Source organism: Suricata suricatta, chromosome 8, assembly GCF_006229205.1.
Source record: "Suricata suricatta isolate VVHF042 chromosome 8, meerkat_22Aug2017_6uvM2_HiC, whole genome shotgun sequence".
Taxonomy (NCBI): Eukaryota; Metazoa; Chordata; class Mammalia; order Carnivora; family Herpestidae; genus Suricata; species Suricata suricatta.
In genome coordinates, this window is record NC_043707.1 from 122421906 (window position 1) to 122485822 (window position 63917).

At 50.2% G+C, this 63917-nt stretch overlaps 1 protein-coding gene and 1 long non-coding RNA gene across 11 annotated transcripts; one reads left to right on the plus strand and one right to left on the minus strand.

Moving 5' to 3' along the window:
* Window positions 1–26275: 26275 nt before the first annotated feature.
* RPS6KA1 (ribosomal protein S6 kinase A1) lies at window positions 26276–60654 on the minus strand. Of its 10 annotated transcripts, none has more exons than XM_029946612.1 (22): window positions 60508–60654; window positions 57757–57801; window positions 49248–49364; window positions 48901–48982; window positions 47165–47245; window positions 46901–46980; window positions 45511–45617; window positions 44786–44823; window positions 44278–44420; window positions 43801–43871; window positions 43397–43485; window positions 42348–42412; window positions 41983–42085; window positions 40502–40632; window positions 39347–39472; window positions 39033–39122; window positions 38478–38636; window positions 29335–29496; window positions 29011–29087; window positions 28629–28746; window positions 27594–27768; window positions 26276–27243 (listed from the first exon to the last, which is right to left on the minus strand). In XM_029946612.1, the coding sequence occupies exons 1-22, from the start codon at window positions 60595–60597 to the stop codon at window positions 27086–27088; spliced, it is 2307 nt and encodes a 768-aa protein (XP_029802472.1). In that variant the 5' UTR covers window positions 60598–60654; the 3' UTR covers window positions 26276–27085. The 10 variants fall into 10 exon arrangements, with proteins under 10 accessions (XP_029802472.1, XP_029802476.1, XP_029802478.1 ...); XM_029946616.1 differs by having other exon boundaries at window positions 27594–27731; window positions 60508–60651; XM_029946618.1 differs by lacking the exon at window positions 60508–60654 and adding an exon at window positions 58518–58541.
* LOC115298176 lies at window positions 27373–30581 on the plus strand. The gene is made up of 2 exons (XR_003911629.1): window positions 27373–27426; window positions 30388–30581. It is a non-coding gene; the product is annotated as an uncharacterized LOC115298176 (long non-coding RNA).
* Window positions 60655–63917: the final 3263 nt, after the last annotated feature.

The following is a 63917-nucleotide window of genomic DNA, read 5'->3' on the forward strand; positions in this document are numbered from 1 at the left end:
TTGCTCTCCTATCTTCTGTTTTCTACCCAGCAGCCAGAATAAAGCTTTTAAAACATAAATCGTATCATAAAATATGCCGTTTCTCCAGTAGCCTTCCATCTCAGAGTAAAAGCCTACAATGACTTACAGACTTCCTTGACATCTCTCCCTTGGCTCACTCTCTTCACCCACACTGGTCTCCTTCAACACGGGAACTCCTGCCTCAGGGCCCTTGCATTTGCCGTACCCTCCGCCTAGAATTCTCCTCCCTCTCATATTTATCTGACTTTCTCCCTTCCTCCTTTTATGTCTCAGCTCAGGCAGTCCTTTCTGACCATCCTTTCTAAATTAAAAACTCTGTTCAAACCATAATCCCCATCTCCCTTAACTCTCCTCTCTGGGGGCACCTGGGTGGCTCAGTCAGTTAAGTCTCCAACTTCGGCTCAGGTCATGACCTCACGTTCATGGGTTCAAGCCCCGCACCGGGCTCTGTGCTGACAGCTCAGAGCCTGAAGCCTGCTTCCGATTCTGTGTCTCCTTCTCTGCCCCTCCCCGCTCATGCTCTGAATCTATCTCAAAAATAAATAAAACCATTTAAAAAATTAAAAAAAAACCCTCTCCTCTCTGATTCTTCATAATCCCTTTTACCATTTGGTATATCATCTGTTTACTTATTTGTTTATTGTTTGAGACCCCCCCCCCAACTCCCTTTAGAATCTAAGTCCCATGAGGAGAAGAACTTTACTTTCTGTTTTTGGAACATGGCTTTCAGCTCCTAGAACACTGCCTGGCACATAGCAGGTGCTCAATGAACAGAGGCAGGTGACTAAAGAACAAAGCCTATTTGTTCAAAGACTGAAGGAACCGAAAGTCAAAGTCAGTTTTCTGAGGATGGGAAGTCACTTTGTAAATTAAGAAGTGGTGTGGAAGCTTATTTCTTCCAGTTGGTTCTATGGATTCTAAGCCTAAAGAACCACTTCTGAAATCCTTAACTAAGTGAGTGGACCCAAATGATCTTGGTTTATGCAGTGCTGCCTTTTGGTAGACCACCAACCACATAACTGGCACTGCCAAGGAATCTTGTCTTGCCCTCCTTGCCTTCACTGACAAAGCCAGCCAAGGACCCCCTTGTCTTTTCTAAGGGACCCTTGCATGCCTTTGGAGTGTTAGAGTTTTTATTCTGGGCAATGGGAGTGATGGTTCATGCCCTATCTCTGGTCGGGATTCTATACAGGGAAAGTCATTCAATTAAATCAAGCAGTATTGAATTCTTAATTGACACAAATGAGACAGACAGACAGCTGGAGGCGTGGGGGAGGGACTGGCAGCAGGTGCTCTGCATAATGGAGAAAGAAGAGGGACGGAATATAAATTTAAACTGATGTTGGAGAAGCTCATTTGTGAATGTAGATTTTGTGTCACAAGGAAGGTAAGTTTTGCCACAGCTTACTTTACATACAACAGAACGGATCCGGAGGTATCTTTGCCAAGGATTAGACAACAGGTTTCAAATGCTCGTGCCATTTTGGCTGCCCTGATGGCCAACTCTGCCTCTTTTCAGGTACCGTCATTTGTGAGAACCACTCTGGGTAAAGCCTGCTTTTTTTCACCCCCAAGATAAACTTATCAGATAATGTGTGAATAAAAGAAACCGCTTTTTAAATTCCATTTCTCAAATACAGGGATCCTTAGTGCAAGAGTTAGGAAAGTAAAGGAAAACATGTTTCCAGATCTTCAAATACTAGATACTTGGGCATTCCTGCAGAGATGGCACATCCCTTGACAACTCTGGAATTTCCTCTGAGAATGTTGGGGGCATTTTTCCTCTCAGCACCCTCTCGATCAGAGCTTTGACTCCCCAGCTTAGACAATTCTTCTCTGTATCCATGGGAATTGCTCCCATAATTAGCAGCGTCTCCTGCCTGGAACACAGACAAGTACTGGCAGACAGGCACTGAACACCAGCAGCTGATCCTGGGAAGGAGAGCTGATTAAATCTTTCCTGGTGAGAGGCACCTCTCTTTGATTTGTCTGTGACACCTACATCCTCCACTCAGGTTTGTCTGAGTGAAGCAGTTTCACCCATGTCTTCATAATCAGAGACCCTAATATTTAAAGACTTTGAATCTGGGGCGCCTGGGTGGCTCAGTTGGTTAAGCGTCCAACTTTGGCTCAGGTCATGATCTTGCGATTTGTGGGTTCGAGCCCCGCATCAGGCTCTGTGCCGACAGCTAGCTCAGAGCCTGGAGCCTGTCTTCAGATTCTGTGTCTCCCTCTCTCGCTGACCCTCCCATGCTTGCGTTGTCTCTCAAAAATAAATAAGAAACATAAAAATTAAAAAAAAATAAAGACATTGAATCTTAAAAGGTAACTATACTGGTTTCTTAAGTCAACTGACCTAGGAAAACACATAGGTGATCTTTTCCTCCCTCCTGGCCCCTTCCCCACGAAACACCACCCTGTCTGTATTGGCTGTGATGAAAACATCTGCAGCACGGGTATCATCAAATGCCAGGGGCCTTGAGAAATAAAAGGAGCTCAGAGCACCACTAAGTACACATAAGTATTAACTACCAATGGAAGAGTGAAAGAGTGGGCAAACGATTTCTTTTAGAAGTTTTACTAAGACAGGTTGGAACCATCAAACCGCAAAGTAAATACTCTTGGTGATATTCCCTTCCAGGAAAGCTTTCTACGGAGGAGGTGGATTCTTATCTGGATGTAGCTAGGATTATGTGCTTCCATTCAAACACGCTCAGGAGAGACAATATCCATTTTCTCCTGACATCAAGGTAGCCATTTAAGTTTATCCAGATTTATTTTGGTTAGTGCAATTAAAAAAAAAGCCAGGTTGGAGAGTTCTGTCTAACAAAACTAAAGCCATTGTATGTTTAAAATTTCCCACCAAAAGTCTGCTTTTAAAGCAGTTTGCTGATCTGTGGGCCCAGCCATCTCGCAATACTTGCGTTCAGGCAGGTGGGCTGAGAACAAAGCAAATTTGCTTCACACACAACAGCCTCAACCTACACTCTTAGGACAAAAGTTTTCCTTGGCAATGTTTTGTACATGGCTCTGGTTAAGGCCCATTCACTTACCTCCAACCTCTTTCTCCTAGGAGACAAAGGCACCTTTGGGCTGCAGTGACTCGAGAGAGTTAGAATCAGATTTGTTATCGGCGTTGCAGCCTTCAATTTCAGTAAGAGGCTAAATGTGTCTATTCCAACCACAGGAAGGCAGTCTTTATAACCCCTGGAGCACTTGGCCAATTATGCACCTGCAAATATACCATCCAGGACATTTCAGGCTCCTAAGCACTTTGAAAACCGATACTTAAACCGTCTCCAGGGATCCTATCACCCACCTCGAATAATAGCTGCTTTGGAATCTGTTGTTGGCACCAGAAAAAGAAAGGATCCTCTGAAGTCATTCTAAAGCCATTTTTATTGTGCATTTTCAAACAAAGAACCTCACCAAAAGAACTTGTTACAAAATCAGGGTAGAAAGTCAAACTCATCTCATCTAAGAGTCAATTACCCTGGCAGTTTTGTGAAGGGATGGGAAATGAGTGCTAGGGGAGAGAATTGTGGGGAGAGGGTGGGACTGGCTTTTAAAATCCCCTGGGCGAGAAGGGCGGGCGTTCCCACTGACTCTAAACTCTAACAATTACAACAGAAGGGCCTCTGTGACTTTCTGGCTATAAACTTTTTTTTAATGATTATTAACTGGGGAAATTTAGAATACGTGGAATTTCAACCTCCATTTGCTTCTTTCTGAGAAATGTGTTTCTCCACAGAGCGCACAGTATAACCTAACGCTCAGAATTTATATCGGCTACCTTGATATTCCTTGCCGGAAAGCCACCTTCGTGAGCATCTTACTTCCAATAAGGAGGCAGATGCCCTGCATGCTGTTTATCTCAGGAAAGACATACATGTGGGAAAAGAAGCAATTTTCTTCTCACTGCAATTAAATTAAGTCATGACCACCTGTTGTGGGATTCGCCTGCCATCTGCTGTTCAAAAGAGAAATAACAGCAGACAAACGAGACGGGAGGTAAGATGTCCCTCAGCTGATGAAGGCTTTGGGCACAGCTGAAATCTCCCCCCCCCTTTTTTTAAGCGTATCACTCTCTTTTTATTATTATGAGGTAGCAAAAATGGGATTCATAACAGGAATACTTATGGAGAGTCCAAGAAATGCTGGTATAATCTTTGTTGTAAACAATTGGCAGTATTTTATCAAGAGTTGTAGAATGTTCTTCACCTTGACTTTGTCATTCCACTCCTGGAAACCCCATTCTAAGGGATGAATTCAAAATTCAGAAGAAGCCGTATGTGCAAAGCTGTTCATCACAATGATCATTTTATGTTGGAAACAAATGCTTAAAATATGCAACCCAAATATCAACCAATTAGTATTTGGTCAAAACCATCCACTTGGAATGTTCTGAAGCTATTAAAAATTATCTTAAAAATTATGACTATGCGATGAAGTGTTTATATTATAATACAACATGAAGAAAAAACTGAAAAAGCAGACTGAAAACTAAGCATTAGAGGCACCTGCGTGGCTCAGCTGGTTAAGTGACTGACTCTTGATTTCTGCTCAGGTCATGACCTCACGGTTGGTGAGTTCAAACCCTGCTTCGGGCTCTGCACTGACCGTGTGGAGCCTGCTTGGGATTCTCTCTCTCCCTCCCTCTGTCTGCCCCTCTCCCATTCATATTCTCTCTCTCTCTCTCTCTCTCTCTCTCCCCCCAAAATAAATAAACAAGCTTAAAATAAGAATACTAAGCATGGAAAATTGGGGGGGGGTAAAAAAGCCACACCAAAATATTACTGATAATTCTTTGTGAGGCCATAAGGGGTAAACCATTTTTTCCTACTTTTTAGTCGTTTTCAAATTGTCTTTTACAAGTACATATTAACTTGTGTAATGGAGGGAAAACTTGTTTCCCCTAAAAGACGTCAAGGTTCTTATTCATTCCGCATTTTATTAAAAAACATTTAAGCCCCCCCATCCTGTATGACCATCACAACTCAGTTCTAGGCCTCAAACCTCTCATCTGTCAATTGCTTCTTTCCCCTCCCAGGGTCTTTCAAGGATCAATCCAATAATGGATGAGAAAGTACTTTGAGGAACATGTTATTCCATATGATTTGTTATTAATAATTAATTTCATCTACAGGTTCTCCCCAGTCTTATCCATTACCCTGGTTTCTTGTCTGAAATCAATAGGGAAAATATAAAAACTTTTATTTCCCCTCACCTTGGCAAAATACTACTTTGTAATCTTGGTAAAAGGCACCACTCTCCATTCAGTTATCCAAGCTCTTTGGGTACCTCCTTTGGGCGCTTGATTTGGCTCTTCTAAATGTCTCCTGTCTGATCTCCGTGTCTGGTGTGTCTCTTCCTCCACAACACTGCCTACACTAGTGCCAGCCAGAATGATTTTTCTAAAATGCAAGGTTGGTCAAACCATCCCCCAGCTCAGAGTCCTGCAGTGGCTCTAACTGCTTTATGGAAATAAGTTTAAAGCCCTAGTCTAGGCATCCAAGGTCTCTGTGTTGAACCTTCCTGTCTCTTGAGTTGTCAGGCTATTTCACATGTCTTTGGTTTTGCTTGGGCTGTTCCCTCTGTCAGGAATGCCCTTTCTGGCTCTCTGCCTGATAAAGCTGTCCCCATCTTTGGGAACTCAGTTTAAGCATTAGCTCCTCTTGAAACCTTCCCTGGAACCCTGCCCCTCGAGAGAACTGGCCATACCCTCCTTCCTACAATGGCTCCCCTCCCCCACCATGCGTTAATAATGTCACTTATCATAGAATTGGGTAAATTTTGATTTCCTTATCTGACTTCTTCACTAGATTAAAAGCTCCTTAGGAATCACAAATCTTGTATTAAGGTATATATCCCAGCACTTAGTACCATGCCTGGTTTATAGAAGAAGTTTTGTAAATACTTGTTGGATTAAAAAAAAAAAAACAACGCTCAACTAATATTTTACCTTCAGAAGACTTTCATTATATTGTTCCATCTGATCCTGGTAAGTGGCAAAGCAAGGACTCAAGCCCAGCTTTTCTAAAAGAAGGGAAACCCCCCAACCCCTGCAGTAGATATTATTCTTGCTCATCCCAGATCCTCTCAGATCTCTTATCAGTCCACCCCATCCCTCCCTTGGTTGCTGTTTGCTTTTGCTTCTAGTAACCAGTACCTGAGGCTCTTCTGAGGAGGCTACTGGAATGGCTTTGTCCTTAGTCCTCAGGCTACTGGAATGGCTTTGATCCTTCCCTCTTCCCTAGTCTTCAGCAAATGACTAATTGGATGTGAGTTTGAAAGCCCAGTTTACGTGTCTCCAGTAGAATTTGCACTCTGGAGTTCCCTGAGGGATTAAGCTGCCACTCTTTGAGACTGCCTGAAATCTCATGTTTGCTTGGCTGCCGCTTCTTCCCTGTCCTGCTTTCCCTATGCCCTTACTGACTTCTTGGAGCATTTCTTTAATAAATCTCTTACCCAGGATTCCTTGTCTCACGGTCTCCTTCTAAGGTTCCCCAGGGGCATCCACCTAAGCATGTTCTTAGTTCCTACTATATGCTAGAAACTCTTGGATGCTTGTATAAACGCTAGGTCGTATGTATCTCACAAACTCTCTATGAATAGAGTATATGTATTTAACTTTTCTTTTTTCTTAAATTTTTAAATGTTTTTTTAAATTTATTTTTGAGAGCCAGAGAGAGATAGCGCGAGCGAGGGAGGGTCAGAGAGAGAGGGAGACACAGAATCTGAAGCAGGCTCCAGGGTCTGAGCTCACAGAGCCCGATGCGGGGCTCGAATCCAAGAACTGTGAGATCATGACCTGAGCCAAAGCCAGACGCTTAACTGACTGAGCTACCCAGGCGCCCCTGTATTTAACTTTTCTCCACCCAAATGAACAGACTCAGAGAGGCTGGGTCATTTATCCAAAGTCACAGAGCAATCGGAAGAGTCAGAGTTGAACCCAGTCACTTTGACTCCAAAGGTGTGTCTGGGGCACCTGGGTGGCTCAATGGGTTAAGCATCTGACTCTTGATTTTGGCTCAGGTCATGATCTCACAGTGAGATCGAGCCCCATGTTGGGCTCTGTGTTGGGCATAGAGCCTGCTTAAGATTCTCCTTCCCCCTCCTCATGCCCCTCACCATCTCATGTGCTCACTCTCTCTCTCAAAAATAAATAAATAAATAAATAAATAAATAAATAAATAAATAAAATAAAATAACTACCCTGTAGGATAGGTTAATGAAAACCACTTAGAATGGTGCCCAACACAAAGTGTGCACTCAATGAATATTGGCTACAACTGCTACTTATTCAACAGGTTACTCTCCAAAAGGCTTGGTTAGTCCTTCTGTTCATATGTACATTAAAATGCTCGACCACAGAGACCCAGGGGGGGCAAAACACTAACCATGAATCACTCACATAAGCCCTGGATGTGACATACTAAGAAGGAGCTATTGCTCAGATATCAATATTGTTATTTCCACGTGGGTAGATAAAAAATACTGACTTGTTCTCCCAGTTCACAAGAGTACATTCCTATTCCCCCTGGTGGTCATTCTTAGAATTACCACCGCCGCTTAAGTCCTAGAACATACTGGACCAAAAACCTGTGGGAGGTCCTAGAGACCCCTGAGAGACTACATTTACTTCAGAGGTTACCAAACTGGAGTCCCAAACCCCTACATGTCAGACGGTGCTACTTTCAAAAGAAATCTAGCTAAAAAATCATTCAATTACCTGTGATGGAGGAAAAAATTTAACTCTTAATCTTCATAGCAATCCTGTTAATAGGTATCCGATTATCATTCCCTTTTTACAGAGAAAGAAGAGGATTCTAGAGTAACTTGTCCACGTAACAAATAGCAGAGATGGGTTAGAACCTGGGCAGTCTGACTCCAGGGCCTGTATACGTATCTCCCCTGCTGTGTGGTAGCATTTATTCTACCCAACTTCCCCAGCACATTCTATGTGCCAGAGCTCAAACTAAGGTCACACCCTATGTCCTCAAAACTGAGCTGCATTCTGCAAATGAGAAGGCTCAGACTCAAAGGGGTACAAGGAAGCTGTTGGCAGGGGTGAGAGTTAAGAATACATTTATTATCTGTGAAGATGGTTTCACAGGTGTATACAAAGGTCAGAACTCATCAAACTGTTCTCTGTGCGGTTTATTGCTTATCAGTTTTATCTCAATAAATCTGCTTTTGTGTTTTATTTTTAATTTTTTTAATGTTTAGTTTTGAGAGAGAGAGAGAGAGAGAGAGAGAGAAAGAGAGAGAGAGAGAGACAGTGTGAGCGGGGGAGGGGCAGAAAGAGAGGAGACATAGAATTCGAAGCAGGCTCCAGGCTCTGAGCTGTCAGCACAGAGCCTGACGTGGGGCTTGAACCCACGAACCATGAGATCATGACCTGAGTCGAAGTCAGATGTTTAACCAACTGAGCCACCCAGGTGCCCATAAATCTGCTTTTAAAAACATCATGGAGATATTAGGTTATAACAGACTGCCAAACATTAGAAAGCTAGGTAATGCTAAGTGTTTGCCAAAACGGGAGGAATATAGGAGCTTTAGTAGGAATATTAAATCAGCACCACCATTCTGGAGAGCAGGTGCCACTACATAGTCAAACTCATTTTGACTATAGTCTAGGTCCCAGTAATTCTATTCCTGGGTCAATATTAAAAAAGAGAAGAATGTGGGGCGCCTGTGTGGCTCAGTCGGTTAAGCATCTGACTTCGGCTCAGGTCATGATCTCACAGTGCGTGGGTTCGAGTCCCGTTTTGGGCTCTGTGCTGACAGCTCAGAGCCTGGAGCCTGCTTCCGATTCTGTGTCTCCCTCTCTCTTCTCTGCCCTTCCCCACATGTGCTCTGTTTGTCTCTCTCAAAAACAAATAATAAATAAGACATTAAAAAAATTAAAATGAGGAGTGCCTGGTTGGCTCTGTCCACACAGCACTCAACTCTTGATCTCAAGGTTATAAGTTCGAGTCCCACGCAGGGTATATAGATTAGTTACCTTTAAAAAATAAAATGAGGGGCACCTGGGTGGCTCAGTCGGTTGGGCGTCCGGCTTCGGCTTAGGTCATGATCTCACAGCTCGTGGGTTCGAGCCCTGCATCGGGCTCTGTGCTGACAGCTAGCTCAGAGCCTGGAGCCTGCTTCGGATTCTGTGTCTCCCTCTCTCTCTGACCCTCCCCTGCTCATGCTGTCTCTCTCTGTCTCTCAAAAATAAATAAAAACATTAAAAAAATAATAAAATAGGGCGCCTGGGTGGCTCAGTCAGTTAAACATCTGACTTCAGCTCAGGTCATGATCTCACGGTTCATGGATTTGAGCCCCGCTAACAGCTCAGAGCCTGGAGCCTGCTTCTGATTCTGTGCCTCCCTCTTTCTCTGCCCCACCCCTGCCTGCACTCTGTCTCTCTCTGTCTTTCAAAACTAAACAAACATTAAAAAAAATTTAAAAAGAAAACAGAAAATCTTTTAAAAAATTAAAATGAGATATCTATATACATCCCTCAGATAGCTATAATTTAAACAGACGGATAATACCAAGTGTTAGTGAGGAAATTGAACAATTAAAACCTTCAAATGCCACATGGGATGGTAAAATGATACCTACAACTATTTTGGAAAACAATTCCATAGTTTCTTGTAAAATGAAGCATACACTTAACTTATGACCCAGCAATTTCACTCCTAGATGTTTATTTGAGAGAAATGAAAGTATATGTCTATAAAAAAGTCTTATATATGAATGTTTATAACATAAACATAGCCCCAAATTGGAAATAACCCAAATGTCCATCAGCAGGTAAATGGATAAATGAATTGTGGTATAATAATACAATGAAATACAGGGCGCCTGGGTAGCTCAGTCAGTTAAGCGTCCAACTTCGGCTCAGGTCATGATCTCACTCTGTCTCTCTCTCAAAAATTAAATAAATATTTAAAAATAATAGTAATACAAGGAAATACTAATCAAAACAAACGGAACTGATTTCTGCAGTAATATGGATGAATCTCAAAAACAATATGTTAATAGGGAACCTAACAAAAATGAGCACACACCGTATTATTCCCTTACATGAAACTTTAGAACAGGCAAACCTATATAACAGAAAGCATATCAGTGATTTTCTGGACGTGGAGAGATTAACAGCAAAGGAGAATGAGAGAATTTAGGGAACGAATGTAATTGTTCCATATCTTGGTTGGGGTTTTATTTTATTTTACTTTATTTTAATTTTATATATTTTAAAGAGCCCCAGTGGGGGAAAGGGGCAAAGGGAAAGAGAGAGAATCTTAAGCAGGCCCCACGCTCAGCACTAGCCCAACAATACCCCCAACTGTATACTTTAAATGGGTGTGTTTTATTATATGAAAATTACAACAGTGCATTTGATTTCAAAAATAAAAAGAAGGATAGAAAGGAAACAAAAGGAATTGAGAGGATATAAGGGAAGAGAAAAGAGGAGAGGGAGAAGCAGCATCACTCAGGGTCAGAAGGGAAAGGGATTTACTTACGGTCATACAGCTAATGAACTGTGGATTTGAGATCCTAGACCTAGCTGACTTCAGATCTCGTCCACTCTTTCCACTGCTCCCGTCTGCAAATGCGGTTTGATTGTAGTTCACAGGGTTTGAAAAGGAAAAAAAAAAATAACCCAAAGGGGGCGTTAGTGGTTTTCAAGCAAACAGAACCATTGGTTGGGTTTTAATCCCTCAGGTCCAGAGAGGAAAAGTGATTTGCCCATTGTCACAAGGCTGTAAACAACAGAGTGGGACAATGGCTCTGCTTCTGTGTTCTGATGCTTTCTCCATGGGACACCTTCTCTTCCACTTCACTCCTTCATTTTTCTCTGTCTCAAAGAGTTAAGAAAAGTAGCTCAGAGTTAAGAAATAGGAAAGAAAGAATAAGAAAAAAGAGGGAAAAGCAATAGTCAAATGAGTGTGATGAGTGTTGCAAGCAACAAAAATAAGAGGAGATAAGAGCAAGCAATTAGACTTGAATGGTTAAAAAAGGCTTTCTGGAGGAGGTAGGACTTGATGGAAACCTGGAAAGACAGTCATAGGAGATTTGTGAGCAAGAGAGTTTAGTTACCAAGGAGCAGGTGGACCTCACGGGAATATGGCTTGAGAGGCAACCCACCATCCCACTCAGAGTTTTTTCCTTTGGAAACCTGCCAACCTCAAAATGTTATTATCAGAGCCTTAATTTTAGGTTGAGATCATATGTCTCCAGGAGTCTTAGGTCAGGGTAACTGTCCAGCATACTGAATGTCGAGTTCACAGTCTTTGGCTCTTCTATTATTTGATAATTTGTGTCTGCTTAGGGGTGGTGCAGGGTATGAAGAGGTCTGGAGTGAGCAGTACTACCCTGGCCAGGCCCTGTGCGTGGACTTCTCCGGGCCACAAAGACTGGACTCGTGATGCTTGGAGCCTGGGGATTGCCAACCATGTGAATGGACCCTTCATTGATCCTTTACAGTAGTACTTAGTGCTAAAACAAACAAACCCACAAAACAAGTTCATTTCTTGCTAACATAAAATCCAAAACAAGTGTCCCTGATTGACATGTGACCTTCTTTCTAGCAGTTATTCAATAACCCAGGCTCCGTCCATCTCATGGCTCTGCCCATCTTCGCCGCGCGGCTCCCAAAGCGCCCATGCTCTCCAACCACAGGAAGAAGAAAGGGCATGGGGAGGATGATTTGGTGGACGGAGTGTGCCTGTTCACACCCCATTGGCTAGAACTCTGTCACATGGCCACACCTAACAGCAAGGGAACGTGGGAAATGTAGTATGGCTGCCTGCTCGCTCAGGAAGAGGAGGAGATAGACTCAGACGGGACACCGGCAGAAGGGACGTTGCCTACAGCCCCTAGCAAATAAAATAATTACCACTGATTGAACAACTGCTTTATGCCAGACATGGTGCTGGGCACCTTATTTAATTAACTCGGTCCTCTGAAACACTCCTGCAAAGTAGGTATAATACAGGTCATGATCTTGTGGCCCATGAGTTTGAGCCCCACGTCACGCTTATTGCTCTCAGCCTGGCAGTGCCCGAGCCCGCTTCAAATCCTCTGTCCCCTCCCTCTCTCTGCCCCTTCCCTGAACGTACTCTCACTCTAAAAAAAAAAAACCAAAAAACCAACAATAGTAGGCTGCTCTACTGATTGAGCCAGCAGGCGCCCCTAGTGTGTTTTGTTTTGTTTTGTTTTGTTTTGTTTTAATAATCAAATGAGCTAAAGCCTTTAAATCCTCTAGTAGAGTGCACAGCGTGTGGTAAATAGGAGGAAAGAACTCAGAGATTGCCTTTTAAGAAATACCAAACTAAAGTCATATATTTTCCTCCAAAAAATTAGACGCCAAGTAGGTGCCCATTTGTTGACTGGCAAATGAGCAGATGCCAACATCATGGTAACGTACAGTGTAATAAATAAATTTCATTTTGCTTTGTTTTTAGTTTCATTTTTCTAAAGCATGTTGCTTTTTAGGCAATCAGAACACTTGCCCGTCTCTTGTCAGGCTTTCTAGCTTCCCAGTTGGGGATCAGTAAATCATTTTCTTTTTGCCATAGTGTCCCTACAAAGGCTGTGGGGATTAGTCAAGACTCCCCTCTGAGATCCCGAAGGAAGGAAAGTGAAAGTGGCTCTTTAGGACTATGGTCATAGGAACAGTCAGCTGCTTCTGAATCTCCTTACCTCTTCAGTTGTTCGGACACATACTTAGGGCACAACTGGGCTCTGAAAACCACACACACAATTCTTTTTACTTAGGAGTTTGTGGCTTCTTTTTTTCTTTTCTAGTTTCATAGCTTCGTTTTAGAAAGTTTGTCAAGTATTTCAAAAATACGAAGAATCATTGTTAATATTTTGTTGTCTATCATTTGGGTTTTTTTCTATACCTATGAAAGGTTTTTTTACATTTATTTATTTTTGAGAGACAGAGACAGATTACAAGCGGGGGAGGGACAGAGAGAGAAGGAGACACAGAATCAGAAACAGGCTCCAAGATCCAAACTGTCAGCACAAAGCTTGATGAGGGGCTCGAACCCACAAACCATGAGATCATGACCTGAGCCAAAGTCGAATGCTTAACTGACTGAGCCACCCAGGCACCCCCCTAATTTTCTCTTTAACATAAATTCAGTGCTATTCTGGAGCCTATTTGTGCTGGCTCCTGAGAGTCAACTGTGGGCATCTCTTCACAACTACACATTTATGTTAGCAGCTTCAAATTGGCCATTGTGGGAACATTTATATCACAAAATCAGGAAAGGCTACAAATCAAGGGCTGCTCTCCCTGCCCTTGTCAGTTGTTATTTTCCAAAATACTAGTGCATAAATTCCTCAAAGTAGTATTTCAGAAGCAAAGAGTATGTGCATTTTATACACATTTTAAACATTTTGTTATTACCTTATTGCCCTCCAGAAAGGTCAGGCATTTTTACTAGCAACTTAGGAGAATGAGGCAGAGTCAGTATTTTAGTCAGTTTCCCGTGGAAGAAGCAGGATAAAGCTTGCAGATTTCAAAAACAGAAATCAATGAAATAGACAATAGAAAAACAATAAAGAATGTTGATTATGCCAAAAGCTACTTCTTTGAGAGCATCAGCAAAATTGGTAACTTTCTAGCCAGACTGATCAGGGGGGGAAAAAAGAGAAAAGTCATAAATTACTAATATCTGGAATGAGAGACATTCCAGGGACATTACTCTAGATACCACAGGTATTAAAATAATAATAAGGGAGAGGCGCTTGAGTGGCTCAGTCAGTTAAGCGGTTAAGCATCAGACTCTCAGGTCAGGATCTGCGGTTCCTGAATTTGAGCCTTGCACTGGGCTCTGCACTGACAGTGTGAAGCCTGCTTGGGATTTTCTCTCTCACCCTCTCTCTGCTCTTCCCCCTCCTCGCTCTTTCTCTCAAAATAAATAAATAAACTTAAAAAAATAATAAAGGAATATTATGAACAACTTTATGCCAGTAAATTAGATGCCAGCAACCTAGATGAACAAATTCCTTGAAAGACACAAACGACCAAGTTCCTTCAAGAAGAAATAGATCATCCAAATAGCTGTGTATCTCAGAAATGCAATGTTGGTTTCACATCTTAAATCAATCTATATAATCACTACATCAATAGACTAAAACAATAAAAACAACAAAAAGCATATGATCATCTCAATAGATACAGAAAAAGCATTTGACAAAATCCAGAATACATTCATGATCAAAACTCTCAGCAAACTAGGAAGAGAAGGGACTTCTTTAGCCTGATAAAGGACATGTAGGCAAATTCCACAGATAACATCTTATATAATGATTAAAAACTGAGTGCTTCCCTCTAAGAGTGAGAATAAGGCAAAAATGTTTTTAAATTTAATATTGTTCCAGAGATTGTAGCCAATGCAATAAACAAGAAAAAGAAATGAAATGCATACAGATCAGAAAAGAATAGATAAAACTATCTTTATTTACAGAGGACAAGATTGTCTTGGGGAAAATTCTAAGGAATCTAGAAAAACAGCCATTAGAACTAATAAGTATGTTGAGAAAACAGCAGAGGACATGTCAATATATATGAAAATCAACTGTATTCTTTTTTTTAATTTTTTAGGTTTTTTGTTTATTTTTTGAGAGACAGAGAGACATAGTGCAAGCAGAGGAGGGTCAGAGAGAAAGGGAGACACAGAATCTGAAGCAGGCTCCAAGCTCTGAGCTAGCTGTCAGCACAGAGCCCAATGTGGGGCTCGAACCCACGAACTGTGAGATCATGACCTGAGCCGAAGCCAGACGCTTAAGCGACTGAGCCACCCAGGTGCCCCAACTGTATTATTATATACTAGCACCACACAATGGGACATTGAAATTTAAGAAAACATGCCATTGACAATATTCAAAATATTAAATTCTTTTTTAAAGTTTATTTATTTTGAGAGAGAAAGAGAGCAAGCGAAGGAGGGGCAGAGAGAAAGGGAAAGAGAGAGAATCTCAAGCAGGCTCTGCACTGTCAGCGCAGAGCCCGATCGGGGCTCAAACTCAAAGACCACATGTTCCTGACCTGAGCTGAAACTGAAAGTCGGATACTTAACAAACTGAGCCACCCAGGTGCCTCCAAAATATTAAATTCTTAAGGATGATGTCAACAAAAGATATGCAAGACCTGAATACTGACGTCTACAAATTTAAATAAAACCTCAACAGATGAAGGTATATGTGTTCATGAATTGGAAGTCTCAATATTGTTAAAATATTAATTCTCCTCAAATTAAATTATAGATCTAATGCAATCTCAATAGAAAATCTTCCTGATCTTTAAAATTTCCAGGGGCACCTGGGTGGCTCAGTCAGTTAAGTGTCTGATTCAGCTCAAGTCATGATCTCATGGTTTGTGGGTTCGAGCCTCGCATCAGGCTCTGTGCTGACAGCTTGCTCAGAGCCTGGAGCCTGCTTCGGATTCTGTGTCTCCCTTTCTCTCTTCTCTCCTGCTTGTGTTCTCTCTGTCTGCCAAAATAAGTAAATAAATAAACAAACAAACAAAATAAAATAAAATTTCCAGACTAACCATCACCTGGGTTTAAAATTATGGAAATAAAGGTTAGGAACAGAGAATTCCAAGATAGATAGACCTGAGTTGAATTCTAACTTTGTCTCTTCCTAACTGTGGGCCCTGGAGTAAATTACTTAATTTCTCATTGTTTAGGTTTTCTCATTTTTTAAATGGAGATGATAATTTGCCTCATGGGGGTCACTCTGATGATTTGGCATCAGAGTGGTTGTAGGTACAATTTTCATGAAAGCTATGGGTTTCCCTGGGGCACCTGGGTGGCTCCGTGGGATAAGTGTCTGACTTTGGCTCAGGTCATGATCTCAGGTTCAAGCCCTGTATTGGGCTTTGTGCTGACAGTTCAGAGCCTGGAGCCTGCTTCATATTTGGTGTCTCCCCCTCTCTCCGCCCCTCCCCAAGTCGCACTCTGTCTCCCTCTCCCAAAAATAAATAAAACATAAAAAAAAAACTTTAAAAAAACTATGGGTTTCCCTTAAAAGACAATCTGTGTAACCACTAGGTAGGTAAAACAACAACAACAGAAACCTTCTGGATAGGAAAACACAAAACAATTAAAGTTTGAGAAATGAATTGTAATTTCATCAAAATTAAAAATGTCTGCTCTTCAAATAAAATTTCAAATCTCAGATTGGAATAGTCCCAATATGCATGTCTGACAAAGATCTTGTACCAGAATATACAATATACAATGAATCCTTTACAATCGATAAGATAACTTAATTTTTAAAATAGGGTAAAAGATTTGAACAGACGAAAGAAGATATCGGAATAACTGTGAAGCCTGTGAAAAGATATTCAGCATCACTAGTCACTAGAGAAATGCAAATTAAAACCACAAAAGAAAACCTCTTCTCACCCACTAGAATGACTAAAGCTAAAAAAACTAATAATACCTAAGATTGGCAAGGGTATGAAGCAAATGGAACTTTCATACATTGCTGGTCATGGTGTAAAATGTATTTTGGGAAACAGTAGTTTTTTATTTTTTTAATTAAAGGTTTTGTTTTGTTTTGTTTGAGAGAGGGAGAGAAAGCACAAGCAGGGGAGGGGCAGGGAGAGAGGGAGAGAATCCCAAGCAGGCTCTGGTGTAGAGCCTGCTGCAGGGCTTGAACCCACAAACTGTGAGGTCATGACCTGGGGCTAAATCAGGAGTCAGATGCTTAACCGACTGAGCCACCCAGGCACTCAGGAAAAAAAAATTTTTATATAGTGAAACATACACCTACTCTGTGACACAGCAATGCCACTTCTATATACTTTCCTGAGACAAAGAGAAACATGTCCACGCAAAGATCCTACGTGAATATTCCCCTTAGCCCAAAACAGGGTGGAAAAGTGCCCATCAACATTGAATGGATTAAATAAATTGTGATATATTCACTCAGTGGAGTACTACTCAGCAGCAAAAGGGAATGAACTTCTGATTCACACAACAGCATGGCTGAATATTCATAGACATTATGTTGAACAAAAAGACGTGAGACAAAAGAGCACAGGCCATTACGATTCCATGTATACAAATTCTAGAACAGGCAACACTAATTTGTGGTGACAAAAATCAGAATAGTGGCTGTCTCCAACATTGAAGGAGATTGAGAAAGGAAGACGAGGGAATTCTCTGTTATGAAAGCGTTCTACATCTTGAGAGTGTTATGGATTTCATCAGTGTATGTGTTTGTCAAAGTCATTCAAGTGTACAAAGTGTATGCCTTTAAAAATTTTTTTTAATGTTTTTCATTTATTTTTGAGAGACAGACAGAAACAGTGTAAGCAGGGGAGGGTCAGAGAGAGAGGGAGACACAGAACCTAAAAGCAGGTTCCAGGCTCGGAGCTAGCTGTCAGCACAGCGCCTGACGCAGGGCTCGAGCCCATGAACCATGAGATCATGACCTAAGCTGAAGCCGATGCTTAACCAACTGAGCCACTCAGGTGCCCCCAAAGTGTATGCCTTTTATTGTGTGTAAATCAAACCTCAATACGGTTGATATAAATATACATGTGGAATTCCCTCTTGGTCTTTCAGCCTGAGTTGGAGTTTAGGAAGGGAAACCCCCTGTCTGTGAATCAGCTCACAATAGGGCTATTTACAGTCAATGAAGTGCCACCCACAGGCAGCTCAAGACCAACCCCTGTCCCCAACCCAGGGATGCGCCCCTAGCCTAAATCTGGCTCTTTTGTGGGGACCCCAGGGCTTTTCTTACAGAATGCTGATCCTGCTGGTCTTGGGACCAGAGGGAATCTGTCTGGCATGAAGAAGACACCAGAGGGCCCTCTACTGAAACCCACGGGGGTCGGGGGTAGGTGGGGGTGGCTTTGCAGTCAGAGATTTGGGGTTCCAATCCTAACAGTGGGCCTCCTTCAGAAGTGTGTGACCTTGGCTAAATGACAACCTCTTTGATGTGCCGTGCTCCAGAAAGGCAAGGAGGATACATCTTTGTATTGTCAGAGCCTGGAACAATCATGTCTCCTGGAGGAACTAATGCCCAGCGCTGGGCCAGAAAATCTGCCCTGCATACTTGTAAAAGTGCTAGTTATCTGCTCTGGAGGCAACAGTTCTTAACATCTTAGGGGATCACAAACACCTTTCAAAATCTGATGAAAACCCTGTTTCTTCTCCCTCCAGAAAAATACAAATATATATGCTGGTTTCCATATACATGTGATTTCCATATTCCTGGGAAGCTTCTGGACCCCGAGTTAAGATCCTCTGGTTCTGGAGGGTCTCACCTAGCTCTGAAGGCTCCATCAGGCATTCTTGCAACCTAGTACCCTTTGCTCTACATCTAATCTCCACCAGAGCCTTTATTCATATAACCCTTTGAGGACGGTTTACAGATGAGGAAAATGAGTTCAGAGGCCAAATGACTTGCCCAAGATCACAGAGCTGGTCATAGCTGGTGTTAAGTTTTTACTTCAGTCTCATGCTTTCTGATTCCAACTCTCTCCTCATGCCTCCAGGTGAGAATTTAATCCCCTTCAAGTGCTCCCTGAAGCCCATGGAAAGGGTCTGATTGCTATAATATGCTTGTCGTGATGGTAGGAATGACTTTGCCCAAATCCAGCTCTGGTCAGAAGATTTTTCGATGGGTGAGTGACTCCAGGCCCATTACAAGAACAGCCTTCATGCCCAGTTCAAAGATGTGTCATCTGCCCCTCAATTTCTCAGTTTGGTCACAGCCTGGGCAGTGGGTGTGGAGCAAAAGAAGGAAAGAGAAACAGAGAAAATTATTTATAAGAAGTTTCAGAATGAGTCACACACACGAAGTATAACTCAGAGAGAGGCTCTGGGGTGGGAGGGGAAAAGAAAGAGAGGGCTCTGACCTCTCCCTGGGGGAAAAGATGCTTGGATGGCTAGACCCCTCTGCAGGCTTAAGTAGAGTGTGGCTCCCCCTACTGAAAAGGGTGGTGGGGAGAGGGAGAAAGAGAGGGAACTGAGGGGCTGGAGTCTGTGCTCTGGCAGGAGGCACTGGGCAGTAATCAACACGGATTAAGTACTTTAAGTACTTCGTATGTGTCAGGCCCTGGGCTATATGCTTCTGATGTATTACCTCATTTTACCTTCACCAAGGAGTAGACAGCACTGTTAATCCCCACTTTAAAGGTGAGAACGTCAAGGCAGAGAAGTTAAATGACTTGCCCAAAGTCACACAGATAAGTGGTCAATAATGGATTCTACCCCAGGACTGCTTGTATGTCAAGAAAACAGGTAAACAACAAAACCAGGATAGCATAACCCCAGTGTCTGCACTTCACTGCAACTCTAGACAGCTTCCTATGTTTTGGTTGCTGTGTGCTTGTAACTGAGAAGCTCTGTCGACACTCCACACTCCGTCTGTGTTAATGCTCACAATAGCCCTTTGACAGTTGACAGTTGAGGGAAACTCAGAGCAGGGCAGTGACCTGCCCAACGTCACACAGCAGGTCGGCGTTGGGGCTGGAGTATGATTACAGGTCTGACTCCCATCTAGTGCTGTTCCCACTACTAACTCACTGCTGCTTTCACAGATGAGCTGGGCAGGAGTCAAGGCAGGGGAGAACAGGTGGGGGCCCATTGCGTGGGCCTGGGGGGGTGGAGGGATGGCCCACGAGGTCCTCCTGCTCGCCTCGCAGGGTCTTTCTCTCATGGCGACACAGCCTTCGCACCAACCTTTTGCCTGCTGCTGCAGCTTCCTTCACTGGGGGTGAGCAGGGGCACTCAGTTAGACTTCTCTCCTACTACTGTTGAGTCATTTCTCCCCTGAGTCCCTGGGAGGTAGTGGGAACCCCCCAAGAGACAGAAGCTACTCAGAAGACCTCAGTCAAAGTGGAAGAACTTTCCAACCGGGTGGGGACTGCCTTGTGATGTGGTGGAGGCTCTGTCACTGGGGGTATTTGTCAATGGAGGTATTTGAGCAGAACAGGATAACTATCTATGGGAGATTCCTGTAGTGGGCGGAGAATGGGTCTAGGGCTCCGAGAGCCCTTTTGACTGTGATTTTGTGAGTCACTGTGGGATGAAGTTCAACTGGTGCATTAGAGTTGTGTGCTGTGAGATTTGGGGCCAAATAGACCTGGGTTCAAACCCTGACTCAGTCACCTCCTTGCTGGGGGGACTGTGGGCAGGTTCTCCCTCTTAACCTCATAAGATGGAAATGACAATACCTTCTTCCTGAGACTGCTTTGAGTACAGGTTTCCCCCACTATCTGAAACTACGGTGTTTCTATGAAAGCCTCTGTAAGCCGAAATGACAAAGTGAAGAAACAATGAACATTCATTTATGTGGAATTTTTTATTTAGCTCCCCCAGACCCAAAAGTACCCTCTTAGGCTTTTCTGATACGGTAGGACCCATCTTGGCTAACGGATACACAGAATAAACGGAAATCAAGCACAGATGTTCACAGACACAGTTCAAAGCTATGGTTAGCTTGTGGGGGCCCGGCTGGCTCAGTTGGTAGAGGATGTGGCTCTTGATCTTGGAGTCCTGAGTTCGAGCTCCAGCTGGGTGTAGAGCTTAAGTTTTTTAAAAAATGGTGGCTTGATGCTGAGTGTAGTCCCCCAGGGGGGGGCGGGTGTTGGTGGGGCTGCTTTGGGATGAGCACCGCCTCTATAAGAGCTCACTACAAACAAACACTGAGCACTATTTATTTTCGCTTATCTTTTTCGAGTAAGTGAAAATCCTCTTTGGGTGTCTTTTGGTTAGTGGCCTATCGCAAACTTTTGAAAAACAGGGGTAACTGCATGTGTATATTGTGCTCAGTGTAAAGAAGGAACTCAATAAATTGTTCCTACTATGATGACCGTTAAATGAATGGCCAAATCACAGATGGGCAGGTCGTTTGGTGGCCTTTTATTATAGGATTGGGTCAGAGAAATCCAAGTGTTAACAAAGCACCAAATGTTTGGATATCTAACATATGTAGGAAACCACCCTTTTTTCTGAGGCTGCCTGTCTTAGCAACAGTCATGGAGAACAGGGTACATTAAAGGGGGTAAAATGCAAGAAATGCTCAGTGACTTTGATGTCCGTGCCAAGAGTTGAGAATCTGAGTCTCTGACTCAGAGAGGACATGGAAGGCTATCTAAACAGTCCCCGGCTGGGAAAAAACTCTCCTCTGAGATCCTGACAAATCTCGTTAGTTCTCTGTGTGCAGCCCAGGCAATGGGGAACTCACTACCTTCTGAGACCATCTGTAGGAAACTCCCCACATTTCCCAGCATGTTCTCCGTTGTTTGCCAGCAGGGAACTGGGAATGAATGACTGTGTCCCCTAACTGAGAGCCGACCTCGTATTATGGGAGGGTTTATGATCACATGGCTGGCTGAGGGGAAGAGTGATGATGAGGCAGATCTGTGGAACATTTCGGTTTTGAGCATTCTCAGAAGCACAGAGATGGGATAGCACACTCTGGTGAGAGAGTTTCAGAATCACACAGACTCTGAGTTAGGTTCCACTCTGCCACTCACCTGTGTCCTTGGGCAAATCACTTACCCTCCAAGCCCCAATTTTCCTATGTATGAAGTGGAACTGATCACATCTCCTTCACATGAAGAGCAAATGAAGTAAAGCATGGAAAACACTTGGGGTCCAGCACCTCCACATAGTATTCGTTTCGTAGATGAGACCCCATATCTCATGGGAAGGGGTGTCGCACAGGGTAGGAGCACGGGGCTGTTATTGAGCATTAAAGGGCAGAGTGACTCTGGAGATTGGGGACATATGGACTCACAATTTGTTTCCCCCAAACCAGGTTATTTCTTTTTCTTTTTAATTTTTTTGTGATTATTTATTTTTGAAAGAGAGAGAGAGAGAGAGACAGAGTGCCAGTGGGGGAGGGGCAGAGAGAGAGGGAGACACAGAATCTGAAGACAGGCTCCAGGCTCTGAGCTGTCAGCACAGAGCCCGATGCGGGGCGTGAACCCACAAACCGTGAGATCATGACGAGCAGAAGTCGGACGCTTAACCGACTGAGCTACCCAGGTGCCCCTCTATTAGTTATTTTTATTGGTGGGTTTTGCCCAGGGAGTCAGCACCTCAGAGAAGAGAATTCCTGGCTGACATGCTGGTGGCTGGGAACTGTGTTTCCGGAATCCACTGAGTCAGTTCTTGGAGAGCTGTCTTGACTTTGTGAAAATTAGAACAAGCTTACTGGTACAAGCTGCGCTTTTAATTTCCTAAACATATTCATGTTCATCTGCTCACTGATCTTCAGGTGACACTGTGAGACGGATGTGAATTATGATCCCATTTAGTGAGTGGGGAAACTGAGGCGCAGAGAGGTGAGTTATTTTGTGCTTTAGAATTTAGCTGCTAAGTAAATACCTATGGGCTCCCATTACCAATTTCTGGTTCTCAAATCTTTCCTTTGGTGCCTCGGGCAAGATACTGACTGTTCTGGGCCTCAGAGCACCACGTTCTCTTCCTCCTCCCCAGATGCTATTTGAGGTTCCTGCAACTCTGAGGGCAGAGTTTCTTTCTTTTTCTTTTTTTTTTTGTAAAGTTTTAAATGTTTATTATTTATTTTTGAGAGAGAGAGACAGACAGACATGGCATGATCAGAGGCAGAGAGAGAGACACAGAATCTGAAGCAGGCTCCAGGCTCTGAGCTGTCAGCACAGAGCCCAACTCAGGGCTCCAACTCACAAACCATGAGATCATGACCTGAGCTGAAGTTGGATGCTTAATTGACTGAGTCACCAAGGCGCCCCTCTTTTTTTTAAGTTTATTTATTTTGAGAAAGAGAGTGTGTGTGTGAGCAATGGGGGAGCAGACAGAGAGGGAGAGAGAGAGAATCCCAAGCAGGCTCTGCACTAATAGCACTAACTGTGAGATCATGACCTGAGCTGAAACCAAGAATCAGGCGTTTAACCGACTGAGCTACTCAGGCACCCCAATGACATAGGTTCTATGCTTCCCCCAGTCCCACAGTCAAGTCCCTATTCCTGCTTTCCCTTGTGCTCACCCATTCAGCAAATGCTAGCTAAGGGCCAAAATTTTGTGAGCCAGGCTTGATGCTTGGTGCTTGGGGTACAGAATTGAATAAAACATGTCTGCATCCTCAAGTTCACAGTCTGGTGTGCGTGTGGGGAAGACATTATCAGTTCTTTCCAAACTGTGTGGGGTACAAAGAAATGGAGCATGAGCGTGTCTGGGGTGGGGGTGGGTGGGTATGCTAGTTGGTTTCTTGGAAGTGTCATTCAAATTTTTCTAAAGAATGAGTAGAAGTCAACCAGAACACATAGTAGCAGAATCCAGGGGAGGCAGGAGCATGGCAAGTTCAGGTTCTGTGAGCAGGAGAAGGATAGGTTCTGAGAGCCGATGCTCAGTATGGACCAGGTTCCACAGGTACTGTCAGCCTGAGCTTGGTCCTTGGACTAGGAGGTGCCCCTCCAGGGCTGATGCTAGGTCAGATCTGTCATTCTTACTTTTTAATTAATTAATTGATAATTAATTAATTAATTTATGTTTTATATTTATTTTTGAGAGAGAGAGAGAGACAGCATGAGTAGGGGAGGGTCAGAGAGAGAGGGAGACACAGAATCCAAAGCAGGCACCAGGCGCTGAGCAGTCAGCACAGAGCCCGATGCGGGGCTTGAATCCATGAACCATGAGATCATGACCTGAGCTGAAGTCAGATGCTTAACCGATTGAGCCACCCAGGTGCCCCTCACTTTTATTTTTTAACTGTGTATTTGTTTTTGAGAGAGAGACAGAGAGAAAATGAGTAGGGGAGGGGCAGAGAGAGAGAGGGAGACAGAGGATCTGAAGCAGGCTGTGTTGCAGGGCTCGAACCCACAAACCATGAGGTCATGACCTGAGCCGAAGTTGTACAGTTAACTGACTGAGCCACCCAGGGGCCCCCAGATTTGTCATTCTAAATGAAGGATGTTGAGGACACCACAGACTGGAGGGAATTAGTAGGCTGTGACAAAGAACAAAAATATGAGGATGGGGAGGATGGAGAGGAGGGGATATGTCCCCCCAAATATTTAGGAGACAGAATCAGTGGGGACAGGATGCAGACTGGATGTGGGAAGTGGGGGAAGGAGTCAGGGGTGATGCAGGATTCCGGTTGGGGTGAGGGGGTCCAGGGTGAACAGCCGTGACTGGTGGGCAGGACAGGAAGTGTTGGTTGCACCACACAGATGGGGCCTTAGGGGAGTGGAACATATCCAGGTCAGGGGCTCAGTACTGGGTGTGTCGGTGGGTGCTCAGGAGGGTACCTCAGCCCTTGGGACTCCAATGCTGCCTTCCCTGCTCCTGTGGCCAGGCTGCGAGTTCCAAATCGGCATGCTTAGGCCAATCTGGAAGCTCGGCTGCCATGTCAGAAACTCCATCCATCCCAACAGGATTGATTCACTTCTATGGCCCTGGCTTTCTAACCTGCAATGCGAGGAGGCTGAGAAATAACAGGAGCAAAAGCCTTGGTTCATAAGGCTTCAAGTCTTGCCAGACTGGCCGGCCTCCCCCACGGGCTGCCCCCTCTGCTGGCCCTCCCCGCTCTGTGCCGCCCCGAAGTGCTGGCATGGTCCAGGGCTCAGTGGCAGTCCCTTTTCTTCTCTGCTCTCAGTCCCTAGAACAGCACTTCCCAGACTTTATTGATTTATTTATTTATTACAATTATTTATTTTCAAGAGACAGAGAGAGGCAGAGCACAAGTAGGGGAGGGGCAGAGAGAGAAGGAGACACAGAATCCGAAGCAGGCTCCAGGCCCTGAGCTGTCAGCACAGAGCCGGACGTGGGGCTCGAACTCACAAACCGTGAGATCATGGCCCGAGCCAAAGTCAGATGCTTAACTGACTGAGCCACCCAGGCGCCCCATTACTTCCCAGACTTTAGGGTGCACACAAACCATATGCAGATCTTGTTGAAACATAGGATCTGACTGAGTAGGTCTAGGGACGGCCCTGGGATCCTGCCTTTCTAACCAGTTCCCAGATGCTGCTGCCACTGGTCTGTGGACCACACTTGGAAAAGTCCAGCCTCTTGGCTCTACAAATTTCTTCCAAGTGAATGACTCCCAGATTGAGAATTCCAATCCAGATCTCTCCAGAACTCCATCTTCTAGTTACAACACTTGGGTGGCATTTCTGTTTGGATAGTTAAAAGATAGGGGCACCTGAGTGGCTCAGTCGGTTGAGCGTCCGACTTCGACTCAGGTCATGATCTCTCAGTTCATGAGTTCGAGCTCCACGTCAGGCTCTGTGCTGACAGCTCAGAGCCTGGAGCCTGCTTCTGATTCTGTGTCTCCCTCTCTCTGACCCTCCCCTGCTCACGCTGTCTCTCTCTGTCTCTCAAAAATAAATTAAAAAACAACATAAAAAGAAAAACAAAACCAAAGCATATCCTACCTTCCACCTCCTCCCCATCTGCTCTCTCACCGCCTGAGTCCAGGCCACCTCATCGCATATCGGAGCCACTGCAGTAGCCACTGACGTAAGCAGTGCCTGTTGGATGTAAACCCTAACTCCTTACCCTTCGCCACAAAGCCCAGCACGGCCAGCCCCACCTTCCTTTCCAGCCTCATCTCACGCAGCCCCCTGGCCCTGACAGCACAGCCCTGTCGGCTTTTCTTTGGTCCTTCCCTGAGCGTGCTTGTTCTTGGGCCGTTTCCACCTTGGGGCCTTTGTACGGACACCGCCCCTTCTCCCGGTCTTGGATGGCCCCTTATCATTTGATCTCAGCTTCTGGGTCACCTCAGAAGACCCCAGAGAGGTCTTCCTGATCATGCCATCTCACATCCCAATTTAATTCTGCAGACATCTGACCTCGGTTTGTCCATTTCCCCCATGAGGAGGAAAGACCCATGCAAACAACAAATGACCTTTTTTGCTACCTGGTTCACCGGGATTTGGAGCAGGGCCAAAGTAGGTGCTCACTGTGGAGGAAATGTCATACTCTTCTCTGAGCCTGTTCCCTAACTATAAATGGAGATAATAATAGAATAGCAATTACCTCACCACATTAAGATTAAATGAAATATACATGCAAGATCCAGGCACAGGGCCTGACATTTGGTCACCGGTGGCTCATAATACCATCACTATTATTCATAACATAATAGGGTCCCCCCGTGGGAGTCCCACCTGCTCCCCAAGTGACCTGAGCTCCTAGCAGTTGGGCTCATCGGCCCTGGTCCGTTGTTGCTGCAAAGTCCTCAACACCCGACAGCAGAGGGCAAAGTCAGGGATGAAAAGTGGACGCAAGGGTGCTTCAACTCAACTGCAAGTTTATTAGAAAGGCCATGGACAGATGAACCCTGAGTTACCAGCTGAGGAAGAAATGAAAAAGAGCCCCTGCCTCTCTCGCCCGGCCCCGCAGGCCTCCTGGGAACTCTGTCCTGTAGCAGACGCTAACACAAGTCAGCCAAAAAGTGCTTTCTGGATCCTCCTCCTGGGGCTGCCCAATCTGACTGCAGGGAGCCCACAGGCGGGGCCGGTGTAGATGCTGGTGCCTGGAGCTGGGAGCCACGGAGTCTTGGTCCTCTCTTCTGGCAGGAAGAGGTTTAGACCCTCCCCACCCCCAGCAGAACAGAACAGAAAAGGAGCTGACTGCAAATAGAGCGAGTTCTGCTAAACAGCCAAGGGCTTTGGGAGGTGGTGCTGGACGGCCTTGGAGGTATGTGCAGATGGCTACAGATGGCCACTCGCAGGGCTGCCCAGGGTAGGGTGCCAAAGCTCTAAGGAGTCTTAGCCAGAGAGCCCTAGTATGACTCAGTGCCCCTCCTGGGGCTGCACTGGCTATTTCTGCTCCCAGAAAGGCAAATGGGTCTTGTAAAAATCCATGGCACTTGATGCCATTTCTCCCTTAAAAAAGGGTAAGAGTCTGTACAGTGAACTGATTCCAACCAGCAGAGCATGAGCCGAGCAGAGTTCATCCCGGGGAAGGAGAAGGCACTTCTCACACCCTCAGTGGGGGTGATCTGGGCTGGCTGCTTCCTGAGTCCCTCGGAGGCTCAGCTTCTTCTGGCCCCGAGACTGAGGCCTGCTCGCTCTGGGAAGTATGCTGCCTCCATTGAGCTAGCACCGCTCCGCGGCCTGGACATCCCGGCCTCTCACAGGGTGGTGGATGGAAGCTTCCGCACCCGCCGCTGGGCCAGGATAGAGGACTCGATGGGCTTCAGCTGGGGGGTGGGCTTGGAGCTGTTGAGTGCAGAGTACGTAGCTGCCATGGCTCCCTGGGAGAGAAGGTGGGAGGTTAGGTCACAATGGGGGGCGGTAGAGGCTGGAGTGGGGACATGAGCCTCTCAGCCTCTCTGGGTTCTACCCCGCCCCCACCCCCCAGCCATCTCTTAATTCAGCCTTGCTGTTCCTTCCTGGTCACAAGTCCCACCCCTTCCATCAGACTAGAGGCATCAGAGGTCAGAGCCTGTGTCCCCCAAAGGACTGCTGACACTCTTGCATATTAGCATGGGGCTCCCTGAGGACAGATAGATATGGCATCTCCTGGCTATGCCACCTGAGTTCTTGTCCATGGAATCCTGGCCTGGAGCTCCAGGTGCCCAGCAGCCCAGAGTGGTGGCCATACCTTCACGAGCTGCAGGTCTTGGTGGGACAGCTGGCTCTGGGGGAGCTTGTCTTTCTGGGTGATCCACGGGTGCTGCAGCACCTGCTTCGCTGTGAGGCGCTGGTGGGGGTCCACATGCAGCATCTTGGACACCAGGTCCTGGGGGCACAGCACACAAGCGGGCTGGTGGGAGGAGCTGGCGGGGAGCACAGGCTGTGTCCCACCGATGAGAAATGGGCAAGGTGACCATCTCCCACCATCTCCTGCCTCCACCCTTGCACGGGCCCCTGCCATCCATGTTCCAGGTCATTCCAAGGCCTCCCCAAGCACATGCCCTTCTTTGGGACTTCTTCCTGGAATATCCTTTCCTCTCTTTCATCTTCTAGAAGCCATGCGGGAAGATGGGGAGAACCTAAGATTGGGATCAGGCAGACTTAGGTTCAAAACTTGACTCCTCTGCTGATCAACTGAGTATCCTGGGCAAATTATTTCAACTCTCTGAGCCACAGTTTCCCCTCTGAGAAACAGGGATAACAATATCTGCCTCATGAGGCTGATGTGAGGCTCAACCCATTGTCTGGCACAGGGGAATCCCCTTAACTGGAAACTTGCTAATTCTGAGAGCTCAAATGTCCCCTCCTCTGAGAAGGCCTCGGTGCTTGACATGGTCAGTAGTTCTGCTCCAAGCCTTCAATGCCTGCACCGCTGGGGGAGGACCTGCCTTTCTCTGCTGCCTGGCATCTCTGTTCCTTGTGTGCGAGCCTGTATATCTCCTACACCAGTTCCCACAAGGCAGGGGCTGCGATTATGCAGCCTTCTGTCCCCCACAGGGCTCAGGACATGGGAAGGACCAGTGATGATCACCAAGTTGTCCAAACAAGATAGGAGGGCAGTCCACCTGAGAATCTTCCACTTGGAGAAATAGAGCAACAGGGATTTATGGAACATTCCACTCGGAGACACCAGGTTGCAGGCCATCTGTTCATGAACTGCTAAAAAACCCTAGGAGGGGACCCTGCCTCCCCATCCCAAATGAGCTGGGCCTCGCAGACTTACCTTGGCTGTCTCTGAAACTGTGTTCCAGTTCCCCCCACTCAGGGTGAACTTCCCACTGCCGATCCGGGTCAGGATTTCCTCTGGTGTGTCACTGGGTCCATTGGCAAATGGAGTGTATCTGGAGAAAAGTCCACCCGGTTTGGGTATAGCCTCTGGCCTCCGTCCTAGGGCTGGGGGTGGGAGGGGAAGCTATGTCCTCCCACCCCACCCAGACTGGGTATTCCCCAGGGCAGTATCTGCCCCCTTCAGGCGAGGCTCCCAAAGGCAGGGCTACATGCATATCTTCAGACTTCCTGAGGCAGGGCTGAGTCTCTCCCATCAGACAACCCCGGGCCTGTGCACTAGGGCTGGAGGAAGGGGCTGGGGGGGAAGGGGCACTCACCCCGCCAGCATGGTGTATAGCAGAATGCCCAGGCTCCAGATGTCACAGCCTTCATCGTAGCCCTGGCGTTTTAGCACCTGGCAGGAAGGCAGGGGAAGGGGGTGAGTCTGAGGGGCCGTGGCAAGTGGCCCCGTATACTTGCGTGCTCCTCCCCAAAGGGTAGGACAAGGATCCCAACCACGGGCTGGGCTGGATCCTCTCTTGGTACCTAAGCCAAGACCATACACACTAGAATCCCAGATAGCATAGGGCCTCTGTAGAGGGCACAAGAACTCCTGTGCCAGGACCCCTCACTCTCGCTGGTGAGGAGGCTGGAGCACTCACCTCGGGTGCCACAAAGTTGGCAGTGTAGCAAGGTGTCATGAGGAGGCCATTCTCAGCCCGCAGCTGCTTGGCAAAGCCAAAGTCACAGATGCGCAGGCACTCGGGGTTCCCAGACTCGTCCACGTACAGAATGTTGCTGGGCTTCAGGTCCCGGTGGACGACCTAAGGGCAGAGGGGCCGGTCAGTTCTCAATGTGGGCAAGCTGCTAGTGGCCCAGGTCAACGGCCAGGGATGAGATTTGAGAGTTGGGATGACAGGCCCAGAAAGGGACAGAGGGACCCAGAATTTGAAAGGAAGGGAAGAGGTGGAAAGGTGGGGCCCTTAGTGCTGCTGGTGCTGCCGACTTGAATTTCATGCCAGCGTCTGCGAGGCAGCCCCCATTTCACCTGTCCACACCCGAACTCTCCTTACTTCTCCCTTCAGATCCGCTCTTTCCAGTTTTTCCTAAAGGCAACTCCACTAATACCTCCCATCGCTTGGGTCAAAATCCTAAGAGTCATTCTCGATCCCTCTTTATTTCTTCCATTCCTCAATCGGGGCATCAGCAAACTCTGCTGTCTCTAACCATTAAAATATATCCAGAACCGAACCACTTCTCAACCTGTCTACTGACAGCGGTGATCCCAACCAGGGATGCTACCCTCCCTCCCGAGTATCACAGCCATCACCTCCTAACCGGTCTGCTTGCTTCTGTCCTGCCTCCTACAGTCTGTTCTAAACACAGCGGCCGCAGTGAGCCTGTCAAATGTAACTCAGATCAAGTCATTCTGGCGGCAACCCCTCCAAGGTTTCCAGACTTAAGAGGCAACATCCTCCCAATGGCCTAGGTGGCCGCACCTGATCTTTCCCCTGCCCTCACCCCCATCTCTTGCACTCTGCTGTCCTCTAAGCACCCTCCCCCTTGCATAGTCAGCTCAGCCACACCAGCCTCTTTGCACATCCTTCAACATGTCAAGCACACTCCTGCCTCAGGGCCTTTGTACTCACTGTTCCAGCTTTTAGGAACACTCTTCCCTCAGGCACCTGCCTCACTTATTCTCTTGTTTCTTTCAGGTCTCAGCTCAAACGTTACCTTATCCGTGAGGCCTTCCCTGGACCATTCCATATAAAATAGCAATGACCAGCCAGTACTCCTTAGTTTCCTCACCCTGCTTTCTTTTTATCCATAGCATTTACCACCATTTGACATAATATTTATTTAACTGTTCTTCTGGATCTACCCCCTGGAATATAAGTAAGTTCCATGAGTATTTTGCTCACTGTTATATCTCAACATTTAGAATAGTTCCTAGCACACAGCTGGTACGCAATGAGTATCTGTGACTGGATGGATGACACTTACTTCTTCTTTCTTCTTCTTCTTCTTTTTTTTTTACTTATTTTTAATGCTTATTTTTGAGAGACAGAGACAGAGACAGAGCGTGAGCAGGGGCAGCAGAGAGAGAGGAAGACAAAGAATCTGAAGCAGCTTCCAGGCTCCAAGCTGTCAGCACAGAACCCCACAAACCCACAAACCACGAGATCATGACCTGAGCTGAAGTCAGATGCTCAACTGACTGAGCCACCCAGGCGCCCCAAATGACCCTTACTTCTGAGGCCTAAAGCAAATGACTCCTCTGGCTGCCGCCGGCGCCTCTGTAATCTTGAGGGGCATGAACCACTCCACTTTCCATCCTCCCCGCTCCCTCGGTATAGTTCGATGTATAGCCACTCCTCTATTACCTGGTTATTGACAATTCCCAGACCGCTGACCCTAGCTCAGAACTTTCCTGAGTCCAGGCTCAAATAACTGCAAATCAGATTAGAAACCACTGAATGTTCCACAGACCTTGAAACCCAACACATCCCAGATGAAACCTGGTCTTACTCTCGTGTTCCCCCTCCCATAAGCTAACAGGGCATTGTCAAAACCCTTCAGTGCCTCCCTACTGCCTACAAGATGAAGCCCAAAGTCCCCTTCCTGGTGTGGGAGGCTCAGTTAGCCCTGTCAGCTACCTACCCAACGCCTGCTCACCTCCAGCACCCAGCATGGAGCATGTGCTAAGTGAACTTTGCAATGAATAAACAAATCATGCCTCTGAAACATGCAGAGATCTTGCGGGTTACATTAGTTGACTCTCACAGATCAGTTGGCTTTAGGAGATGATCCTTTCATAGTCCCACTTGAGCCCCAGGTCCTCTAGCAAGTCCCTGGTAGCAAGGGCGGGTAGGTTGGAGGGTAGACATGGCCTAGGACAGTCCACCTCCAAAGAGGGAACAGCGCTAGACACTGGTAGGGTGGTCCCACTGACAAAGAGGAGAGCGCCACACTGGTAGGGTGGTCCCAGCGATGTGTGGTGTTCTCCACTGACAAAGAGGAGAGCGCCACACTGGTAGGGTGGTCCCAGCGATGTGCTGCAAAGTGTATCCAAACCCATGGGAAGCCCCTTCCTGGGCAGTGTCTGGACTGCTCCTAGGGCTCTCCTTCCTAACACAGTTCTGTGACCCCAAAGACAAGGCCAGGCTCAAGGACATAGACTCTCTTCCCTGTGGAGGGCCCAGCCAAGCCTCCCAGAGGCCAGGGAGGCTCGGTGTGGCTGAGGGCACTGACTCCCCTGGACAAGTGATTTTCCCGGTTTACAAAGCACTTCCCTGCCCTTGATCTCATGGGGGCTGCCAGTTACACCTCTGTAAGTGGGCAGGGCAGGGACTGCCGGCTTCTGTTTTACAGAGAAGGAAACCGGGGTTATGAGAAACCTGACTTGCTCATGTACGTAAGAAGCAGAAGCGAGACTTCATCCTGGTTCTGACCTTCATTCCACAGCCTTATCGATTTAGTGTGACACAGATGACACTTTGGGGAAACAGGGATAGGGCAGTTTTCAATCTCTGTCCTGCTCTAACACAACACAGAGAAACGACTAACTCCTACAGGTGACCGTGACTCACGATGGCGGGGGTAGCAAATACTCGTATCTCTCTGCACTGAAAAGCACAACAGGCTGGACAAGCAATGAGCAAAGCCAGGCTGGGAGGGAGCTGTGCCAACCAGTCTAAAGGCACCTGCTGCTTGCTCCGGCTGGCAGTCACCCACGCAGCAACACAGGCCCAGGTTCCAAAAGCAGCCAAATTACCCAACTCAGCCAAACCCCAAACAATAAGCAACCCCCCATCTTGCAGGGCAGACAAAATATGCATGCGGCTCAGATGCAGCCACTGAGTAATAGGCTGTGACCTCTGGCAGAGTTGTGATTTCGGTCAGGCCGGAGTGTGCATCCTGGCTTTTTACCAGCAGTAGCTGTGTGACCTCGGGCATGTCATGTAACCTCTCTGGTCTTCGGTTTTCTCACCTGGGAAATTGGTAACAGCGCTGAGGCAGGAAGGAGCATATGAGTGATGTACTGGGACTATTTAGCACAAGACTTGGGAAATGACAGCTGCTGTCAGAGTAAACCCAACACTCCCTGGGTCGAACCCCCACCCCCACCCGCCCCTGCACGCCAGAGGCTAAGATGCAGTGAGTACTTGTTAAGAAGCACTTATAGACTATGGGCGCCTGGGTGGCTCAGTCAGTTAAGCATCAGACTTTGGCTCAGGTCATGATCTCACAGTTAGTGAGGTCGAGCCCCGTGTTGGGCTCTGTGCTGACAGCTCAGAGCATGGCGCCTGCTTTGGATTCTGTGTCTCCATCTCTCCATCCCTCCCCTGCTCGTGCTCTGTCTCTCTCAAAAATAAAAATACTTTTAAAAATTTTTGTAAAAAGAAGCACTTACAGGACAAGAAGAACAGGATAGGGAAGCCAGATTAGCTGTAAGACTTTTACTCACTTCCAGAGCCTCAGTCTGCTCACGTATAAAGTGGGCATAGTGACAATACCCACTTCCAACTGCTTATCGGAACAGCTTAGTGAGTTGACCGGTAAGGGGCTTAGACGTGTCTGGCCTGTGGGAAGCGCTGTGAGGTGCTAGCTACCCAGCGCTAGCCACACCTTTGTCTTTATCACCATCATTGGAGGATGTGCACTTCGGTGCGTGTGACCGGCCACAAAAAAAAAAAAAAAAAAAGAGATAAAAAAAGTTTTTCTGTGTAAATCATCTGGTTAAACAGAGAAGCCAAAGTGTGAACTCCCTACTGAGTTCTCAAACAGGCTGCCCTGGGCACACCGGGGCCCTTTTGGAGACAACATAAGGGAGGCTAGGCTTAAAAGGTCTCCATGTGTTAAACAAAGAACTCTTGCAACATAAGATGAAAAAGGCAGACAACCCGATTTTTAAAAATAAACATCAGATTCTAACAGGCAGGTCACGAAAGAGGCTGGCCAAGTGGCAAGAAGTACACAAAGAGGCACTCAACTTCAGTGGCCATCAGGGAGAGGCAACTTCAAACCACTGTGGGGTGCCTGGGAGGCTCAGTGGGTTAAGCATCCGACTTCAGCTCAGGTCATCATCTCACAGCTCATGGGTTCAAGCCCTGCATCAGGCTCTGTGCTGACAGCTCAGAGCATGGCACCTGCTTCGGATTCTGTGCCTCCCTCTCTCTCTGCCCTTCTGCTGCTCACACTCTGTCTCTTTCTCCTTCAAAAATAAACATTAAAACATTTTTTAATTAAAAAAATAAAACTATTATGAGAAAAGATTCCACATCCACCAGAATGGCTAGATTAAAATGACGGAAAAGCCCAAGTGTCAGCAAGCCCCAGGACTCCCGCCCGCTCTGGAGGGGTGTAAGCTGGCAGAACAGCTTTGGAGAACTGTTTGAACCACCCACTAAAGATGAAAACACACACACACACACACACACACACACACACACACCCTGCAACCTGGAGGGCCCACTGCCAGGGGCGCACACAGCATTAAAACCCACATGCATGGTCACAAACATGTCACAGCAGCGTTATTTGTCAGAATCAAAAACCAGTAACAGGGGCGCCTGGGTGACTTAGTCAGTTAAGCGTCCGGCTTCGGCTCAGGTCATGATCTCACGGTTCGTGGGTTTGAGTCCCATGTCAGGCTTTGTGCCAAGAGCTCAGAGCCTGGAGCCTGCTTCGGATTCTGTGTCTCCCTCTCTCTCTGACCCTCTCCTGCTCGCGCTGTCTCTGTCTCTCAAAAAAAAACACCCCAAAACCAGTAATAACCCAACGTCCATCAGCAGTAGAATGGACAATTAAAGCATCGCCTGTTCGCACAGCAGAAATTACACAGCCATGAGGACATGCGAACTGTAGCCACACAGCACCGTGGATGAATCCCGGAGAGCACGTAGGGTGGCAGAGGCCACGTATGACAGAGTACGTTGATGTACAACTCAAAGACAGGCGAAACCAGTCTGAGTTATTAGCAGTTACTTAGAATGGTTATCCTTGGGAGGGGGCAGGGACTAAATGGGGTTCTTGATCTGATTGCTGGCCACCTGGGTGTATTCACTTTCTGAAAATTTACTGACTTGTACATTGTGATTTGTGTTTATATAATACTTCACCATAAAGATAACATGAAAACAAATAGAAGGTCCCAGTGGACCCTGCTCCTGGTCACCCCCTTCCCATCCCTCTTATGAGATTCCCAGCTTCTAGACCACAGGTACTGCCAATTTGTAATTAGCCCAAAGAATCTCCCTCCAAATACCTCAGTGAGAGTTTCCCATTTCCTCATCATCTCCTGTGATATTTGGAAAGGGTCAGAAACTCATTAAAAAGAAAGCTTTTTTTTTTTTTTAACATTTATTCATTTTTGAGAGATGGAGAGAGACAGAGCATGAGTAGAAGGGCGGGGGCAGAGAGAGAGAGGGAGACAGAGAATCCGAAGCAGGATCTAGGTTCTGAGCTATCAGCACAGAGCCCGTCATGGGATTCGAACTCACGAACTGTGAGGTCATGACCTGAGCTGAAATCAGATGCTTAACCAACTGAGCCACGCAGGGGACCCTAAAAGGGTCAGAAACTTTAGAGACCCATGGACTGGTGGCTTTGGGAAAGAGACAACTTTCTCTCATCACAGTGTCCCCAAGCGGTTGTCTGTACTTGACACGTGCCTGGTAGAGGGGGCAGTTCTTACCCTAGAAAGTCCTTTGCTCTGAGCTGTAGGTGACCCACTGGAAACTCACTGCTTTGGCTCTGTCTTCTAAACCTTCTTAGGGGGTAACTTTAACAAGCGCCCACTTGAGAACACAGTGGGAAAAGGAAACATTTACTATCTGACCTGACATATTTAAATATTAGCCTGTTTGCACCAGCCATTTCAAACACCAAAACTACTTCAAAAGTGACCATTTAATGGTTGTTTTAAACAACACATGTGATAATCAAATTGAGGCTCTGGTTCTTTTTTTTTTTAACAAAAGAATCCCCCCTAATAAATGAAACGGAATCAGACACTGCAATTTTTGCAAACCCTACTGAAACGTGTGGTTCGGGCAAAGATCCTGAAGTCATTACCTGAAAGGCTGGGGAGGGTGTTTACACTACACCATCAGGCCCGCACACTGCATGCCCCCCGTGCACCCATCCTAGACTCTTACCACCTGAGGGGACTAACGACTAAGGGGGGCACAGGGACACTGGGCTTGGGGATGTGATGTCATGAAATACACCACACCTCCCATGAAGTGGTTTTTTGTTGTTTTTAAAAAATGTTTATTTATTTAATTTGGGGCAGCATGGGGAGGGGTAGATTGAGAGGGAGAGGGAAAGGGAGAGGGGGAGAGAGAGAGAGAATCCCATGCAGGCTCCATGCTATCAGCACAGCCTGACCCAGAGCTTGATCTCATGAACCCTGAGATCATGACCTGAGCCGGAATCAAGAGTCAGACACTCAGCTGACTGAGCCACCCAGGCACCCCATGAAGAGTTTTCTAACTCCTTGCTCCCAAAAAGAAGTTGAAGCAGGATATAGTTAAGACTTTAGAAACACAGGCACCAGAGAAACAACTAAAATGGTGCCATGAGCAAGCACACACATTCAGAATGTGGGGCATTCCCGTGGCACAGAAAAGGGGGCTTGTGGCACCTAGGCAGCTCAGTCAATTAAGTGTTTAACTCTTGATTTTGGCTCAGGTCAGGATCTCACTGTTTGTGAGTTCGAGTCCCACATTGGGCTCTATGTGGAGCCTGCTTGGTATTCTCTCTATCCCTCTGCTCCTACCCTGCTCTTGCTCATTCTTGCTTTCACTCTCTGTATATATAAGTGTCATAATGTCTGCAATGCTTCTCAATTGCACCCATAAAAATCTGTATTTATATGTAGAGATAAGGGTATAGAGATAGAGACAAAGACAGAAAGAGAGAGAGGTAAAGCAAATGAGGCTAAGATTTGGTGAATCTAGAAGGGAAACCATTTTCATTGTAAGATTCTTTTAATTTTTCTATAGATTTAAATGTTTACCTCAATAAAATGTTGGAAGAGATACTTCAGCAACAACACAAAAGAAGACAGAAAGAAAGTAAGAAAGAAAAAAGAAAGGAAGGAAGGAAGGAAGGAAACGGGGGAAGAAAAGGAAAAGAGAAGGAAAGAAAAAGAGAGTGGAAAGAAGGGAGATAAAAATCTCAAATCGTTACTCTGGGTCATGGGTGTCTGGAGGTTCATTATACTTTTCTCATAGCTTTGCATATGTTTAAAATTTTTGATAATAAAAAGTTAATTTTTAAAAAAAGGCACAGTAGGAGCACCTGGGTGGTTCAGTGGGTTGAGCTTCTGAATTTGGCTCAAGTCATGCTCTCATGGTTCATGGGTTTGAGCCCCACATCAGGCTCTGTGCTGACAGCTCAGAGCCTGGAGCCTGCTTTGGATTCTGTGTCTCTGTCTCTCTCTCTGCCCCTCCCCTGCTCTGTCTGTCTGTCTGTCTCTCTCTCAAAAATAAACAAACATTAAAAAAAAAAAGGGCACAGCAATGATTTGGCCCTATGTCCCCGGATGTCTGTGCAGCGTTTTCCACAGGGCTGGCCTGGCCCCGGCACCTTCCCGGGGCAGCACCTTGCTTCACCCCACGTCCACCCTGCGAGGCGGCAGCTCCCACTATCGTGAGCGTGCAGATGAGGAAGCAGCTCGGAGGTGAAAGGCCTTCCCAACTGTCGACACAGGACCTGGACACAGCCAGTTGGATTCTTAACCCCTGGAAGCACCCTAAACATCACCTCGTCCAGAGAGAAACACATGCTGTTTCCGGCTTCTTCTTTGCAATTTTTTATGTTTGCTTTTTTAACTTAAAAAAATTTTTTTTTTATTTTTGAGGGACAGAGAGAGACAGAGCATGAACGGGGGAGGAGCAGAGAGAGAGGGAGACACTGAATCTGAAGACAGGCTCCAGGCTCCAAGCCATCAGCACAGAGCCCGACCCGGGGCTCGAAACCACGGACTGCGAGATCATGACCTGAGCTGAAGTCAGACACTTAATCGACTGAGCCACCCAGGCGCCCCAAATGTTTATTTATTTTTGAGAGAGAGAGACAGAGTGCAAATAGGGGAGGGTCAGAGAGAGAGGAAGACACAGAATCTGAAAGCAGGCTTCCGGCTCTGAGCTGTCAGCATAGAGCCTGACACAGGGCTCAAACTCACAAACACTGAGATCATGACCTGAGCCAAAGTCGGACGCCCAATAGACTGAGCCACCCCGGTGCCCCTGTTTCCAGCTTTTATACACCATCCGATACAATGATAAAGGCCAACTCCTATCATCTGGACAAACACCTCTTCCACAGCACCTGCTGTGTTTCCAGCAACGTTTACTCCCGCATTCACTTCCTCTGTCCTAGCAGCCAACCCCACAACCAGACTCACCTCCCTCCTGACCCTGCTGCCTCCCGAACTCAAAACCCCAGTCCCTCTCTGTAGCTCCCCAACAGCATTCCTCAGAGTGACCTCGGACAAGTGACCTCACGTCTCTGAGCCTTCTTCTTACTGTAAAGTGGGGCCAATAACAGCACCTACCTCATAGGGTTGCCTGGTATACAGTAAGCACCGTGTAAACATTCGTTTTCACAGTCGGGCCTCGTCTCTCCCTCTTTCCCTTCCTCATATCTGTCTACTCACCCAGCCTCCATCCCTAGTCTCCCTCCCGTCTGGCTGGTTGAAGATGGCCTGCACCAGCCCATGGTTCATGCACTCCACTGATGATAGGACCCTTGGCCGCCCGCCATCCACCCTAGGTGCCCCCTACCCCAGACTTACGCCCTGGGAGTGCAGGTATTCCACGGTTTTGCTGATGGTGTGCAGGACAAAGCTGGCCTCCCGCTCCGAGAAGAATTTCTGCCGCAGGATCTTGTCCAGCAGCTCCCCGCCCCGCATCAGCTCTGTCACCAGGTACACGTGCTTGCCGTCGTCATACACCTGCCACAAACCTCACCGTCAGGTCCCTCCCCTCCGTGCCAGGCCTGGGCCCATTGGTCACCCGTTCCCTGGGCCAGGAAAGAATAACATGCCCCTGGGACGCGTGTTCTGCTCTGTGCTCCCATGGTCCTGGCAGGGCCTTCGCCTATCTGGGCCTATGTCCTTTCCCTAGATAGGAGAACATTGGCACTGGTCCCCCGAGGGTCAGGGAAGCTGTCAGACATGTCTGAGTCTGAGGTGGAGGGCCTGGGGGGGAGGGCAGCCAGACTTGAGGCACAAAGATCCCTCCCCTCCCACGAGCAGAGGAAAATCAGAAGTCAAAGGAATGACAGTCCTGAGTCAGATCCCAGAGTTGAGTCCCCAGCCCCCACCTCAGTCTCAAGGATCCCCACTCACATCTTTCAGAGTGATGATGTTGGGGTGCTGCCCATACCGCAGCAGAATCTCAATCTCCTCTGAGGGATCCCGCTTGCTCTTGTCGATGACCTGAGGAAAGGGGGGACATGGGGAATATTGAGGGGACAGTCTCCAGAGTCCCTCCCTGCCACGGAGCCCATGCTGCAGGGCTTGGGGGTCTTAGCTGCATACCTTTCACCCACCCACAGAGCTGAAGGCACCAACTCCCCCCTCCCTGCTGCCAAAGGACCGAGGCTCCAGTGGCCTGCCCCCGGGCCCAGCAGCCTGGGCTGCGACCTGCTCGGGAGGCCCACCTTGACAGCGTATTCCATGTTGGTGGCCTTGTGGACACAGCGCTTGCACACGGAGTAGGAGCCCACACCGATCGTCTCCTTTACCACGTAGCCGTCGCTAAAAACCAGGTTCTTCCCATGGAGTTGCTGCAGGAGACCAACAGGTGGGGCTGACCCTCTGCTCTAGAACACAGGGGTCGTTCCCTAGTACCCAGGGCCTTGGCTTCGGGGCCTCAGTTTTCTACTGTATATGGGCACGCTCACTGGCTCCCGCGCTGTGGTCAACAGAGCCACAATCGCATGGAGAGGTCTGCAGCTCTGAGGAAGCTGGGAAGGCCTGAGGGACACAGGAGCCCTGACCTGGGCCCCAGCTCTGCCACGTCCCGTGAACTTGGGCGGGTTGCCTCGCCCTTCTGGGCTGTCACAGCCCACCTCGTGATGTGTCTTAAAGTTCTGAGACATTAACAATGGCAACAGCTTCCATGGTGTTTGGTGCATGAGAGGCACTGCTGTCAGCACTTTCGGCAGGTGACCCATGCCTTATGACAGCCCTGGTTTACGCCTGTCGTCCTTGTATCTGGTCTGGTTTAATATTTGTCCCAGACAAAGATGTCCCAGTTGTCAAATAAATTACACAGTCACCTTCATTTTACATATGCAACAGCCTAATGGAGAAAAGTTCTATCATCGCCCCCATTTACAGATGAGGAAACTGAGGCACTGGGAAGGTAAGTGTCTCACCCGAAGTCCCTTACCGTGGAAGCTCCAAACCCAGGCAATGAGCCCCAGGGTCTGCGCTCATGCCTCTCCATTCTAAGTTTCCCACGGCGCTGGGAAAGTGTACCGATGGGGGACAAGTGTGAGGAAACACAAGCCCTCTGCCACCCATCCAGGTCAGGGATCTGAGCCACCCCACAGCACCACCGCCCTGGGCACCGCCTTGCATTTATTTATCTAGGCTCCACAAAGTCCCCGGCTCTGTGCTGGGAAACGTACATCCATGCTGCCATCCCTGTTTTACACTCGGAGAGAGTGGGGCCCCAGGAGGTTTGGAGGTCCGCTGGGCTACATGGTGGCAATCAGGATTTGAACTCCAGAGCCTGTGTTCTCAGCCGTTCTGCCTTTGTGGCTTCCAAGTTGAAAAGATGACTGAGCAGCAGTTTCCCGCCCCCTCACCTGTACCACTGAGTGCAGTGGGGCCTGCGTGGGCCGCGGCTTGCCATCATCCTCCATCAGGCCGGTGGCCACAAAGCTGAAGCCGCGGAACAGCTGATGGGCGCCAGCGCTGGGCGGGATGCCTGGGGAGTCTGCAGGGGTGGGAGGGGGATGTAATGTCCTTGACCCTGAGGCAGCCCAGAAAAGGGAGACCGTGGGGCTTCCAGGCCCGCCCTCAGCAGCTCGCTGTGGAGGGTGCTAGGGCACAGCACCCCATGCCAGGCCTCAGGGTGTTTAGACCAACCCAGCCCTGACACACGAGAAACATACAAGACGCCCCACAATGGGCATTCGGCTCAGGCCAAGAAACTTCATCCCTTTCTGGAGGCCTCCCCCTTGCTTCGCTGCCTTCAGGTCCATCTTCTGCATAGGCAGCAGAGAGGGATGGTCCCAACTGCAAATCTACCCCCTGCCATAACCCTTCCCAGCCCCCTCTCTTCCCACTCTCCAGCTCAGCCCTGCCAGGCTTCCCAGAGCCTTAAAGGAGACCCTGAGCCACCGCATATGCTGTTCCCTCTGGCCAGATATTCCACTGCTTGGCCATCCTTCAAAACCCAGCAGGCAGGCCCTCCTCTGAGAAGCCCTGCCTGAGGCCACTCCTCCAGCTCCTCACCCCTATGAAGCTGCACTTGCCACACCTGGTAGGGTTTTCATGCCTCTCCCCCAACTACAGTCTGAGCCTTATGAGGCAGGGCAATCTCGCCTGGCTGATCAGGGGCACCGGTGGGAACCGGGAACATACTGGTCAGAGAAGTGAATAACTTAAGACCAACTGCTTGGTGAAGCGCTAAGCTCCCTGTCATCAGAGATGTGCAAGCCAGGGAGAAGAGCAGTCCCTCTGCTAAAACCCATCCATCCAGGAAGCCTTCCAGAACTAACACTAACCCCCACTATCTGACTGAAATACAGGGATTTACCAAACTCCCTCCCAGAAGCCTACTCCTTGGCTTCTTGCAATGACGCCAGGAACTGAGTGGGTCTGTGACTGAGCCCATGTTCTAGATGAATACACTGAGGTCCAGTGATCAGAGCAGCCAAAGGCGATTCCCACACTTGCCCCTGACCTGTGGGCGCTGTCACCTCTGCTCCTCCAGACTGTTTCCACCTCATGTTTTGCTGGGTCAGATTCTTTAGCCCTGACGTGAGTGTGAGCCTGATGTGTTTGGTCTTCCCAGTGGGCTGGAAGATGCCTGGGGCAGGGGGCCTGACTTTTCTATTGTGGCCTTAACCACCCACTCCCCCCACCCCCTCACCCACATACAAAGAGGCCCATAGAGCCCTGGAGTGGGAGAGTCAGGCAGAATGAGATGGGGACAAAGAGCCAGAGGCTCACTCTCTGGTCCGCCCACACACCTGGGCCTGCCAGCCCGACCACCCTATATCCCAAGGGGCCCCCGACTCCCTGCTTCCCCAGCCTCAAACAACTCAGAAAACTCACGTACCCTTGGGTGTGCGGGACGTGAACTCAGTGTCAAAGTAGAAGGTGTCATCAGGTTGGGCCACGGCTGGCTTGAAGGGTGGCTTGATCTCACGACGGTACAGCTTCTGCAAGGGGTGGGGGTAAGCATTCCAGTCACCATGGTCCACCGCCAGCACCCCACCAGGAGCCTCATGTGGGAGAAGGTGATTGGCCTAAAGCACAGGCTATGCAACAGGGGCATAATTGCTTGCCCTTGGGAGGCTGGCCCTTGTTTCCAAGGCCATGCTGTCACCCTCTGCTCCACATAAGAGGCCCTCCTTGGTAGAAGCCCCCTCCCACCACAGGCGAAGGCCTGACTGGGGCTCTGGGGTGGACAGACACACTCACATTCCAGTCAATGGTAGAGTAGAAGACATGCCGCTTGATTTCCTCTGCCCCATCAGGGCCGGAGCCTGAAAGAGCCCAGATGACGGGTCTGCCCCAGGATGGTCCAACCCCCAGACACCCACCCTGTCCAATGAGTGACCTCACCGTCATCTGGGACCTGCGGCTGCAGCTGTCTACTGGGAGCAGGGGGGACGAAAGGCTCTCCCCACCCCAAATCCACCCAGCCATCGCCCCAAAGACCTATTGCCCACTCAGCATTGTCCACTCTCTGGAGACCCTTATGATCAAGCTCCAATGTTCTTATGGAAGAAGAAAGGCCCAGAGAGGTCAAGCAACTTGTCCAAGGCCAAGGAGATCAGACTTCTTCTGATATCTGCAGGGGGCCCCCTTCTCCCTCCCAATCCAGGCCTCATCTCTATCGCTTTGATCCCATGGCCAGGCAGGCTTTCACTCCATTTGACCCCAGGGACCTGATCTGGACCTTACAAAGCTGGTCATGGTCCAGATGAACCCAGGATCCAAGGAGCCAAGACATACTGGATGGCTACTCCACGCCAGGCATGTTTACGTGACTTTATTCAGTCTATAGGGATCTGGATCATCATCTCCCGTGGAGACGAGGACCCAGAGCTCCGGGAGGTGAAGTCAACCGCCTTGGGTCACTTAGCTCATAAATGGCAGTCACTCAACAAATATTTACGGAGGAACCACTGTGCGCAGGGCAGTGAGGACCTGCTGTGGGGACAGGATTGGGACCTGAGCCTTCTGACTCCTGAGCTCATGCTTCCTCTTGTGCCAGCAGCCTTGGCGGAGCTGTGGGGGGGCCTCTGTCCTTGTTCTCAGGGGGAGTGGGGATGACTCAGTTCCTGCCTTCCCCCTACACACAGGTCACCCCCCGCCCCAAACACCACACATGGAGCCAGAAAGCAGGGTGGCCAATGGCATTGTCTGCCCATACAAAGGACAACGGCCCTTTTCAGCCCCAGATGTGACTCTGCAGCCTAGGCTGCAGCTGTACCCCGCTCCCCTCCCGAGCTGGGCCTGCTTACCGAGCCGGTTGGCAGGATTCCGCTTGAACAGGGCCCGCAGGAGGCTCTGGGCTTCCGTGCTCAGAAACTGGGGCATGCCTAGCTTCGCCCTAAAACAGCCCCCAGGTCTCATCAGGGCTGAGCCCGCCCCAGAGGCCTGTCTCCCCTCCCCACTCTGTCCAGGTCTAATTTCCAGCTCAATCCAGACAAACCATCCACTAACTCACCTCCCAAAAACTTCAGGGATTCCCCGCCCACAGGCCCTGGTGGATGAAAAGGGGGCCCTAGAAAGCATAATGCTTAACCCAGAGGAGGGTCTCATTGATGGGGACATCTGAGGCACATACAAGGTGTTATTCTGGCCCCTAGAATGGGGTCAGGCATCAGAGGAGACCCTGAGGTATCAGGGCAGGGCTGGTGCTTACTTTAGAATCAGTGTCATAGTCTCTTTCCGGTCCTTCCCCTGGAAGGGCAGGGAGCCCGTCAGCATCTCAAACTGCAAAAGACAGGGTCTGTTAGATTCTGGTCTCCATCTCCCATGTCTCCCACCTCCTCCCACCCAAACCACTCAGCTCCACTCCCAGGATTCTTGCTGGCCTGTGGCAAGTCCACCTGGATCAAGAATTGTGACTGTCTCTTGTTCCTTTGTCAATCAGAATACCAAAAGCAGTACTAGGGGCCTGAGGCTGAGGAGAGGCCCAATCCTGGGCCGGGGGCAGCCCAGGCGGGGCCAAGCCTGGAACCCTCCCAAGGAAGGAAACTGCAGCTGGTGGAGGTTGAGGCAGCTAGGCTGGGAGACAACAGGAGAAAGTCTTAGAGATTATCAACCCCCTCACTGTTCAGGTGGGAAAACTGAGGCCTGAGGCATGGGCTGAATGCTTTTCCCCAGTCTGGCCACTCACCATCAACACCCCATAGGACCACCAGTCTGCACTGTGGGTGTGGCCCTGCCGGTTGACGACTTCGGGGGCCATGTACTCCACCGTCCCACAGAAGGAATAGGCTTTCTTCTCGTGGTCAATGGCCTCCTTGCTCAGGCCAAAGTCTGTGGCAAGGAGGGCAAAAGGACACATCTTTAGGAACCCTATCCCCCCACCGCCCACCTTCCTTGCTGCCAACCCCTGCACACCCAAGCCCCCTGCCCACAGGCCTGAGGGCATCATGCCCATGATACTCAGGAGGAAGCCAATACCCAGAGAAGTTAGGTGACTTCTCAAGGTTACACAGTGCCAGTGCGGGGCTGGGAGTCACACCCAGGCCATCCCAAGTCTAGGGTCTGGGCTTCTGACCACTTCCGAGTGCCTGGCACAGCCTCTCAGGAAGAACAGTCCCCTAGCGCTCAGCCCAGGCCCGTCAAGAGCCGATCCTGACCTCCCCTGGGAATTGAGGGGGCAGGTGCCTTCTACTCACCAGTGAGTTTGATGTGGCCCTCCTCATCCAGAAGGATGCTGTAATGGAGAGATGGGAGTTGGGGCCCCTCAGCTGTGGCCCCTTGGGTTCTGGTGACACCGTGGGGGCCGGGCCCAGCCCAGAGAAGGTGATCCACCCAGAGCCATCTGATGAATGGCAGGTGGAATGGGGTGGTGGTGCTGTGCAGATATGTTCCCTGCCTTCTTTGCTAATCCTCGGAGAAACTGGATGAGGTAGGTGCTATCACTAAAGCTCGAGGAAGTTAAGTCATAGAGCTAAAAGGTGATGGAGACAAGATTTGAATTCAGGTCTGCCTGACTCTAATGCCAGATTTCATTCCAGCCCAGCACCTGCCCCTGGCTGTCAAGTTACCATTTGAGGATATTTAGATCTTAAGGAAAGGTCGAGGGAGGACTATATCAAAGAATGACCTTTGGGGGTGGCATCTCAGACATCCACTGGATTAGCAAAAAAACAATGTAGGCAACGTACCTGCAAGGAGGTGCCGAGCACTTTGAATGGCAGCACTGGTAATCAGGCCGACCCCTAAGGGGGAGCCTGCTGCTACCACCACCCCATTCCATCCACCCATCCATGGGGCAGCCGTGCAGAGGGAGACTTTGTTGGGGAGTCACACCCACCCCCGTCAGGAGAGACCCCCCCAAGGACTGCCTCTGCCCCCCCTCCCCTGCCGGAGGCTGGGCCAGAGCTGGGGCTTTGCTCACTTTTCAGGCTTGAGGTCCCGGTAAATGATGCCCAGGCTGTGCAGGTGGTCCAGGCCCAAAGCCAGCTCGGCCAGGTAAAACTTCACGTCCTCCTCCGTGAACATCACCTACAACAGGCGGGAGCGGACATCAGCTTCGATTGCCTCTTCCTCAGGAGCTAGGGCACGGCAGCTTCCTGGGCCTGAGGGGCTACCTTGGGGAGAACCCTCAGATACCCCAGTGCCACACATCATTCTCTATATAAAGGGGACTGAGGGGCACCCGGGTGGCTCAGTCAGTTAAGCATCTGCCTTCGGCTCAGGTCACTATCTCGCAGTTCATGGGTTTGAGCCCTGTGTCGGGCTCTGTGCTGACAGCTCAGAGCCTGGAGCCTGCTTCAGATTCTGTGTCTCCCTCCCTCTGCCCCTCCCCTACCCACACTCCATCTCTCTCTCTCTCTCAAAAATAAACATTAAAATTTTTTTAAAAATTAAAAAATATATAAAGGGTTTGAGGTATGAAATGACTAACACACGAGTCGCTCACTGCGGGATTGTTTGGAAACAGCAAAAGGGTTGAGCAGAAGACTGGTATAAACCGTCTCTCCCATGTGTAAAGGAGTGCTATGCAGCCATAAACTTGAACAAGAACCTTCCATGTTCTGATACGGATCCATTTCCATGATCTACTATCTTGAACAAGGCAAGGTACAGAACGGGCATACAGATTAGCACTTTTCATGTGAGGAAATGGGAGTTGGAATTCAGAACAGCTATCACAATGGGTTGTATTACCAAAGAAACGTGGGGTGCTTAAACAAAAAATCATTAAAAGTGTTTACCTATGGGGGGTAGAAAAACTGGGGTGGGAGGAAGACTTCTCAGTGACATTTTTCCTGTCACTGTTAATGTATTATCTATTCAAACATTAAACATTAAAGAATTTTTTTTAAGTTTATTTCTCTTCTAGGTCCCATTTTTATATTTGGCTCAAATTCTTTTATGTCAGTTAAAATCCTTTGGGTTAACACATGGGACATAATGTTAAAATACCTAGCTTTCTGGGTGGATTTACGCTTCTTCCCATCCTCACAGCCCTGCCCAGAGCAGCCTTGGAAGAATGGAGGTGGAGAGAAGGAAGACCCCTCAGCTCCTGAAAACCGGGCAGGCATTAGACCCAGGGCCTGATCCCCCTCACCCATTCTGGGAGAAACTAAGGCTTTGCCAGCCTGCACGCTCTGTCCCCAGGTGACACTGGGTGTCAGTTTCTGGGCCAGCGACTGCTAGGTAGGCCTGGGAGGTCCCAGGTCCAAGCCCCACTCGACACGTTCTTCGCAGGGCCCTGGGATGCGAAGCCTCGTTGTCCCTCCAGCTCCATCCCAGAGCCCCGTGGCAGTGGGGTGTCAGCTCACCTCTTTAGAGAGCCGTGTGAAGAGGTCCCCGCCACGCAGGAAGTCCAGAATAAGATAGAGCTTTCCCTCAGTCTGGAAGGCTGGGGAGAGGGGAAAAGGCAATGGTGGAGCCAGCTGGGCCCTGGGCCCTACCCCTTTACCCTATGCTCCCTTGGCCTGCCGGGAGTAGGGGTACGGAAGGCAGTAGCCCCCAGGCAAGGGCAAAGGCGGTCGGCAGGGTGCGAACTCAAGTAGGCCGGTGACTCCAGGGGACTGCGGTCTCACCATAGTGTAGCTTCACCACAAATGGGTGGTTCACATCAGCTAGGATGTCTCTCTCCATCTTGGTCCGAACACGGTCACGCACTGGCCAGAAGAGAGAGACAGTCACTAAGAGTCTAGCCCCTCCCCCCTGAACACTCAGGCCCACACCCTGGCCTAAGAAGGGTTCTCTTTTCCACGAGTTCCTCACATCTCACGGCAGCGCCCAGGGCTGCCCTTGGCGCCCTGCCCATCCCTCTCACCCCATCTCCCACCACACGCCATGAAAGGCCATTCAATCCAGCCAATCTGAGCAACCTGTTCCGTCCAGTGTGCCCTTAGCCTTTGCCCAAAAAGCCCTAATTCCAGTCTAGGGGTATGGAGAGAACAGTCACTGGGAGTTAGTTAGGCAGAGTCCTTGGGCCTAAAATTCAGACTCATGTGTCTGAGCAGGCAGCCCCACATACTCTTTTTTTTTTTTTAAGAATGAAAGTCCCTAGGCATTCTGATTACCAGCAGGTTCTTCTTTGACTCAGCTTAGGCCTCATCTCCTCCAGGAAGTCTTCCTTGAACTGCCAAGCTAAATTAGGGCCCTCTCTCCTCCAGGGCTTGTGCTTGCTCCTTCAGAGCACTCTTTACCCTCTATTTTAATTTTTTCATTTCCGTCACCAGGTGGGGCATGGACCTTGTTGGGATTAACTATTTCTGCCACTGTTTGCCAAATACACCTTACATTTTTACACGTTTGCTCAGGCCAACAGCTCCTCCTTCCTGGGGAACCCTTCCTCTACTGTTTTCAGTCTGGAGAGCTCTTGATCCTTCAAGGCACAGCTTAAATGGCTACTCCTTATGTGAGCCTACTCGCTGTAAGGCTGCAACTCACTCCCCACTTCTGGCTCACAGCACCAACCTCGCCACATTACAGGGTCGACTTGGCCACTCCCACCCCAGCCTGGGAGACTTCACAGCAGTGACCAAGTCCTTCATCCTTCTCCTTCATGGCTCCCATCACCCCTCCTGGGGAATGCCTTCTACCACCACCAGCCTGGCCTTTGGGCACCAAAGCTACGGCATCCCACAGACAGCCCTTTATGGGCCACATGACCCCTAAAGTCCCTAAGACCAACACTCCTGATCCTCCCTACCTCCCCTCAGCCAGGGCCTACTCCACCCAGTCAGTGGCTATACTGGTTCCCAGGCCAGTCAAAGGGTCACCGCCCAGCCCAGAGTCCACTTCCAACCACAGTGATCCCCTTTGTGAGCCGTGGAATTCTAGACCTGGCCTTGGGCTCCCTTCTGAACCTCCCTGCTGTCCATCTCTGGGGCCCTGCCTCAATTCAGTCTCTCCTGCCTGCCCGAGCTGCCTGCCAGGACTTCCTGCCTCTCTCCTAGGACTCTTCAAGCATCATGAAGCAACTCTGCCCAAGTAACCTCAGTATCAGCTGTGTGAAGGCCCCTGCCTCCTTCCAGACATTCATCTTCAGTTATGGCAACTGGTAGCTGGCTTGCGGGGAGAGGGGAGGGGAAGGATGAGGTTATTTCCCAGAAGTCTTTTCTTCAAAATGGACCCTGTCTTTGCCACAAAGTGGAAGAGGGAGTGAGGGGTGGCTGAGGACAGGCGTGTTTCTCTACCTTCAGCTCAGGTACTCCTGGAGGTAGAGCTACCTCCTCCATCAGACCCAACACCCTTGAGAGCTGGGCCGTCTCCCTCAATCCTGTGCCCAGCCTGGGCTCTGCCTGGGGAGGTGATCTCCACTCACCTTTCAGTGTTGCCTTCTTTAGTACCTTCATGGCATACAGGTGCCCACTGTCAGGTCGGGTGATCTTCCGCACCAGGAAGACCTGGGAAAGCAGTGGAGGAAAAAGCAGAGGAGAAGCTGGGGAGGGGGCTGAGTCCATCAGCTCCCATCCTCCAGGTCACAGGCTGACCTCTGGCTTCCCTAAGCCCTGAGTTGATCTTTTGCCCTCCCTGGGTACCATGGTGACCTCCTGTCCTCCCCTCAGACCCACCAATCCTTGCCCTCAGATCCTGAACCCCACGGTGACCCCTCACTCCCACCCCTGACATGACCAGTGTTGCCCTCCCCATTGTGGGCTCAGGACTCACTTTGCCAAAGGATCCCTGGCCCAGAACCTTGAGCAGCTCAAAGTGGGATGGGTCGGCCTTCTCAGAGCCAGCCTTGACGTGGTGCGTGATAGAGATCTCCTTGAGGATGCCTTCATCCTGATGGAGGGATACGGCTGGTGGGCATGGCGGGTTTCATCTGGGCCAGCCAGGGGAATGGTCCCCAGTCAAGCCCACTCCCACCAAAGCTCAGCAGACAGGGCCCTGCCAGGCAGCTGTGCCGAAGGGACCAGTTCCCTGGTTCATCCACCCCAAAAGGGCTTCTAGGGCCAGGGAGTGTCAAACTACCAAAGTGCTGAGGAGTCAGGTGAGGGCAGTGCTCCTCTTGCTCCTGCCGTGCTGGCCTGGAGAGGCCCAAGGGGATGCCCGGGCACAGGCAGGTTGAGCCAACCCCAGCCTCTGGCGGAGGCCCAAAGCTCTGCGTAGGCCTTCCCTGTGGGGTTCTCCTCCCCTGCTGCAAAGGTTTTGGTTCTGCCACAATAGGAAGTAGAGTTGGTGCTCAGTCTGGGGAGGAGCTGGGCTTTTGTTCCTGGTCAGAATGAATGACAAGCTCCTTCTGGCCAGAAGGACAGGGCTGAGATGCTCAGGGACCCAAAAGTCACCAGAGACTCCCCCGGCCAACCCAAGTGCCAGTCTGGGGTGGAAAGGAGCAAAGGCCAGAGACTCCATGATCCACCCATAGAAACTTCCTTCATAGAAGTCTACTGAAAACCCCTTGCCAGGTCTTAGTCGTTCTAGGACCCTTCTGGCCTCCCTCCAATCTGCTGGTATTGCCCCAGAGGCCTGAAGTGCCTCCTCATTTCCCTAGGAAGCAAACCTGGGCAGGGTCCAGTCATCCAGCAGGGTTAGGCCTGGACTTGGAGAGTTCACAGCCAACTGAGGCCAAACTCGCTTCTCAGACACCTGCTCCAAGGGCCATTGGCAGGCTAGGACCAGACATCTGGGCACACTCACCGAGTCCCGCCTGGGGCCAGAGCCAGGGCCAGGGGCAGGCAGAGAGGTCTGGCTGATCCTGGGCCGCTGCTTCCTGGGCAGCCAGGGGAGCAGGGCCCAGAGCCGCAAGCGGGGCGGCTTGGGATCCTGCTCCATCCGCCCGGCAGGGCCGAGGCACCATGGCAGGGGCAGGCAGCGTCAGGGGGCTGCCTCGGAGGTGGCCAGGCCCAAGGCGGATGTGCAGGGTGAGGGCGGGGGCTGGGCCCTGCTCAGGGCCGCCAATCAGTCAGGGCCTGTGGTTTCCCAGCTCCAGGCCTACAATCTCACCACGTTCCCTTCCTCTCTTTTCCCCCCTCCGCACTGCCTGAGGGCTGCCCTTGGGCCCTACCCCCTCAATCTGCCCTGTGGGTCTGCAAAGGGAAAGCCCCAGGCCAACCCAGCTGCTGAGCGGTACCCAACAGGCAAGGCAGGCATCTAACATGGAGAGGCAGATAAAGAGGGACACCCAGCAGACAGAAGCAGGCATCAACAGGTAAGGACAGAGGAAGGTGGGCATCTAACAGGCAGAGGTAGGAGGGCATAAATGCCCACAGAGCAGGGATGGATAGGGACACGAGCCCAGGAAGGGGAGGTAGGAAGAATACATGCCCAACATATACCCAACAAGCAGAGGCAGGAGGGAACTCCTATTTAACAAGCAGAGGTGCATGGGGACACATATCCAACAGGCAGAGACAGAAGGGGATACAAACTCAACAGGCAGAGACAGATGGGGACCCAACAGGCAGAGGCAGATGGGGGCTTGCATCCAACAGGTGGAGACAGATGGGACACGTACTCAACAGGCAGAGACAGAAGGGGACACAACCCAACAGGCACCCAGTGCGTGAGATGAACCCAACAGGTGAAGACAGGCACTCATCGCGTGGAGACACAGACAGGAACCCAACAACAGAAGCAGGTGGGTGGCAGAAACAACCGCCAGTCAGTGAGGCCCAAGTAGACTGACAGATGCCCAGGCCATACACGCAGGCAGGAAAGCCACACAGAAAGTCAGACCCTGGACTCAATGGCAGAGCTCTGGGTTCTTGCTGGACTGCCAGGGGACAGGGAGGGAGGTGCAGAGACACTGCCTGCGAACACCCAGGGCTTGGGAGGACAGTCCAGCAGTTGTGGCAGACACACCTCTGAGGTTTCTTCCTGCGCCAGGGCCCAGGACTAAGGTACCGGACTGAGAGGAGCATCTCCTGAATGCAATTCGATGACTGTGCCTGATCCAAATTTCCCTAAAGTTGTTATCCCCATTTCAGAAACAGGAAACCAAGGCCCAGAGGATAGTGACTCACCCAGGCTGAAAGTGAACGAGTGGCAGAGCTGGCTTAGACTCAAATCCTTCCTCTAGTTACTGCCTGGCCTGGGGTCAGCGGGCCTCGAGTGCCAGGAAAGGGTGGGCAGGTGTCAGTCAGAGCCCTGCCCTGCCCATCCAAGCCCACCCCCTCCCTCAGTACTGGGGTCGGTCCAGAGACTTCCCATTCTAGGTCTAGACCCTGACAGGCACAGCCCCATCTTCAGGGGGAATCCTGAACAGCCACAAAAGCTGCAGCTATAAGAAGCTACAGGCTCATCAGGCCCCCGAGTATAACCCTGGGTGGGACGGGCAGAAAGCCTGGCTCAGAGGGGGGCTGAGGTGAGCCAAGGCCACACAGCAACCCTTCCCCACCCCGCCCTGAGGTTTGAGCCTCCACTTGCTTGCCTATCTGCCTCTGAGAACACTCCCTTGGGACCCAATCAGTCACCCGGAAACCCCAGGGGACCGAGCCACTCCCAAACCCATCCCTTGCCCAGGGTCATGGTGACAGACGCTGCTGGAGGCAGGCCAACCCTCTGCTCACCTTTCTGGGACAGGGGAGTGAGTCTCTCTCAACCTTGGGGAACTCTGCCGGGGTCTGCATGGTGGGGCTCAAGCCGGTGGCCAAAGGGCCCCGTTACTCCTCTACTTCTGCTTTTTCAGCCTTCCCGGCCCAGAAGGCAGGGTCCCTGACCCCCTCCTTCTCACTTCCCTCTCTGCAGGGAGGAGGGACAGAAGATGGGTCAGGCTCCCCTGCTGAGGAGGGGACATTGTAGACCCCAAGCCCATGACTCCTAGGGGCAGGGCAGGCAGGGATACATCCTTCCTGGTCTCCTCTGATCCTAAGGAGGGGAGACTAGAACACAGACAAAAGTCACAAAGCAATAAGGCAGTGACACATGGGGCATCCCAGCACATGCAAACATCCCCTCGAGAGAATGTGGGGCAGAAGTCAGCAAGGCCACGGTCTCTGAGTGCCCCAGCCCAGACTGCAGGAGCTTCTTCCCCCCATAGTGACCTTCCTATGGCTGGACCCACCCAAAATGGCAGCTCTTAGCACAGGCAGCACGGCATCCAGTCCTGCCCTGTAGAAGCCGGCCAGCCCAGGCCCCTGGGATGGGCAAGGTGGGGGTGGGAGAGGGGGGAAGGGGGCAGAAGGGCCAAGCAAGGACCTCACAGAAGTCTGAGAGAAGGAGCATGTAGCGGTGGGGCAGGGGTGGAGCAGGCCCAGCCCCCTTCCACGTGGCCTGGCCGCCCCAGTCCCACCAGTACACCCACAGGAACTGGCACGCCCACAAATACAAACAGGCCGATGATCGGAAACCATTTCCACAGACATGTGGAAACACAGGCTCCCACGTACACATGGACTTCCCCTTCCAGTCCTCAAAGGGCCTCCAACAATAGTCAGTCTGATGATGGCCTGCTGCGGGTTGTGAAAAGGTCCCTCCTTAGACACCTCACTGCACCCAGCTTCTGCAGGTAGGGGTTTGGAGGCTGGGACGGACCTGGGAGCCCCAAAGCGTGGTGGGCCGGAGCCAGCTGGGCCCCCCACCAACCCTCAAATCCCTCAGAAGCAAAGGAAGACTCTGTGGCCAGCAGGGTACAGGAAGGGGCAACAGGAAGGAAATGGTCTCCGAGCTGCCTTCACTGAAGAGTTATGTGCTGGGGCTGTGAGGCCTCTGGTGGCAGGAGTGGGGGAGGACAGGCACCAGACCACATCCCTTGGTCCCTGCCCCATTCCCCCCTATAGATACTTCCTCTTATCTACTTCCTCTCACAGGGCAGCTGGGAGAGAAGCCCAGAGCTCCCTAGCCTGATCCCTGGTCCCTAGGGTCCCCACCCCGGGCCTTCCTCCACCAGCTGGAGCCTAGCTGCTAATTCTGGCTATAATGGACACCCACAGCCCCTTCCCCAGCTGGCAGTATATGCAGGGCCTCCCAGGCCTGGCCCCTCTGGGCGGACAGATAGCTCCTACTACGTCTCCCTAGCACGCCTCCGGGGAGGTGAGGAGGGGACCACAGTTCCCAGGCGGCCTTGCTGCACCAGGCCAGGCCTAGCGTGAGTGACGGGGAGAACTGTGCTCCTTACAAATGGAGCAAATACTACACCAGGGCCATCCTTTCCTTCTGCTTCTACTGGTATGGGTTCTGCCAGGCACTGTGGCTTAGCTCTGAGGAAGATATTGTCACCCCATTTCAGACATGCGAAAACTGGACTCAGAAAGTGACTTGCCCCCAAGCCACATGGCTAGAAAGGGGGACAGCTAAGAGCAAGATCAAAGACTGTTTGCTTCTGAAGCCTACACTGAAGTGTTTCATGATCACCCTCCCTATGAGCCTATTTCCCCTTTGAACATCGCTCACAGATACTGGGCTCCTGCTCGGTCCCCAAGCCAGGAACCCAACACTAGGAGGGGCACATATGAAGACAGACTCAAGCTTTGTTCTCAGGCAGCTCCTGAAAATACAAAACAAAAACAGAAGTCTCTGGCTGCAATGGTGCCCAGAGGCAATAACTATCTGCCTAGGGTGAGGTCCCAAAATACCTTCCAGAGAAGCTAAACCCTGAGAATGAACAGGAGTTGGCCAGGCAGAAAAGAGGGAGGAAAAAAAGACACTACATGTAGAGAGAGACCAGCGTGGAGAGGCTGAGACCAGGCGTACAGGGTAGGAAGTTAAGAACTGTCCGCTCATTAGCTGAGTGCCTCCAGGCAAATTTCCTTCCCTGTCTGAGCCTCAGTTTCCCCCTCTGTAAAACAGAGTTAAAACTACACATTCAACTCTCAGAGGGTTGCTGCTACAAGTAAAATGGGCCGCAGAGACAAAGGGATGCTGTAAACAGGACTTCTTCCTTGATAAGACGGCCAGTCTTACTGCCAAAGAGTCCCCTTGGACAGTCTGAAGGGACACAGCCCAGCCACGTGGTTCCAGGACCTGGGAGGGTGGGCTAGCCTACCCTGATCCGTCCAAGGGAAATCCCCCCCAACACCTGAGGCTTCCAAGGCTCCCCGAAGTCCACAGTCACATCCTGCTTGTGCTCTGGCCAGAGTAGCATCAGGGATCCGGGATGGATCAGGGTTTCATAAACAGGAAGAGAGGAGGGGAGGGGGGAAATGCTTAGCTCTCAAAATAGACCTGCAGGCGCTTCAAAGGGGTCCAGCTCCGGAGATAGCCGGGGGAGGGGGCCTGGGATGCCTGGTCCACTGTCATGGGGGGAGGGAGGGTGAGGGGAGCCCCAGTGTGCCAGAGGACACCAGGTGCGCAGGGGCGCAGAAGGGATCCGGAAGCTCTTGCCCTAGACTGTTGTCTGTACTGTGGTTGCTAAAACCCCAATTCCCCCTTTCTGCCTACAATGAACAAAATAAACAAGCATTACCACAATCTTTGGGGGCGCCTGGCTAGTTCAGTTGGTGAAGTGGGCAACTCTTGATCTCGGGGTTGTGAGTGAGAGCCCCACACTGGGTGTAGAGATTACTTAAAAATAAAATCTTTAAAGAAAAGAGAAAAATCACACCAAACTTCGTGGGATTGTTTAATTTATACATAGCACATTCCCAGGTGGCCCTGAGGGAGGGGGGCCCTATTTTTCTTTTACAGGAAAAGCATCTGAACCTCAGAAGGGCAAAACACTCGTCCAAGTTCTACAGCAAACAAGAAAGAGGGGCAGCATTCTGAACTCAGAACACCTGACTCCCAAGTGCCCCTGCCCGCCTCTTCTGCGCCTGGAAGGCCCAATCCTCTCTGGCACTGCCGAATCCTGCTTTTCGAGGCCCAGCCAAGTTCCAGTTCTGCAGGGAAGGTGGCCTGGCGCCCTAGAGCCCACTGCAGCTCTTCCTCCTCTGCCACACAGGGCAGTGACCGTCCGTGGGGTCCATGCTCAGCCCTGAGTGCAGATGCCCCTAGCAGGGCTCCCCAGGACATGCTTATCTTACCATGTTACCCAGAGAAATGTGGGTACCGGCAAAGTCTCTCTGCCCAAAATGGGGCCTGGCACAGAATGGAGATTCTGTGTGCCTGCAGTCATGTTCTTCCCGCCACAGCACCCACCGCACAGATCTCCTATCTCCACCCTCTCCCCCGGGGGGTGTTGACCTCATTTTAGGGTCCCCCAGTGCCGCAAGGTGCCCCAAAATTCTGATGAGGCAAAAGATAAACTGGCCTGCTGCCAGCTCATTCCACTGCACTAAGTGACGAGGTCCTGACCATGGGCTGAGCGCCCCCTGGTGTGTTGAGCCCAGAAGTGGGCAACGGGGATACTGTGAGGTTCTTAGGGGCAACAGAAAAGACAGATGAAGCAGGTGCCTGGAAATGGTGGAATCTTGGGTCACAGGGACCCAATACACCCCCTCTTCAGCACGCAGGGTTCTCTGGGCTGGCAGAAGTGTGGGCTCTGTGATCAAGCAAGACCTGACTCCACTGCTCACCAGCTATGTGACCCTGGGCCTCAATTTTCTTACCTGTAAAATGGGGACAGTAACAACCTCTACATCAGGGGTGTTGTGAAAACTAAACGCAAAGTTCCTGGTACGGGTTAAGTTCTTTCTCTCCTTTAATGTGGCGTTCAAGGCTCTCCTTGCCCATCCACCTCCAGCTTTGTCCCTCTTCCCTCCCCAGCGTCTTTTGCTGGAGAGCAACGGTCATAGGCTTGAGATCAAAGGCAGGTTACCTGCAAGGTTAGCTCCCGCCCTCTCCCATCAAGTCCCTCTAGCTCCTGAGGCGAGAAGCTATACTGACCACCTGCTTCCCCAAAGCTCTGCAGCACCTCTGCAGCCCCCAGAACGTAAGCCCCAAGATCTGAACATCATGGTTCTTCTTGGAACCCCTTCACTTTGTTACTAAGCAACTAGGGAGAGCTACCTTGTGGGAGGAGAGTCTCCAGATGTGGGGCCGAGGCAAACCAAGGGACCCAGCCCCTACCACTTGGTCTGGCTTCTGGTGGCCACAGTAACCATCAGAAGGGGGTAGGAGCCTCCTGATCTTACCTTGCCCTATCCCAGGCAGCTCAGCTCCCTTATCTTAGGAGGCTGAGATAAGGCAAACATCAGGACCAGCCCCAGGTCTATTTCAAAGGTCAAGCTTATGGCAGGTGCAGTGCTCAGGCCAACCCAGATGTAATGGGTGTGGCCACGGGAAGGAACTGAAGCTGGGCAATACACTGGGGTGCTCACACTGCTGGTGCTGAAATTAGTGTGCCAGGTGGTTACTACCTCATCTGTCCTTCCCATCACTCCTGTGAGGCAGGTACCATTATCCCCAGTTGACAGGTGAGGAAACGGAGACTCAGAAGGGAGAAGACCTCTGGCCAAATAGTGAGGGTGGAGCCAGGACTTGACCGCAGGTCAGCTCTACTACCAGAACCCATGCTCTGTCCTGCCCAAGCAAAGTCCAAAGCACCCCCAACCCCCAGCCAGTGTCTCTGGAACCTCACAGCTCCTGAAAACTGGGCACAGAGATGAGAAAGCCCAGGCCCAGAAAGAACAAAGGACCCACCCAAGGTCACACAACCGTCACCCAGCCCCTGGTGCTTTTGTCAACACAGGAAACCAGTAACAGAGGCGAAAGGGCTAAAGGGAGGTGCCCAGGGGAAGCAAAGATAGGGGTGAGGGAACCAGCCTAGGGCTGGGACGTGGGAACCCAGAGAAATGGCCGGTGGGCCACATGCCAGGCCCTGGGCCCTGGGTAGACATGGGAGACCACCAAGTTCCCTCCCTTCAGGTACCAGCACCACACACCCAGATGATCCCACGCCTTCATGAAAGCCCAGCTGATCTGAGTCTGTCCCCATCACCCCCTCAGCCCTTTCCTCACTTCTGTGAGTGAATAAACCAAGGAAGTGGCCTGGGTAACGAGAAGCCAGAGTTCTATGCTGGGGTCTGCTCCTGACCCTGTCTGGGCTGCAGTCCCCTCACCTAAGAAATAGCAAGGTTGAGGAGCATCTGGCTGGCTCAGTCAGTAGAGCATGGGACTCTTGAACTTGAGATTGTTAAGTTAAAGCCCCATGTTGGGTGTGAGGTGACTTAAATAAATAAAATCTTAAAAAAAAAAAAAAGAAAAGAAAGAGAGAAATAGGAAGGTTGGAACATGTGATCTCTTTGCACAAGGTCACCTCGAGGATTCCGCAGGACCAGAGAGGAAGGCTGAGCTGGGCAGGCCTCCCTCCTCCTCCACAGCCCTGCTCCTTGCTCAAGGTTCTTCCCTTGGGCCTCACCTTAGACGGCTGCAGTCCAGCTTCTTCCCCTGAGGCCTGTCCATTCTGGAAAAGGAAAGGAAGATGGGGGAACATTACCAGGACTTCCCAGTGTGGGACAGAGCGAAAATAGACCCTATCAAAACCCACACCCGTGGTTGCCCCCAAGAGCTAGGAAGGCCAGGTAGGCAGGGGCCCTCTTCCTCCACTTTCACTGTAGGGACACAGGTACCGAGCCTGGCGACAGCCCCTCACCAGCATTCCCCAAGCCTTCCTCCCTCATGCTCTCTGCCTAGCAAACCCCTCACCTTTGAAGACTGAGCTTAAATGTCACCCCCTCCCAGTGAGAAGGAAAGGACATGTGTGGCTCCCATCTGTGCTGGAGACAAACTGTGTGATTCTGTGTCAACTAATCAACTACAAGAGGCCTCAGTCTCCTGACCTGTAACATGGGGATAGTCACACACCCCACTCCCAGAACTGCGGCAGGGATGTAATGGAGGCTGGGAAAGTGTCTAGACTGGAAATGGTGGCTGCTCTGTCCTCGCCCCACTCTGGGACCCCTCCCCTGCCCTTGCCAGCCAGAATCGCTGCTGCCCCACTGTGTCCCTGCATTCTTCACTGTACCACGTGTCACGCTGCAGGGACTATTTGACACATAGGCTTCTTGCCCTTTCTAATAAACGGGGAGTCCTGGAAGGCAGAGATTAGGACTTGGTGCTAACAGCTGCTCTCTTCTGAGCCCCTGCCGCATGCCAGGCACCGGGCACGGAGCCTCGCACCTGTGGCATCGTTAAATCCTCATGACCTGGGAGGTAGGCCCTGGATCCATTTGGCAGAAGAAGAAACTGAGGTTCAGAGGGGCATGGTGATGGCACCTAAGGTCACACAAATGGTAAGGGGGGATTCAAAATCTGGTCTCTGACACCCAGGAGGTGCTAAAAAAAAGAAAAGGGTCTGCTGAAAAGGAGCCCACACCCCAGCGGGGGAACTTCCTGTAGAGAGGCAGGCACTGGGCCCCTTTAGAGGTTGTTCTGATTTTTCCATCCCCTAGACTTCGCCCTCGGGGGTATACCAAACCCAGCCCATCCCTTTCCTGTGTGATATGAGGTGAGTAACCAGGCCTTGGGAAGCAGAAAGGAGCTGTCCCCACCCCTCTTGGCAAGCAAAAGTGTGGTGAGGCAGAGAGAGTCTCCTACCGGTTAGCAAGACCCAGCCTAGGGCAGGTCAGGACTTTGGAGCCAGGGGCTGGGTCCACAGGGCAGCTGTGGCTTTGCTTGGCAGAAGCGGGCACAGCTGTGCTCTGCCCATTACATAATCCCCCTGCTCCTGGAGCAGCTCCTCCCTGCCGCTCCCAGGACATCCTGCCCCCCGAGCCCCTTAATGCCCCCAATCCTCCCCCGGCCCCTCCAGACACACAGACACATACGTGCTGTCTTCTATCAGCAACCTGGGGAGACGGCTAAGTTGATCCAGGCCAGGGAGGAGGGGGTGGGGTATGTGGTACAGTTATATATTGAGTTCCATTTCACCCAGCATCCTAGCCTCTTGACGTAATTCCACAATTATGGAATTGTGGAATCCACAGATGGTCACAACAGCTTATGTGCACACCAGCCCCCTGCTTCCCCATACCAAACCCCATCCCCAAACCCAACTGACCCTTGCCCTCGAGCAATCAATTCTCTTGGTCAGTCACTCCTTATTGAGAACCTTCTATGTACTCCCTGCTGCCTACAGAATAAAGTCCCAGCTCCTTGGCATGACATCCGAGGCCATCATCCCAACTGCCCAACACAGGTGATTAAGTATGTGGGTTCTAGAACCTGACCTTCTGGGTTCGAACTCTGGCTTTTACCGCTGCATGGCCCTGAGGTTATTTCACTTCTCAGGGCTTCAGTTTCCTCATTTGTGAAATGAGGATAAAAGTAATGTATCTCACTGGTGGGTGGCTACAAGAAGCAAACAAAATAATGCTTGTACATATCTACACCGAGCACATAACTGATCCAGAAACAATAGCCATTATTATTACTGGGCCCTCTTCTTGAGCTTTACTGAATGACCTGGTCCCTTGAGAAGACCAGCTTGTTTCATATCCCCAAGCATCTGCGTGTGGCTCCAAATACCAAGAAAACCCTTCCTGCCGTGCCCTGATGGCCAACTCCTGGCCTTCTTTCAGGACTCACTTCAAATGTCGTCTTTTCTGTTCACAAAGCCTCAAGTCCTTTCCTCCCTCCCCTGGGCCCCACAGCACCGAGCAAGCCATGGGTTAACTCAGGGAGATGCATGGCTTGTCCAACATCACCTCCATAGCACCCAGCTCAGGGTCCAGTCTGTCAAATGAAAGCTCAGCTCTGGGGCGCCTGAGTGGCTCAGTCGGTTGAGCGTCTGACTTTGGTTCAGGTCATGATCTCACAGTTCGTGGGTTTGAGCCCTGCGTCGGGCTCTGTGCTGACAGCTCAGAGCCTGGAGCCTGCTTCCGATTCTGTGTGTCCCTCTCTTGGCCGCTCACCTGACCATGATTTGTCTCTCTCTGTCTCTCAAAAATAAATAAATGTTAAAAAATTAAAAAAAAAAGAACTCAGCTCAGTAAAGAGTTATTACTCCTATCTTTCAGACGAGGCTCAGAGAGTTAAGGGACTTACCTGAGGTCCCTCAGCTAGCTTGTGACAGACATGGGGCCATAACCCAAAGTCACATGGCTGTAAGCCTAAATCCCCAATGAGGGAAGAAAGGAAGCTATGGATGTACCCAGAAGTGTGGGCTTACTGAGCAGTATTCCAGGGACCTCACAGGCCCTGTTTGGCTGCCTCCAGTCCCAGGGTCTTGGGTGTGGGTGCCATCCTCATGGAACCCCATGCCTGGAACAGCAGATGTGCAAGTCCTCTAGAAGGAGATGGGCAGCCTGGGAGAAAGAACTGGGAATGCAAAGAGACCATAGGTGAGTATCTCCCTCAGAGCCAGGGTCCTGAGAAGACAGGGTCCAAGTGCCTCTCTGGCGTTACAACGCACCGACAGTGGAGAGAACACAGCTCTGCGGTGACGAAGACATACTGCTAATCCCAGCCCTGCCAGCCACACACTCTGACCTTGGCCTTGTCATATCACTTCTCTGACCCTCAGTTTTCTCATCTGTATCATGAGACTAATAGGTCTGCCGTGTTCATAGCCGCACTGCCGCTTAGCATAGTGCTTGTCACATGTCAGTACTCAGTAAATATTTGCTGAATGAATGAATAAATGAATAAATCATCCTGACCTTGCAGAATACTAATGAAAGACCTTGTCTAAAAAGTCTGGTATAGGAAAGGCCCTCTGGCCTCTCCCACTCGCCCTGCTCCTCCTCAGAGAGCACCGCTCACAGGAGTGCTCTAAGGCCCCCAGACCACTGTGCCCCCTCCCCAGAGGTCAGAGATGGATTCCAAAAGACATCCTTCTTTCCCTACCCCAGCAGCTCTGTCTTGAGAAGAGGGGCCCAGGGTGGCATCTGGAGAAGCTGGGCAGCAGATGGACAAAGACAGCACGTGCCCCACAGGCAGGAAGCAGCCCTAGGAGCTGGGTTCAGAGCCCAGCACTGGCAGCCCGGCACGCTGCTGGAGGCTGGGGGCCAGGTGCCAGGGCTGGCTAGCACCACCAGCCCTCCGAAAAGGCTGGACAGAGGCCCTGCGGGACATGGGGAGTTTGCCAACATCCGGAGCCTCTCCTGGAGTACCTTCCACCTGGGCCAGTTTGATCCCAACCCTTCCACATCCTTACCACCCCCCACCCCCCTAAAAAAAACTTGGTGGAAGACAGTGAGAGATCTGGGTTCCCAACCTGTCTCTGCATTAATTCACAGGCCATCTCTCCTCCGAGTTCAGCTGTTCCATATGAGAATAGGGGTTATAATCCCTCCCCCCTTCTTTACAGAGGCTCTTCACCTAACATGGGGCTTGAACTCACAACCCTGAGATCAAGAGTCGCATGCTCTACTGACTGAGCCAGCCAGGCCTGGCCACAATTTCTACTTTGAGAAATTGTTTCAAGAGTTATTTTATTTTAATAAGGTGACATAAGTGAAGCAGGGTAGGTGGCACACACTGAAGCCCTGTGCACGGCAGGGTTGGGCCAAAGGACAAGGTTACTGCTTTCAGCAGGGCCAGAAAAGGCCCAGGCAGAATCCTCACCCACACTTCCACCTGGGCCAGGCCCTGCCTCCCAGCGGCCCATTTTCGGCAGCGTCATGGGGAAGACAGGGCAGTCCAGATCCCAGGCCTCTGCCAAATGCCCTTACCCGCCCCTTACCTGCCTCATTCCCAGCCAGGAGCGGGTGGCAGTGTCTGTACCTGTAGGTCAGGCTACTGTATCACTTACATGTCACCTGGCTAAGAACAGCGAGGCCCTGTTCTCCAGTGAGAACAGCCCAACCGGCGCCCTGGCTGCCCCATGGCTCCTATTACCCAAACAATAACACCCAGTCGCCTGGCACTTCTATTGAGTGGGGGAGGGGGAGACAAGGCAGCAGCACCCAGGGCTCTGCACCCCTCAGGCCCAGGAAGCATGAAGCTAGAACCCAGCCCCAGCCACTGGAGGAACAGAGGTGCACAGAAGCTAAGGATCAACTGAGGGTCACACAGTCTTCCCAAGGTGAAGCTCTGAAAAATCATGGCAGCCCCCCCGCCCCCAATCCTAGGAAATAAACCAGTCTTCTCCCCTCACATAGCTCAGGTGCAGTAGTACTCAAAACTGAGTTGTTTCCTGTTTAAACCTGGTCCCCTGGTTAAGCTGGCCCCTGCCCCAGGATTCCCCAAAGGGAAGCAGGAAGTAGTGCCCTGAGCTGGGAATCAAGCTCCTGGGTGTCTGCCTTCCTCCAAGTATAACCCAAGGTAAGTCCTTGGGTTAAGTCCTTCCCGGCCTATCTTCCTCTAGGGAGGCCTAAGTTGCAGGGGCATGCCAGGGCAAAGGAATCCACCTTGGAGCGCCCCCCCAACCAGGCCCTTATGCCCCAGGCCTGCGGGGAGAGGGGGGGTACTGCAGAGGGCAGCGTTCCTCACCTCAGAGGGTGAGTCAGCGAGAGAACCTCCAGAGTGTGCAGGGCCTGTAAAAACCCCATGGCAGGGATCCCAGAGCAATTTACTCCAAATTGCACCTTCAGGTTGGTTACCTAATCCTGCCGCGCCCACCCTCCAATAGCCAGAGTCAGCCATGACCATCCCTTTAAAGGGGTAGCACACCTGGGGTGCTGGGGACCTGGGGTCCTCACTCTGATCACAACCTATGGCCCTGAGAGGCAGGTGGTTGTCCCAGGTAAGAAGAGAAGGCAGAGGAATGGAGCTAGGCAGGGGCTAGACACCAAAGGCAGGAGAAAATCACCTTGGCTCCTGGGCTTACGGAGGACTTCACATCCTCCCAGTATACCCCCCACATCCCCTCTGGAAAAGGAGTGTCACCTGCCTCCTTCCCAGCATGAGGCTGAGGGGAGAGGCTGAGGGGAAAGGTTTCTCTATCTGCTGGTTCAGGGTCTTGACCTTGACCCTGGGGGTCAATGGGCACAGGAAGCACTGGCCTTCTGCATCCTAGGGCCTGGCACCACAGAATCCTCAGAAGAGTGCAGGAGCTGCTTCTAGAAGAGGCTAGGTGACAGGCCAAACGCCCCACAGGCCCAGCCCTTCCTAAGGCAGGGCTCACAGGAATGGAGGCAGGCATCAAGGTCCTCCCTGTCTCCAGGAATAATCTTCACAAGGTCTAAGGGCTTTCCCCCACTCTCTTCAAGCCTGGGGTAGGGGATATAGGTGTCCTCTGACCCTAACCGTGGGGCAAAGAAAACCAAGTTTCAGCCCTAGCCGGTGGTGTCACCCCACATTCCACAACTGCCAAGTATCAAGAAAGGTAATCCGGCTAGGGTCAGCAGCGGAGACACGGGGAGCTTTTGGGGTAGAGCGCTGGGAGACGTCAAGAAGTGGGGTTCCCATGACCCTCTTCTCTTGTAGAATCCCAGACATCTGGCACCTCAACACTGCCCATCTGCTCTGATAGAGGAACCTCCGACAGCTCCCGGTACAGGTCCTAGGTGTGTGGAGTGAGGGGGGCAGATCTCACGGCCCCTCGGGATTCCCCTCTCCGGGCTAAGGGGGTCCTGGGCGCTTGGAGGAACAGTCTCTCTCGCTCTCTCTCTCTCTCTCTCTCTCTCTCGCGCGCGC

Bases quoted from the DNA above. Each gene is read 5' to 3' on its own strand.
- RPS6KA1 (XM_029946612.1), bottom strand. From the start codon at position 60,597: ATGGGGTTCCATGAGGATGGCACCCACACCCAAGACCCTGGGACTGGA. The intron at 42,413-43,396 runs GTAAGCAGGCCC...GGGCTCTTTCAG, and splicing joins GAATCCTGCCAACCGGCTCG to GCTCCGGCCCTGATGGGGCA. The intron at 29,088-29,334 runs GTGAGTGCTCCA...CCTTCCTGCCAG, and splicing joins CCAACTTTGTGGCACCCGAG to GTGCTAAAACGCCAGGGCTA.